The sequence below is a fragment of the Passer domesticus genome, chromosome Z (genome assembly GCF_036417665.1).
Source record: "Passer domesticus isolate bPasDom1 chromosome Z, bPasDom1.hap1, whole genome shotgun sequence".
In the NCBI taxonomy this organism is placed as follows: domain Eukaryota; kingdom Metazoa; phylum Chordata; class Aves; order Passeriformes; family Passeridae; genus Passer; species Passer domesticus.
Window position 1 is genome coordinate 71625723 of NC_087512.1, and position 72089 is coordinate 71697811.

Genomic DNA, 72089 nt, shown 5'->3' on the forward strand with positions numbered 1-72089 from the left:
CCATAACTACTAGTGTAGTCCCCATTCTCTTAATAGCTTTGCTATAAATAAAATTAACGGAGCGGGGGGGGCTGGGGGGGCCGGGGAAGTATTCCTTTCTCAGAAAAATCTTCTGAAATGTAACAGTCACTTATGAATGTAAGCTATGTCATTCCAGTAGGCCTGCAAATTCCATTGGGACTCACACCTTAAGTAAGTGCAAAGATTCTTGATAAGTGCTTAGTTCTGTTAATAAGTGTTTAAATGGGCAGAGTTCAACACAACCAGGAGCTGAGAATCTTATGGATACCACCTGCCCAAGGAAGAGCAGAGGATGAAAATTGTAGGTCCCTAGGAAGAGAGCTTAGGAATAATATGTTACCCTCTGTTATATTAGGCAGGCATTTTGTTTTATTCCAGTTGTAACTTGGTACATCTATGCAGTAGAATTGTATCAAAACATTAAAAATAGAGTAGAGCTCTGCTGTATTCCTGGAGTTTAGTATAAAATATGAAAGTACACATGCCACATCAAATACCAAATACAGTTATTTAAGTCTTATTTATTACCTAAAAGTCACAAAGTCTGCAACTATTCTAGGTGTTCTAACAACAATACAACCTTCAACAAAGACAAAAAGAGAAAGGGAAGCACCCCTTACCCATTCTGAAGTCATAGTTCATATTACTGCAGCATCAAGTTTCTACAACAACAGAGAATGCACCTTGTTGAAGAAACAAGTAATTTTTGTAATTTCAGAACCTTAAATGACCTACTAGGCACCCAGTATGTCTTTCAGAATGTTCCAAATAGATCTACTCATTACAACTTAAATAAGTTTTAAATATCTGCAATTTAGTGGAAAATGGTTTCACAGTTGTCGAAGTGAGCTGTTTAAAAAAAAAAATCTAATGTCAGCAACCACGTAATTAATTTCATAATAATATATCCTTATGCATACAGTGATAATTACTGTGTTTATGTTTATTTTTTAATCTTCCTGAGGGTGGAAAAAATAGGTAGCAACATTTCCAATATATTTAAGTGATACAAAACCCCCTAACTGAAGGGCTACCACACATAAAGAAACACTTTTCTGCAAGATTTTTTGGGAAATTCTTTGTTCTTTGATTTGAGTGCTATTGTGCTTGGGAAACATGTTGCTAGACTGAACTTAGTGTATCAGTCTGGATGCACACAGCAAATCAAGTCTTCTTCCTATTATTATTATTATTACTATTGTTATTATTATTGCAATCAAAATGTTCCAGAGGAGAACAGTTCCTTGCTTTCTGGAACTGTATTCCCAGAACACAGAAAGAGCAACGGAGATGAGCTTACTGAATAACAGATAATAATGGTACTGCATTTGGAAAAGTATTTGAATCCAACAGTAAGATTGGCAAAAGTCAGCTAGTGGAGTTTTGTTAATTTACAAGTATGAAAATAGGATATTAGATGTATTGACTCCCTATTTTTGAAACAAAATTTGTTTATTTAGTAGTTTCTCATGGAAACTGTTACTTATAAACCAAATGGTATACTTTGCATCCTTCACTAAGACTTAAACAATTCAGAAATGCACATTTCACAATGTTGCCCCTTTTCTTTCTCAATTAGTAAAAGAATGGATGGGAATAAAAATACTATGAATCCACAAACTTGCAGTGGAGATGGTGATCAGTTCTCTTAGGAAAGCGATTTAATTTCTTATTTTCCATGGTATATCATGTCTTCCAACAGGATGACAGATTCTGTTGTATCATAGTGGCATTAAAAGTAAAACTTCTTCAGCCCTGTAACACACGGGAGCATGAATGGGAGCAAGAATTATATAATCTGAGAATTCATAAATATGTATTTTATATCTATTGAGGCAGTGGGTTTTTTTTTGAGACATTAATTAATCTCCTTTTCTCTACACTTAGTGATATTCTTCAAACCATCTTTAACCCTATGGGGATATATATCCCCCACACTTTTTTTTTTCTTTTTTTTTTTCTCTTTTTTTTAGTCATCTGTCAACCAGAACCCCTGGGTCCTTTTCTCCTGGGCAACTCTCCAGCCAGTCTTTCCCCAGCCAGTAACCCTGGTGGGGTTTGATCCAAGTGCAGGACCTGGCACCTGGCGTTGTTAAACTTCATACAGCTGCCCTCAGCCCATTGATCCAGCCAGCCCAGATCCCTCTGCAGAGACTTCCTGTCCTCCAGCAAGTCAACACTCCCACCCAATCTGGTGCCATCTGTGAACTTGTAGAGAAGAAAAGGTTTTTGTCTCTGAAATTCAGAGGCATGGATATTACGGGTAGACCACGCAGTGGATAAGGAATTGGCTGGATCATTGCCCTCAAAGTCATTGCGGTCAATGGCTCCATGTCCAAGTGAAGATCCGTGATGAGTGACATCCCTCAGAGGTCCACCAGTGCTATTTAACATCTTTGTCCAGGGCATGACAATGGGATTGACTTCATCAGTAAATCCATAGATGACACCAAGCTGTGTGGTGCATCTGACACACCAGAGGGACAGCATGCTATCCAGAGGAAAATTGACGAATTTTAGTGCTGGACTCTGTGTGAACCTCAAGGTCAACAAGAGCAAGTAAGTCTTGCACGAGTCAGGGCAATCCCACACATATGGATATATGCTGGGTGGGTTATTGAGTGATCTCAAATGGATTAAGAGCAGCCCTATGGAGAAGGACTTGGGGGTTTTGTAGGATAAAAAACTTGATGCAAGACAGCAATGTGCATTCATAGCCCAGAAAGCCAAACGTGTCCTGGGCTGCATCCAAAGCAGCGTGGGCAGCAGGGGAGGGAGGGGATTCTGCCCCTCTGCTCTGCTGAGAGCCCACCTGGAACCTGCACCCAGCTCTGGTGTCTCCAACAAAAGAAAGACATGGATGTTCTCAAGCAAGTCTGGAGGAGGGTTAGGAGGATGATCAGTGCACTGGAGCACCTCGCCTATGAGGAGGCTTAGCCTTAGAAGGGACAGGAAGGTCTTATAGCAGACTTGCAGTACTGAAAGGGGACCTACCACAAAGATGAGGAGGGACTCTTTATCACAAGGAAGGTAGCACTAGGATAAAGATAACAGTTTTAAACTGGAAGAGGGAAGATTGATTGTCATAATAGTGTGTTTCTTTAATAAAATATTTTTCATCATAATGGGTTTATGGAAGGATACAAAAAACCAGCAACAACTAAACCAATAAAGAATCAACTGCTTGGAAGTGCTAAGGCAAACAACGCATGCAAATATTAAATGCTCACAGCATTTCCTTTAGAGCCTAAGAAAACAGCCTGAAGCTGGCAAATTTCATGCTACAATTAGAATTTGTTCACACAACTTCATATGAAGCTGAATTATATTTAGCTTGAAAATAAAATTAACTGAATATGTAGGCAATCCCATTCACCTTTTCTAGATAATATTTTTAGAATTATTTTGGAGGTTATCTTTTTTTTTAAAGATAACAGAGAATTTGCAGTATTTCAGAAGCCAGAATTTTACCAAAAATTCACATCGAAAGTGCAGCACATAAAAAAAAAAAGATTTTGCTATTGATTTTGATCTCTATGTTTCAAATTCAGCAAAATCCAAATATCTCTGCTCAAATGCCTTTGCAACAAAATTTTAGTTTAGTTCAACATGCACTTAGATGCTTTAACAAATCACAGATTACAAAAATTATGCAAAAAAGACCTGTCATGATGACTATCAAATTGTGGCAAGAGAAGCCCTCATTCAAAGAAAGTAAAAGCCATTCATCTTGCCATTGGATTCTACATTTCTGCTCCTGTCCTCTACAAATTTTCATTAGAAATACAGGAATATTACACAGAATTTTCATATGAATGTTTGTAAAAAAAAATAACATGAGTTTTTGTTGGGGTTTTTTTGTTTGTTTTTCTTGTTTTGTTTTTTGTGGGTTTTTTTTCCTCAGACTTTTAGAGCCAAGTTTTTGATTGAAACTGGATTTCAGTAAGAATGATGAAATTTTAACTTCCTTGTCCTTCCAATCAATGCAATAAAGTGATACAAAATAACATCTTGTAGTTTGGTTTTTCCTCCTTCCTCATAAAAAACACTGAAAGGAAACTTCTACTAAAATGTTTAAGTGTTTGATAAGTACTTTTTATATGGCTCTACTTGTCATTGGTCTTAGGAAGAGTTGATTTTTTTATACAAATGAGTTATTGGTTTGATGTGTTGATCTGGCACAACAGAGGATTTTACATTCATTTTTCTATTAAATAGGAATGGTGTCATGTATTTATCATGAATATTTGATTAAATCTAACATTTAATCTGTTTAACCCAGAAATTTCGATTCTGGGTAAAATTTTTTGAGAATGAAATACAACAGAGTTGGCAGTGAAAAAAAGATAATCAAGAGAAAATAATATTCATTTAAATGTGATCTCTTTTTTAACCTTAATTCTTATGTATTTCTCATTGTTGTGTTTTTTCTTTTTGTCCTCCTCTTCCAGACACCCTGTGCATGTTTAACACAGTGTTAAAGATCCCTCTATAACTTTAAGCACAATTCATTTTAAAAAATCAATAATAGCAGAAAAATTATTCTATGTGAAGAAATTTGAAATGTGCTAATTCAGCAAAATATTCACAAGGCAAAAATAAAGTCACTGCTCTTCAGTGCAGGAGCTTCAGGCAAAATTAAAAAATAGCAATTAAAAAAAATAAAAGCACATGCTCCATGATCCTTTTGTAACAGCAGTCATTATGAGAAATTCAGCACAAATAAAATGTGATCAGGCCTTCAAAGAGATAGTTACAGGCTGTTACTGTCATGTGTTCAATGCAGCAAAATATATTTACAGCAAGTTAGTATTTCCACTAATTAAATCATCTGATCACCCCCGATGAATAGAGTCACATAAATGCACTAATTAAAAATAAACTTAACTTGAAAAACACTTTAGTTGACAAAAATAGGTTGAGAAATGGCAGCTGGGATACTTTTCCCTATAGGTCAATAATTTGGATGCTTCACTTCAATGTAATGAAAAGTTACAGTGCTTTACATCAGCTGAGGGCCCTGACTGCAGTGTTAAGTGGGAGTTGAACCATATTTCCCAGAATCCAAGCCCTTATTGAAAAAAATCTCTGGTAAAAATAATTCAGATATGTAAGAGGTTTAAAAATATATCTAAATTTGAGTTTTCCATTTTGGTACCAGAGTTTTGTGTCTGAAGGAGCTCATAAACAAGGAAAATGCTTACAACTAAGTTTCATTGTCTCAGCATGAAGCAAGCATGCTTAAACTTGACTAAATATTTTCCTGGCTCAGGGCAATCTTAACTGGTATCCTTCTGTGTTATTTCTTGTGCAGTGCTACCTCCCAGGATGAACTTCACAAATAGATTATGTGCTGTGTAGCTTGAATTAAATCCCATGCAAAAAGATTCAGTTTTTCTGAGGATTTCTTGCCTTTACCTTTGCCTAACTGTAAAAGATTCCTGTTTATACATTTTACTTTTATTTAATTTTAATTATTATTAATTATTAGTAATTATTTTGTCCTTCTGTTCCCTGTAATACTTAAAAGGCAATTATCTTAACTATGCTTGTCAGCATACATGTGCATGCATGTGTGTGCATGCATGAGTCTCCACATGCATGAGTCTCTGTAGCCACTCTAAGACAGGCAAATCCCCCAGAGGGAACAGAGACTGGAGCTCAACACAGAAGCAAAAACCAAAAATCCATTTGCTTTAAACCACAGACATCCCTTTGCTAGAAGTGCAGCAGATGTACCTAACAGGTTGTGATCATTAAGTTCCACAATGAGAATGAAATGAAAATCTGTTAGCACAGTCGTGCACAGAAGAAACTAGCAGCATCTTTCCATCTCATACCACACTCTCACCCTCCTGTACAAAACAGATGCGCTTCTTCATCCCCACTTACTGTGGTCAGTCCAGATTTCCAATGAAGGTATCCTGGGAAATGAACTATGTTTGGTCTCAAAAGCCTGAGGATTACTTTTATCACAGATGTCTTTAAAATGTATGTAGAATGAACAGTTCATACAAAAAATATGCAAAAATTTTAGTTTACATTCGCTCTTTAGACAAATAGGAATAATTTCACTTAATTTCTAGTCTGTTTTGAAATGGGCTTTGGTGCCCAGACTCCTAGTTTGTAATTTTTAAAAATCCTTTGAAAAATCTGAGGCACCATTACAGCAGAGCAATCCCTATGAACACTTTCAATTCAAGGCATTGTCTCAGATATTGTGATTTTTCATGCCAAATACTCATATACTGGAATAAAAAATTGCCTTTTGTGGAGAACAAAACTAATAAAGAGGTTGTTATATACTTATCTCTTCAGTCCCTTTCTAAATGAAAGGGACACAGAAGAGGCAAACGTGTATGAGTGTGGATACTTAATAGAGAAACACTGTGTATTTAGTTGTCTTCTAACCACACATCGAGTGTTCTTCACATCCAGAGACTGGATGAATCAAGAGTGCATTACAGGAGCAGTGCTGATAGTAAAGATTATCTTTCATACCAAGTCCTGTTGTCATTGTTACTAAGAATTTTGAAAGGCTATGGTGAACAGCAAGAGCTGAAATATGGCTCAAAGCTAGTACAAGGAAGATAATTGTCCCAAGATTTAACCTCATCTTTTTACACCTGAAAGACCTGAAAAATGTAAGCCCTACTATCTGGAATTTCTTTTTGTTCACTTAAAGTTTCACCCATTTCCACTTAAAGTTTCACCCATTACTAGTGTAATAGGTGCATGCAGAGGTGCATAACTCTCCCAGCTCTATGCAAATCACTGCATAGAAAGCGTGCAAAGAGATTACTGTTATGGAAGACTCAGATTTTCAAGGGAAAACTAAGGACTTTCCATTATGTTCAAGCAAATTTAACCAAATGAAAGAATTGCCTAAGTAATGTTTGAATAGTGTACAAATTAAACCAAGAAAGACTCTAGTCACTCATTTTCATTGCTGAAATACATCAAGGGAGTTAAATTAGATGAGGAAGGACCCTTGGAAGGATGATAATATCTCTTATAAGCAATACTCATAGCTAAGAATACAACAGCAATTTCTCTTCAACCTCTCAGAAAACAAAGTTCAGATAGAGATACAACAAATAAACTAATTTTATGCCTATAAGAAGATCTTAAAAACAGCACATATATGCACTACGTGTAATGGGTAAAATTACCCATAACATAAACCTCAGTTTTACATTGCCTTTCAGGTGAAGTAGAAGGCTGCAGTTCAAACACTGGTCTGATGGTATTCTAAGAAACAATAGTAATTTTTTTTTATTTGATGGATATCTCCAGTGGAAAAATCCAACTTATTATATTAATTATTAGCTTAAAATGTTGCTGTGTAGACCTTTTTGTCTTTATAGCCATCTAGTTCAAAATTAAGATAAAAGGTAGTAGAAAAGTAATGAAAAATGAAACTATTTAAGAAGACACAAGCAATCTAAAATGCAAAAATGCAGTGATGGAGATTAAACAGAAATTTCTAGAAATAGTTAACATAACACATTTATTACATTAGGACATTTATTACACAAGGCCAAATAGAGACAGGATCTATAAAAATAACATTTCTGTTACTTTAAAGACTTTGCACAACATTGGAAAAGATTAATACATATAATAGGATCACTTTGAAAAGAAACTATCACATAGATCTGTGGGATCAGCCACAAAGGAAAAAAACATTCAGCTATTAGATTCACTATGGTTGATTAAACCTGAGTGAAAGAAGATCACCCTTGATGATGCATTAGGAAGGGCCTCCAGCTTCAGTAAAAGTGTCACTCACTCATCCAAAGTCATAATTCAGCCAAATAAGACTGCCCAGCAAAAGTGTTCTCTTACAATTTTTTTTTTTTTTTTTTAATTTGAGTGTGGTGTTCACATATAAAAGTGTGACTGTAGGGACAAATGTGGAAGCAAATATGCATCAGTCTGTAAAGTACTATCATCATATTCTGCAACATGGTTGATGAAATCCATACAAAAAACAAGCTATGGTTTTTTACATTTAAATGTAAATGCTAAGAGCACAAGGAAAACGTATTGTCTACTGACTTGTGAAAGAATTATATTCATTATAAACAAGGGAGAAAAATTATAAATTATAAAGCTTGGCTATCTCACATTTGCAAAGCACTGTAATTCTATCATACCATTTACAACAGTAAGTAATCTGAATCATGATGTCCACATCTGCTTTATGAGTTTCAGAGCCGATTTTGTCTGATTGCTTTTCTATTCCTTACATCAACTGTCCTAGCAGGAGTACTTAAGAGCTCCAGCAGCTCTCAAGGCATTGTCTGAATGGCGGGTTACAGTCAGAAAGCTTAAGCTGAATTTACCAAAAGTCCCATATACATGTATTTTTCTTCCTCACATGCAAGAAGTCATAACAGGTTTTTGCAATTTCTTCTGCATTTATGGAGACTTGGGAAAGGTACTTGCTGCTTAACTTCAGGATTGCTGTATAATGCAAGGGAATAATGGATTAAACAAAACACCAAAGCCCATAAATTTCAGAAATGCCAAGATGTGTGAACTGGATTAAGTGTTTGGATACATGGTATGGCTTTGACATGGAAGTGTTACCATGTAATTCTCTTCCACAGCCCACAAGAGTACCTGATAGCATAAATGTACTTTCATGAGGAGGCTTGGTTTGCTGGGTTTCTGACTAGTATGATTGGATTTATATTCCCAGGGTTGTGTCACTGTTTCTGAGCTCCATTATGTGAAGAACATCACTGCTGTAGACCATGTGGGAGTGCAAAACACTTACAGAATGAGCTACAGGAACAAGACAGAGAAACAGTACAGGAGTGGAGATCACCTCTAGAGAGCTGCAGTGGGACAGACCCGGGGAAGCTCCAGGCAATTACTTGATCAGGTTGTTGTGTTGGTCACACCTACTCCAAGACATGCTCTTACCCCACAACACCTGCTAAAGATGTCTGGTCAGGACTGGGAAAACTCTTCATCTCATCCTACATCTGCTTCAGATTCACTGCTTCAGATTCAATCTGTGCACCTGTTGTCTGATGCAAAATCTGTCCACACTAGAGATCAAGTTTCCATAATTCTCAAAGACATTACAAGGGCAAACTCAGGAGTATTTCTGAGACCATCAAATACTGCAGTTATGAATTTTCTAGTAAAACACAAGACCCAGGTTTCCATCTGCTGACTCAGTTGAGTATAGGAGATGTGAAGCATCTCATCTAGGTAACTGCTAAGAAAATGTTTGAAAGAATTCAAGGCCTTGAAGAATGTATCTCTATTGTTTCTATGCTTTTTTGGTTTTTGCATACAATGGATTTCAAGTTTAATGACTGCTAACAACAAAAAATAAAATCACTTACACTGGATAATAGGGGATTAATTTATACTGTTGAAACAAAATTTTCACTGTTTCTGAGATACTACTTCATCTCATGCTTTTGCATCTCTCAGGGGAGTATTAGCTTTTGTCAGGAGTCAAAACAGAAAGACAAAAAAATGAGGAGACATTATGCCATTGATTGTATACCAGAGGAGATTTCTTGCACAACCCTGAGTTAAGAGATTGGAATTGTCAGCCCCCCATCACCAGAAGAACCTTCAGCAGAAAGGCAGCTAGTCACCATGCATCCTGAATGAATTGCTTTTTGAACAGACATCATGTAGGCCAACTGGGAATGCTTAAATGTAGGACCAAAGCTGAAAGTAATAAAGTGAAAGTGACAATAAGCAATTCAAATTCTCCTGTGAACTTTATGCTGTCCTGAACTACCACAGAGATGTGAGTAATGAATTATCTGGCCCACTTAAGTGTCTCAGAAAAATATGGATCAAATGTAGCACTACTTTTATGAACTCTCCTTCATTCTTTCCTTTTCTTCAACTCTTATGCTTGAGACACTATTCTAATTATTTTTTGTATATGCAGTTACATCAAATGCAAGATAAGTGTTGAACTTTAAAATTATGTAAGTAGATTACCTCTTAGGTAAAGCAGGTTCTGTGTCTGGAATTAACAGGGAATCCTACACTGGAAGATGCAGTTAAGTTTTATGCTGTTGTAAGCTGAAACAAATTTCTTTAGTACTTAAAACTAGTACAATTTTAAGTAACTACAATAAGAAACTACTTAAAACTGTACTAGTTTAAAGTAGTTTCTTATTATAGTTTCTTATTGTAGTTACTGCTTGTTTACTCAAGGCCTCTTTTTCAAACTCTTAGATAGTGAGAAATACCAACAATCTGGGCCCCAGACTATTTGTCTTATTTGTACATTAGTTCTCTACTGTGAAATGTGGAGCTGTTCAACAGAAAAGGCATTCAGTGTGGTCTGTCACTGGCTTGGTTTTATAATAATTTGCAAATTAAACTTTGACCCTCCCTTCTCACCCTCTGTCTCTTTTCTCCATTTCTACTGAATGGAAATGGGTGCAAATTGAAACTTTATTTTAAAAGTCCAAATACTACATTTGAAATTAATAGAGAGCTTAGAATACATTTTCATATTAGGTCTTAACTAACTTGATTTTTGCACATCTTTGGGGATGTCAAGCCAAACTGTATGCAATATCCTGTGGAAAAATTCTTATGTAGAAAGGCAAAATTTTTGCATTCAGCCATTATTCATTAAAAGCCTTTCTGAAACAGAAATTTAGCAAATTCACATCTGCTATAGAGCTTGGCACTTAATAATTTAATGATACTGACAATAAAGTTCATAATATGTCGCTGATGTTCTTCAGGATAAAAGCCCATGGCATCAGACTCCTATGCTTTCATTGGTTTAGATTTTCTTAAAGAAAAAAAAAACCAAAAAAGACAAAGGGAAAAAGGAAAATACTAGAAGTTTGTCTCAGGGAAAAGAGCAGTTTATATTATTTTCTCCTCCTTTTTAAATTTTTATTTTAAATACTAGTGGGGGGTTGATCCTTTGGCACTAGAAAAATACTAACCTGAAAAAAACTCACTGCAGTATCCTACTATTTATAGTCAGAAGGAGTTCGCACACATGAAAAAATTGCTTATGAAATCTGAATGTGTTTCCTTAAGCTTGGGAAAAATTAAAAATATATTCAAAGCAAACACACTGTGGAGGTTGAGAGACATAATTTCCAATGACTTGCACTCTTCTGATATCTGGTGCTTCAAGCCTGTAATATGGAGGAGTGGAGAAAGTGGCAAGGTTAAACACCCATAACTTAAATCTTTGTAAACCTAAACTGAATGAGCCAATATGTTATACAAGTGTTTTATGGGTTTTTTTAGCACGTTTAAACTAAAGGCACTAGAAATTAGGTCTCCCACCTAACACAGAAATCAATCAATTGCAGCCAGTTTAGTGCAAAGGCAAGGAAGGAACTTCAGAAACAGTTTGAGTCTGATGGCTTTATGGTGGTACAATCTCCAAATAAAACAAATAAAACAAAATGGTTTATCTATTATTGTCAGAAACAGATACAACGTCAAAAGGCAAATCTCCTCAATTAGTAAATCAAGACTCTTCTTTGTGGTCTTACCAAACCACACACTAATATTTGTCACCTATTTTGTCAACTACCTGCAGAATAGTAACCCCACAGCTGCTGATAAAGATCACACTCCTCTGACAGACAATTTTTTTCTAAGAAAATTAATTTTCTCCCCTCTTTACACTAGTCATGAACTCTTCTTTTGTCTTAAGTAAGCATTTATTGGACATCAAAGACAAAGCTGCAAATAAGCCAGAGAACATCAGAAATTGGATCCAGCAGATTTTGTCCATGGTATCTGTAAAGCCTGATTGAAGAGCACTCAAATAGCTAAGGCAGCATACAAGTAATAATAAGTGTCTGTAGATTTTACCCTTCTTCCCTGCATCCTATATTTCTCTGTCCCCAAACACAGCAAAATAATTTAATGGAAAAGTCAGAGAAAATACAACAGTTTCTCTGGGGTTTTTTTTTGTTGTGGAGTTTGTTGTTTTTTTTTTCTCATTAAGATAAAATAAACACTTTTTTGAAATTTGTGTTTATCTAGTGTGAATCAAATCTTCACACATTAAGTCAAGTGAGAAGATCATTAATGCTCTGTGTCTGTTTTTAGGTACAGTGAAGAAAAATAAAGCTCTCAAAGTGGAAAAAGATAAAGCAATTACTCCATATCTTGTCCATATGCAATGCAGAATTCAGCTCTATTAGTGTTCACTTTTGAAAGTCACAATAACATGAAAAACATGTTATAAGACAGTACTTCTTTATAAGCAATCCTGTTAACCTATCAACAAATTTGCAGTCTCAGAAGACAAACAATAGGAGAAGAGAACTTTCTTCAGCTAAAAACTTTTGGATGCTGTTTATTCTAGTATCCTATGAACTGGCAAAGCAAGATTTTTCCTAAAAATGTATGGCTTTGAATGTGGAATATTTGAAAGAAAAATCCCAGTGGGATATAGAAAAAAAGTACACATTAAATATACTACAAATATTTAACTGAAACTGAATGCCAAAACTTTTGTATGCACTGCTTCATAACCAGACACCTATGGTCTGATACCAAAACCAACAATAAGCGCATCTGTCAGTGTACAGAAACTAATAAGAAAACCTAGACCAAACTTTACAGTGACAGGAATTTCAGCAGGAATTGGCAGGAATTTCAGCCTACAATTTGATTAGAAGTCATTAGATTGCTCCAGGTTTTTCTACCAAGCAAAGGTTGAAGTACATTTATTTATTGACAAATTTGTCAGTGGATCACCTAGCTGTCATTTCCTCTCACATACAAACTCAGGAAGGGTATGATTATCAAGCTTCCATGAAAGACCTCAAAAGAGATCAATATGCAGAAGTCATCATTTTAAAAAAGCCTTTTTTTTTAATCTAGGTACAGAATAAGTGGATATTGTTGTATGCCACCCTTTTTGGTGTTTTTTTTTTTTTTTGTTTGTTTTTGTTTTTTTTTTTTTTTTTTTGTTGTTGTTTTTTGGTTTTTTTTGTGTTGGCATTTCCAACATAAATTCTTTTGCATCTATACAGGTATTTTACTGAATAGTATTTGATCGATATTCCCAGTAGATTTGAGATCATCTCATAAGTTTCAGAAAAAATAAATTCTGTCAGAAGTATAAAAACCATGTTTGAATTAAGCTCCCCAACTCTAATACAGCTACTTTCACTTTTGCTGAAACAGGGATTTGTTGCAGTGTCCTGTGGCCAGAGAACGATGCAGGCAGCTCTCTATCTTATAATTCTTGTTAGAATTAAAGTTTAAAATTACCATCCTTGAAGTCCTGTATACTATAGACTTTGAAAAAGAGCTATATCAAACCCAAAGAAAAAGAAAATAACAACAAACAAATCCTAAGAGAATAACCTTCTCACTTCTCATTAAAAAGCAGAAATCACCATGTAACTACCCATTAAAGAACAGCTAACTGAGTGATAGTAGTTTGCATGCAAGCACAGTTTACAGAGGAATAGCACTCACATTGCTAATTTGCCTTGTGGATGCTTATATCATTAAGAGCTGATTTGAGCTTTTCTGCCCGGGTGCATTCTGTAGTTGTTACTAATAAATGAACAGATTTTGAATTAATATCTCTGAGACTGAAAAGCACCCAAGGGAATCTTCTGACCTAGCAATACTAAAACTGAAGCTGTGAAAATGTGTCAGAAACAGTACATGCATACAGCTGGTGGCCAGTCACTGATGGTGTCCCCAGGGCCCAGTGCTGGGCCCAGTCCTGTTTAACATCTTCATTGATGACCTGGGTGATGGGATCAAGTCCACCATTAGCCAATTTGCAGGTGGCACGAAGTTGGGGAGGAATGTCAATCTACTGAAAGGTAAGAGGGCTCTGCAGAGAGACCTGGACAGACTGTAGGTCTGTAGGTGGTTCATATCCAACAATATGACTTTTAAGAAGGCCTGGGACCTAGTCCTGCATTTTGGCCACAACAACCCCCTGCAGGTTACAGACTGGGGACAGTGTGGCTGGACAGTGCCCAGGCAGAAAAGGACCTGCGGGTACTGGTTGACAGCTGGCTGAACATGAGCCAGCAGTGTGCCCAGGGGGCCAAGAAGGCCAAGGGCATCCTGGCCTGGATCAGGAATAGTGTGGCCAGCAGGCCCAGGGAGGTCATCCTTCCCCTGTACTCAGCACTGGTGAGGCTGCACCTTGAGTGCTGTGTCCAGGAGAAGATGACTTACCATTCACTGCCTTCAGCAGGCTATTGCTAGATAAAGTTCAATTGTTTTGAAAATCTGCTAATTTGCCTTTCTTGTTTTCTCTTTGAGTACATTTTTTTCTTCATATTTCTTCAGTGATGTTTTGAATTATGTTATTATTTTAAAAGACACTTTAATGAAAAGTAAAACACCATCTGCCAAAAGCCGTTGTTTCTGTAATTTGGTTTACAATTGTATAGCACCATGCTGAGAGGGAACTCTTTCCTGATCTTAGAAATGTTTGTTCCTCTTGCAAAATTGAGTCTCTTAGATAGTTATTGTATTGTTTTTTCTTTCAGATAACATGCACACAAACACCTTTTTTTTTTTTCCTTTTCTTTTTACTTACAGATCACTTCTTTCATCACCTTTTTAACTTGTTAACAAGTTAACTGCACAGACCACTTTAACTGCTGCTGCCTCCCTATTTTCCTGCACTTTGTAATGAAGTTGACAGTTTTCTGTCATACAGAAACACTCTTTACTTTCTTTAGCTAATGTTATCCATGGATTTTTGAAGCATTTCTTCACTTAATATTATATTTTTCTGCAATGGCACCCAAAACCTTTGCAATTCTCTTACACTTCTGATGTGGATGTCTTTTAAGGAAATAAAGAAAATGTGCAAATTGAAAAGACTAAAGATCACTCTTTCTTCTTTTCAAGTTGATAGCAATTCAGTGATAGCATTCTCAACTATAGTTTTTCACCCAGTCCATCAATGTTATAGCAGTTTCTTTCAGATCATGCATTTCTCTGTTAGATGGAATTTTTACTTGAGTAAAAAATGTATATTTCTTATCAATTTTTTTTCTCTTATTAATTAAATCAACTATTCTGTAAGAGAAGAAAACAGTTTGGTTACATGGGATTTATCTTGAAAAATCCATGCTATAGGTTTCTTGTCACTTCATTATTCTCCAGATTTACAATGTCATAAGAATAAAGATTGTTAATATTGTCAGTATTAGATTTTGGATTGATTCCTTGGGTGAACTCTCTGATAGCTCTCCTTGGTCCACTTTCTTCTTAATACAAGCTTACATCCCCATGTCATAGGACTAGCTTATGTATTCTGCAGTTTCCTGATTTAAATTACATGATCTTATGATTCTGCACCTTAAAAAGAAAGGCAATATAGTTTTAAATTCCTTATTAATGTTTGATAAGATCTAAAAATAAGTTATTATAATGAATTCAAAGTTTTCCTTTGAAACTTCAAATGTTACAAATGTTACTCTAGAGGACAAAATATACCAGAAAGGAGATTTTTGGGGAGTTTTTGTTTATTTGCTGTCCGATTAATAAAACAAGAGCTGATATTTGCACTTAAATTACTTCTGTGAAGGAGCTTAGTATCATACATTGAGAGGTAAGTGACAAGGTCCAGCTCAGGGTGCTAGCATTCAAATCTCCTTGTGGTACGTGGCTGTTAGTTTTCTCTACCTTACCAAGACAGCAATTCTTCTCATGCAATCATAAACTTAATGTGCCATAATTATTTAAGAACAGACCCACTACAGAAAGTTTCATTCTTCTCCTGTGTTTTTATTCACCTTTTCCATGAGCAAATATGAAATGGTAGAAACAGATTTATATACAAGCACTCACATGTTTTGAATGATGACTTTCCTTTCCAGCATTTGTTTTCAACCTTGTCCATGACTTCTTTGCTTCACTCCCTGTTAATATAGTACAGTAGATACACACTTTTAAAAAATATATCTATATTACTATTGGAAATAAACAACACTGCATGCATGACATGTTACCCCACTAGTCTATCACCTGCAGCACCTGAGAAACATTGGATGACCGAACATAACAGAGACAATTAATTGAGAGTTGACAGATTTAACACCTGCATTCTAGACACTGCAGTTAGTGATGGCATTTGACAGTATGTTGGTTGTTTGAACTCATTAAGTGCAACTGTTGGTATCACACATTTTTCTCTTAACATCTAACTGTCACATCATGAGAACCAGATGTCACATCAACATCTGTCCTTGTTGGGGCAGGAAGCATCTTCATCACATAGACATGAAGCACAAAGATAGATCCTAATCTGTCCCTTTAGTGTATGACAATTATTCCCATCTTTACTTGGGTAAATCATCAAGATTTACTCAGAATAAAATCCTTACAATTTGTGTTGGAACTTCTATTCTGTAACCAGCCTGAGCAGCCAGTACTATTAAAACTTACAAAGAATATTTGTCAAGCAGGTCTTACATGGTCTCATAATATTCTACACACTATGATAAAAAAATATGTGAAATCTGAGAAGAATAGAGAGGACAGGAGAAAGTCATGCTGACTCTGAATATCTGTCTTCCACTATGTTAAAATTGTTCATCAAAAAGTAAAGTCTGTAATAAACCATACAGGAATGCAAAGTTCCTATTTTTTTTTCTCCTTAACATTCAACATTAATATTAATGACAAATTTGTTTGAATATTGACCTGATAGAAAACAGAAGGGCTTCCATACCTGGCTTGATTTTAAAAAGTCTTGATTTCAAAAGTCTGATTTCTATATCACATTAGGCCAGCTTTGAAAGGTATTAAGAAGATTACACTTTTGGATTTTTAATGTCTCCTGGGCTATGGTCACAACGCTCTTGCAAATGAGTCACTTTGATTGGATTGAATTGGTTAATTTTTCAAGTATGGTTTCCATGTCTATCCCAAAGTTTTTAGTGGATCCAGTGTCATGCACAAAGGAATATGAAGAAGCTGAAGTATCACTTCATCTTAGTTAATTATCATGATGATCACTCACTATAGTTCATGAGGTCAAGGAACCTATTTATCAGTCCAAAGAACAAAATTCCTGTTTATGGTTTCATGACTGGTTGGTGAACCACCAATTGATGTTTCAGTCTTTCTTCCTTAATTAGCACCTGAGAACTTGGAGAGACATTTAGAATAACAATGTTCTGAAAGTACAATAAAAAGAGTCTGTCAGTCTGTCAGCATGAGAACTGTTTCTCTTCAAAAAAGGATTAAGAAATATTGTGACAAGAATTGCTTTCTCTAGATTGAAGCAGTTTTTCTTATCACTGAAGTTCATTGTTATTAATTATATCTATTATTTATATATTTTTCTGCAAAAAGGAGTTATATGCTACAGGGAAGCACAGAAATTAAGGTGAAATTTGTATTATATATCTATTTTTGACATAAATTATTATTTCTACACGCTTAAGTTACTATGTCTCTTCTTCCTGATCCTAACAGTTTTTCCCTAGCAATGTTCACATCCATGGTTAAAACTGTGCTGTTACTACTCATTATAACAGCATTTAGCAGCTAGATCAGAACCTCTTGCATCAAACATGATGAGAGCCCATTCTTAGATACATGAATGTGTATGAGACTCAGTGGTCAGCTTCAGCAAGGCCAGGGACAATGTAGCTTCACCCTCCTATCCTCATTCTGGCCCCTCTGGGTGGTATTATTAGTTTCTATTTTTCAGTTTCTATAGATACATATTGAACCTTTTTACTTAATCAGCATAAATCTCATCTGTCAGCAAGTAGATATTTGAAAATTACTTATGCAGACCCTGATCTCTTATAATTTGTTTTCATCTTCATTTTCATCAACTGGCTGAATTTCATTCTTTTTAACGTGGATGACAGAAGAGTTGAAGGTAAACATATAAATGCTATTAGGGAATCCTGTCACCATTTTCTTTAGAAAATGATCAGTAGCAGAATTCAGTTTTATTGTTGACATGTTTTAGTAAAACTAACAAATATTCTTTATTGATTACATTACTTCAATCTTCCAAAGCATTTAACAAAAGGAAAAACTAAATGGATCCACTACAAGGATTTAGAAAACAGCAGAATGGGTGAATGTTTAAAAAATTTGTTAGCCTAAAGGACAGAAAAACTTTAGCAAATCACTTTACACCTTTCAAGCTCAGTCTTTTTCAACAACAATAATTCTTTCTTACAAACACTTTCACACCTAGCTGTAGAAGTATTATCTATTGTAAAGAAGTTAATCTGCTCAACTGTTTTTAAGTACTGACAAATACCACTTTAGAATCCTTCTATCCACGCAAAAGAATTTCTTTCTAATTAGATTTTTCCATAACTAATGTGGTTATCAAATATTAAAGCGTCACTGAATAAAAAATACTTCATGCTTGTTAGACGAATGAAAGAATACAATAGAAGAACTGCTAAGTAGCCTTACTAATAGGAACCATGTGTTACAATAATGTGTATGCTCAGTGTTATTGCCCACTGTGTGCCCTTTCTTATTTGTTCTGTATTGTTCTTCAATACACAGCTTGGAAGCAATTTACTGACAAGGACTTACTGATTTTTTCATCTTAATGCATTTGGAAGAGCAAAGACAACATTTTGATAATTTCAGGACTTCATTTTTGTTTTCACATAAAAAGAACTATGGTAAAATAACATGTTGAGGCCATTAAATCAAACCATTGAAACCTGGGAAATGAAAAAATAAATGGAAAGCTGTGTCCCTTCAGAAGGTTTTGTGTCTTGTAGCAACAGTAACAGCGGCGTTAGTAATACTGGACAACACAAGATAGTCTTCCTAACTTTGTTCTGAGAACATTTGAACTGCTTTTCCAGCAGGTTTTGAATTTTGAGGGAGTATTTAGGCTATTTATTTTGGCTACCAAACTGAGTATTTCAATCAAAACACCTGAAGAATTGCAAAATGAAGACTTTGAAAAGAGTGTCTTGTAACAGGTCAAGTATCTTAATATTAACCTCTTTTTCAGTAAATTGTTGTTAAAAGCCTAGTGCACTTTGGAAGTTAAGTAAAATGATGGATAATGGCACTTCATAATTATCCAGTAATCTCATCACAGTCATTAGTGAAGTATACTTCACCTAATGCCTGGAAATGAGAAAATCGTTTCCTCACCTTAATGCTAGGGCACTGTGGCACATAAGATTGCAAATAAATTTCCTGACAGAGGTGGAAACAGCCCAGGCAGCCTCACTCAGTTCAAGAGGCCATTCCCTTAATAAAAGCACAAGGCTAGATAATGGCATAAAAGTTCTAGAAAGTCAATCTGAGAAACGGAAAAATAAATCTGAAGGGATGAAAGCTAATAAGAGTTTTGCAGCAGGTGTGAGACATGCTAAGTGGAGCTTGAAAAGGAAAATTGAAAGAATGGAAACTTAAAAAAAACCCTAAGTTTATAGGATTGCTGACAATTCCTACTGGTAAGAAGGAAGTGCCATAGGGAGTAAGAGAGAAATACCAGTTGTTGATGAAGAAAATTGTTCTTGCTACAGGGAGTACTGCCAGAAGGACTCCCACCAGAGGCTGGAGGAGCAGAAATGAAGTATGTCCAACAAGAGGAGTAATGTCAGTTGCATACAGATTCTGCTGTTGTGCAGAGACAGGCCATCACCAATGCATATACAGAAAGCTCCAGGTAGACCTGCTTAGGGAACCCTTTCCATGAGACTGTTAATCTCCCTTCTCAGTGCCAAGTCACTGAGGTGTCTGAACAATACTGCTGTAACCAGAAAGGAAAAGCTTTTTATTGACAGAGTTCTCGCAGTAATATAACAAGCCACCACCTGTACGTTAGATATCACCTAAAACATTTCAGTAGAGCATTTCCCCTTCAAGGGACAAATGGAAAAAATACAGATATGCCCATAATTAGCAACAGCTTCTCTGCAATCAATAGAAATTCAGCAGTGAAAGAAAAGTGTGTCAGAAGATTTAAGCTTAGTTTTGGGCTCTCCATGGATGGTCTGCATCCTTTTTAACAAGAGTGGAAATTTTAACATCCAAGGTCAAGCTCTTTCATATCACTGCAGTAGACTATTAACAATAATTTTTAAATCAGAAGACTCTAAGCATAAACAAGACATACTAACAATCCTGACCTTTAAGCTCCAAGTTATGTAGCTTTACAAGAATCGCTACAAAGAACTTTTCTTTATATGTGGAAAAACACAATCTGCAGAAAATAATGTGGTTAAGATATAATTTAGGAATATTTTTCATCCAAAGAAAAAATATTTTTCTCCTTTTGCAATAATTAAATAATTTGTTACTGTGACAGCACTTTTGGCACCATTCAAAAAGCAAAAATTCAGTTAATAATGCACAAATAAAACCCTGGGTGGGAAAACTAAAAAAATGTTGCTGAGTTTGATCCATGAACAGGAGGACCAAGAGAATTTTCATTTCAGAGTATTTGAGAACACCTCTGTAATGGTTACAGGAGAAATTTAACACTACTTGTGTTTAAACCAAACTGTATTCTGCTGCCTTTTATTTCTGACAAACCCTTAATGATGGGTGGGTCACAGTAGCTGCCCAGTGCATACCTGATATCTCAGGCTACCAGCTGGATGCTAAATGAGATAAAGAAAAACAGATAAACCTGCCAGGCAGGGTAAGGTTTCTTTGGGTTTTTTTCTTCACACCAATGACTAAGCCTTGGTAACTACCTCCCAAGGGAGGCACCAGCACAGTCCCACCCATCCTGAGGGGGTCTTCTCTGCTAATGGTCCATAATGAACTGGAAGGCATAAGCTCAGCAGGCAGCTGCAATGATCAACAAGGGCTTAAAAAAAATATCCTATTACTCACAGGATTGTGAGTAATATTCCATTGTATCATTCCCTGCCCCTGGGAAAGGCACTGAGCATTGCCCCCTGAACCTGAGCAGACAAAAGTGAGTACCTGGGACATCACCATGTTACTAGCCAGTTTAAACCCAGAAGAGCAAAGAAAATTGAGTCGCTGTGTATAAAACAGGAAGAACTTTGAAGGTTCAAAATATACCAAAAAAACGTGATTAAAACCAAATGAGTTTCGATAAAAGAGGCAAAGAAAAAGAAAGTGAAAATAAGAAAAGAAATAAAGAAGAAAGACAATTAGAAAAATAAGTGGGGGTGGAGGGACAGGGGCAGAGTGACAGGGGTTAGTTGGAAGCATGTCACCATCCGAGGGTCCCAAAGACGTCTCGTTGCTCCCCTCCATAGGATCTTCTCGCTGGTGAGGGTCCCCGTTGCCACCGCCACGCACTGAAGAGTTCAGAATTCCGTGGGTTCATCCTCGCTTGTGGCAGGTGGGAATGCCCGGGGGCAGGGGGCCAGTTTGACGCCGTCCCTTGGGACACTGAGGGTCTGCTGCATCACCTGCAGTGCTGTGGGTCAGGGTCTGGGGACCCCTTTGGGGAGCCTTTGATGGCCCCCTCAGCTGTGGACAAGCTTTTCCTGGGGTGAAGGGGCCCTCGGGTGATCTCCTCTGCCCAGCGGAGGATGGGCGGTCACTGCCTCTCCCCAGAGGCTTTCCAGCACACCCCAGACCTCTCCTCCCGCAGCCTTTGGTGCCAGGGTCTGTGCCAGCTTGGCAGCTGACAGCCCTGGGGCGGCAATCTCCTCCCTGAAGGTATTAGGCTGGTGCTTTGTCAATGTCCCCATTGTGAGTTGTTACTTTATCTTATCTTCATCAGGGAATGGTGTACGGCCTCAGTCAGGAGGCCTATTCAGGGTGTGGTGGTCTTTGCAGCTTTTGTAATACAATTTTAAAAGTCCTTTATGAAAATGTTTTGAGTCATAAACTATAATATTTCAGTCTCTGGCAAACCACCATTGAATAGATCCAGAAGAGGACCAGACCGACCACAGAACCTCTGTTTTCTACAGCAACTATCACCTCAACAGGACTGCAACCACCACTTCATAGGATTGTCACCACCACCCTGGCCAACAGGATGCCAGGTAATACTCTGACTTCATGTGTTTAAACCAGTTGTTCTGTGTATCATCACAAATATTTTTATCTTTCTATTAAATTGTACTTCTGACCTGAAATCTCTCTAAAAGTATTTGTGTGAGGCTCATTTCTCCTGCCAGTTTACTTTCAGATCAGTACAGCCTCTTCATAGCTTGCTTCAGAAAACCCTCACACTCATTCTGTCCCACCAGAAGGGTCCTTAAGCCATGCCTCCCCACTGCAGTTTACAGACCTGCTTACCTATTTTTATACCTGCACCATATCTTTTCTAAGCAGTCACCTTCCATCTGTACTCCCCGTGATTGTGGCGGTATCTGTGCATTCAGTGGATGAGCTACCTAGGGGGCCAGTGGATCCTGTTACAGACTCTGTTTCATTGGAGAAAGAAAGGTTTGTGTCTGTAATGTTCAAATCAGTACAGATCTTCATGGAGCTTGTTATTCCTGTTATTTATTTGGTCAAAACCTCCAAAAGCCTACTTTATGTTTTGAAACCCAACTAATCAATTGGATGAAGAAAGGTAGAGATCCCTCACTGGAAGCACCTTGGAGAGAAGATGATCATGTCAGTCAGCTGAGTTCATAGTGAAGAAGAGTGCTACCTCAAAGAAAGCACTTCTGACAAATGTCTCTGTGTGTCCTTTGTGCAGACCTGCTCCAAGAAGCCCCAGACTGCAGCTACCCACAGAAAGCCACTGACACATCCTGGCCAATTAAGGCTCTCCATCAATATTTTGGAGCTAGCATGGTAAGGGATGGGATCAGCCTGCTGTTGTACATCTGTTGTTGTAAAACCAGCCCTGCCAGAGCAGATTCACATGGTCTGTGCAATTAAAGAGGAACATCCCTTAGCTCTTACCTACATATGTCTGTGTTTATGCCCCTAGCCTGTCCCCCATCTCTCTTCTCTCTCTGATAAAGCTTCATATCTGCCTTGATCTTGTCATCACTTAGAAATGTTTAAAATGTCACCCTGCCTTGCTGCTGAGTAGCAATACATAAAGCAAGAAGAATTTGATTAAAGGATGGGAGAAGGCAAATGTATGCAACATTTCTACTTCTCTGTATTCAGTAGAAAAAAGCAGTAATATTGATATGCAAATACCTATGTAATGTCTGACATAATATGCACAGATAGACAGTAGAAGTTAAAATCACTGGAGAAATTGATAGTTGATCCAACCGAAAGACTATTGTATAGAACGTGAAAAAAAAAAAAACTCATAAACATTATTTTATAAAGAAAAAAATAAGGTATTGTGTTGATTCAGCAGATACCATTCAGGTACCATCCTTCCTTTAGGAAATTTTCAGAGCTTCGTATTATTTCTACCAGAATATTTTAAAACACCTTTAAACTACACATGGTGGAAGATTTTGCAAACTGAGCAAATGAAATCTTCTAATGTCATTTGCTAAATAAGTTATTTTAGAGCCTATCTGGTAAAGAAGCCAAGTTTCTGACTGTTTTACATAATGGACACAAGCTGTTGACTATTCTCTAAATGAGACAGTGAAATTGCCTATTGTTCTGGAGAAGTAATTTTTCAAAATCATTCTAACTTACGTATTTTCTGGCTGAGTCTATCAAATTTACTCATAGAACAGCTTTCAGAAAGCTGCAGACAGTAAACATATTTACCCACAGCTTCTGTGTAATGATCCATACAAAATTTAAGCAATTGTTCATATCTCATATCTTACACACACACTAAGAGAGACTACATTTTGTGCTTTATCTTGATGAAATTTTCATACAAAATAAACACCCTTTAAGTAAGGGAACCAAAGATTCAAAGAAAGCCTTTCTCCTTTTTCACAGTTTCCACTGTCTATAAAAACCTCAAAATTTTAGATTAATGATATTTGAGTTAAAAAGAATGCATGGAATTAAGAATTTGTCTTTTCACAACAAAATCTTTAAAAGACTTCATCACTGTGAACATCAGTCTGGGCTTTAGTCTCAAACATATTTTTTTTCAAATCAATACCAAATCTTAATTTAAGATGACAATTCAAACATAATAGAAACATCCATACATAGCAGCATGTAAGGCATACATGGTTTTTCAACAAAAGTTCAAATCAAAGTTTCCTGGCACTCCCCACACAAAAGTAGGTAGTGCCTGAACTGTTGCTCTGGAGAGATATGTGAGGTTTAGGAGCAGAGGCTGGCGAGGTGAGGGGGGTGAGTAACCCTTTCTGTGACTCATCATTGGAAATGCACAGAGCTTTCCCTTGGTGTAAGTCAGGAACTTATGGATCAAGATTGGCCAGCAGGCCCTGTGGACACAGGATCCCATGTTGGTCATAGAGCTGCAGCCCTCACTCCCCATCCCCCTTCCCAGCATAGGAAAGGGGGGCTAGAGTAAATTTGGAGTGAAGTCAAGCCCAGGAAGGAGGAAGAGATGGGCTGAAAGTGTTTCTAAGTGTTTGGTTTACTTCTCATTACACTATTCCAATTTGATTGATAAGAAATTGAACTAATTTCCCTGAGTTGAGTCTATTTTGCCCATAACAGTAACAGTTGAGTGATCTTCTTGCCTTTGCCTTGATCAATGCGTTTTTGTTCTACGTTCTTCCCCCTGCCCTGGTAAGGAAAGGAGTAATAGAGTGCCTTTGGCAGGCAGCTGGATTCCTACCAAATTCAAACCACCATAGGTACAAAGCAGTAATTCCATATTTCTATAGAAAACAGCTTCCTCCTTTTGGACATTCGAGTATTGAGACTACATGCTGTGCTCAATCCCTGTGTAGTGATTCTCTGTAGTGATTTATATATAGTAAAATTTTAGGGATAGCTACTGTGCTGTATTCTGCATTGGTATATTGCTAAACCAAGCTGAATGCTGACTGGATACAGATAAAACACAAAAAAACCAGAAATAATACATTTGTGTGGGATATTCTCATAAAAATGATAAATCAATATGAACTATGTTAATTAATGACAAACTATGCAACATTTAATACAGTTTTATCACTGACATGAATACTGAAAAAAGTCTTACAGCCTGATCAAGGAAAAAGTGTGGTAGCAATTAAGTCATCAAAAAACATATAGCTAGTTTGTATAACATGTGCAATAATCAGAATCTGAAATAACATGCCACAGATTTTGGCACTATATATAGATTTACTAAGTATTTTATGTTATCAACCCCTTAATAACAAGACTTCATTGTTTTACTTGCTCCTGTGAGATATTTACAGATATAATGCACTGAATTTGAAGGTCATACTCTATGTGAATATGAGCAATTTTTTAAAATAAATGAAGTTTAGGTTCTTGTGTCTTCCTTGGTCATATATATTGTTGTGTGTACTTACCAGTAAGATTACATTTCAGTTTGATATCTCACTTAATCTTTTCCATAAACTATTAAAATTTAGTACCCTACTCATAGCACTCATTAAACATGCACAGACAACTTCATGATGTTCAGCATTTGTGTCCTAGCACTTTGAATTAGAACAGTCCACCCACCTATTAGGACTAAGGCAGAGTTATCAAGATTGTTTTTTATCTTATTCTTTTTTTATTTTAAGACCTTATTTATATGTGTATAAACATAACAGTCTGGTTCTCCTTAAAGAATCAAGCCCAAATATCATTCCAGTTCAATACAGTTCGTGTAAGCTTGACACACCTGACCATAGGGCTCACTCTCTCCATGTTTTAAGCTGTGATATTGAGTATGTATTCTCGCATCACCAACTACCACTAGGTTTGTTTCAGGTCCAGCAGGCCATAAGAAACTTGTGTATTCATTCAGATGAACAGATCCGTTTGCAGACTTGGTCCCAGCAACAGGAACCCCTGAAGCACCAGGGTGCCTTTCTTGCTTCTTCTTTGTGTTCAAACTAAATATTTATATCTAAGCTGTAGCTAGGGAGAGAAATCCCAGCAACACACAACCAGCTGAGAATAGGACAGCAGTTCTGCTATCACATTTTAAATATACTGATGGAAGAAAAGGGCTTGCAAGAGTATCACTTGTGGGTTGTACAATTCTAAGAAGTAATAGCAAAGCAACTAAAGAAATTGTTCTGTCTATACATTGCTATTACATCATGCCTCTTCAATAAATACATGCTGTTTAACCATCATACTCATGCTGATGAGCATCAAATTTGTGCAGAAATCAGATCACATGCCAAATCCAGGCTCAAGTCTAGAAGGACAAGTGACTCAAACCAGTTGCAGTGATAATTAGTGCTACCAAAAAAACTGCCATGGCTGAGTGTAACCTAACAACGAACATCACGCTCATGAATCAGACTTGACTATCAAAGCCCTGCTCCACTTGACCAGACTGGTCTAGTACCAACTGGATGTCTTGGTGACATAGATGAAAATATGGTTTCTCTCTCTTTTTTTTTGACTTTTAGCTAAAATACATTATTTTTTCTTACTGTCTAGATGATCAACTGCAGAATTAAGGAAAAAAAAAACCAAAAAAAACCAAAAAAACCCCAAAACAAAACAAAACAAACAAACAAAAAACAACAAAACAAAACAAAACAAAAAACCCCAACAAAACAAAACAACAATAAGAAACCCCACAGGACCAAAAGAATTAACCTTTGTAATAAACCTCCAAAATTAAACTACTTATAAATCATATTTGGGGAAATTTAAGGTTCACTGGTTAGCCTGATACAGCCTGAAAATACTTGGGTCACTGTTTAAACACCCCCCACACCCCCCCCCCCCGCAAAAAAAAAAAAAAAACCACCAAAAAAAAAAAAACCACCAAAGTAAACCTTTTTGTGATAGTAAATGTAAAATCTTTATTAAACAATCAGAGGTCAGGTGGTAAGTGAAGACTAAATGTTTGCAATAAGAATAAGAGTGCTCATCAAAAGTAGAACAGAATCCAACACAGGAATCAGATGTATGCAAAATCAAACTGGTTGTGGATATGCAATGTGACAATACTGTTCTTCAGCGCTAACCTCTTCTAGACTAATCCTTACTGAGATATGCTTAGAATTTTATATTAATCAGTTGCCAGAAAATCCAAATGCTTTAACAAAAATCTAGTTGCTAGCCCAATCCCCTAATTGGAAACAAGGTAATTCTCAGTGGAAGAAACTTAGAAAAAACACTTTGTGGCAACTGACTCATCTACAACAAAACCAATTGTTACATTACAGAGGGGAGAAAATTCAAAGGGGAGAACAAACAAAACAACCAGGGTCAAAATATCAGAGAGCACTTAAAGCACTGTTAAGTTGAATACCTTTTACAAAAAAAAAAAATTGAAACACTATAAAATTAAGAAACCTCTCTGGTTATGAAGGATATATTTTGCATATTGTTAAATAATATAATACATAAAAAGCAAGAGGTTGATTTAAATAAAGACAGTGATTATGCTTAATGCAGTACCTCTAGGATGGGGAGAAGATGCTCATCACAGTCCCTCAAGTTATTTATCTGGCTAACACTACACTACTAAAAATGGTTGATTGAATGTGAGACTCAGTAATTTGTCACATAACGGTCTTTAATTTTTAGTGGCAATAAACTTAGTATTTAGGAAAATTTGAGAAATTGCCATGAAGGCAGATGATGAATATGTGCCTAAAGTCAATCCCAAAGCTGCAAAACACCACCTTCTGTTCCTGCAATGACATGGATTTTACTCAGTGATACTCTTTAGTTCTAGGTACCAAATTTTCATAAGATAGCAGTTTAATATGTAGAAGTAATTTATGGGATTTTCTTTTTTTTATTCAGATCAGATTGATTTGCATCATAGGGCCTAGGGCTTAATGGCAGTGGAGGGTACCATGATGCAGATCAGGGGTCACTCACAGAGTGAAAATCATTCCGCTCCCCAGACTTAGGCTGATTATGTGCCAGGTTGGTGTCTCAATGTTAATCTTTCATATGGAAATTTTTCAGAATATAATTCTGAAAAAGTGTTTAAAGATATATAATGTACATATATAGTCAATATGTCCTTGCTTTAACACTTAAAAACTTGTAATACAAAATACAGTATTGCGCACCTACGTTTCCAGCATAGTTCAGTTTGCTCATTAGTATTTTGTACATTTGATTGCATTTATGACTTGCCTAACAGTTTCTCTCCTTGGTGCTGTTATTACCCTACTATTACCCTACCATAAAAATCCAAGGCAGACTCTGCTTGGTATTAGGAGATCACCCAAACACAGCCATACACCACAAATTGCAGAATGAACAGGCCAGGTTGGACATTAAGTGAAACAATTTCCAGCACTGAAACAGTATGTCCAGGAGAGGAGCTGGGTGGTTTCCAAATTTAACCACACAGTGCAGACTGACCCATCCTAGGACCAGAAAGCTCCAGAAAGGACCAGAAAACCTATTCCTCTGTATAGGCTGGGCATGAGGTCCCATCTTAACAGCTGTGCTGTGGTTACAGACAGGATGAAACACCCTAAGGTATTTTGCTAGCAATCTACAATTCCTGTCTAGGGAATTTCAGACAAGAAAATATACTCGTGAACATTCAGGTGCTCAGGAAATCTTAGACCTCTCACACCATGCTGTAAAATTCATCAGCGCATATACGTATGGTGCGGGACAGAGTCACATGGGAAGCAGCTGACTTGCTGCCATGTACAGATTTACTTCACAGAATGTAACTGTTTGGTCCTGTTGCTCTGCTCCCTAGTACTGCAGGTTGTGATACTTGAAGACAGAGAGAGGAAAAATGTAAAACGTTGTCTAGATATTTCAAAAGAGAGGATTTGTCACAAAATCGCCCACATAATACAGTGGGTGTTTCAGGTTGAATTCCAACAAAACCAAAGAAAATAAAACAAAACACAAAACAAAATAACCAAGAATGTCACCAGGTGTTCTCAATAGTGTTTTTTCGCCTAGATGTGTTTGCTGCATTTTGTGTTGGGACATAAGTAATGTGTCTTCCAGAGAGGATAATAAAATGCATTTCAAGACTAGTTCACTTTACAGAAAAATTTTAAAAACACAGTTTATGAATTGGGACAATACATGTTATCTGTAAAGTATCTATTCTGAACACATATTTATACAATAGGAAATATATACACTTGGCAGTGCACTGGCTTTATAAAATGCACTTCTGCTTTGTATTAGTAAAATTATTTACATCTGTATTTACAGGAGCAGCTCCTAAAACTACATATAAATAACCAGTCACCCCTGTAACTGATTATCAAAAGAAGTCTGGTTACTATGAATGTTATGGCTTATTAAAGTAAGAAAATGGTAACAAAAACTTTTTTTTTTTCATTTTAAAAAAGCTATCTTTTTGTTACACAGAAAACAATCAATATATGTACTTTCAAAAAGTATAAAAAAAGCCTTCTGTGGGGTCATTTGGTATTTTTCTCTGCCTTTTATTCCTATACCTTTCATAACAATATTGCTGTATTTCACATTTTCTCAAATAAACAGTAATTTTATTTTTAAATTCAATACTGATAAACTTGAAATGGAAATATAAATTTGAAATGAAATGGCTGTCAGGATACTATACAACACAGCAGGAGAAGGAGGCATAAGAAAAAGCATGCAGAGAAAATAAAAACATCATCAGCATCTATTATTATTTTTATGTGGCAGTCTGTAGTCATAGATTTCATGTTAAAATATGAACAATTTCCTCTGAATGAATACTGAGACACGCTTAATTGACTTAGTTCAGATAACTTGCCATTGTCTCTCACAGTCAACAAGATTCTAATTTAATCCAATCCACAATTTAATTACACCCATCCTCTCAAACATTTTAAACTACACCTTTGTTAAAAGCCGAGACCACAATAAATCTGTGAGATGATGTCTCTGTCATTTCTGCTGGCTGATGCAATAAGACAATTGCAGCAGCAGCAGAAGTAATAAGAACATTAACAAGGATAGTAATCAACAATCTAGTAATGTACTTTGTCAGGTAAGAAACTATGTCACAACTTTTTTTTTCTGCTAGTTCTCATGACTCTACTGTAAAGAACAAGCTTTGCTATACAGATATGCTGTAACTCACATCAAAGTGTGACAGCCAACCTCTTCTTTTAAAGCAGTGCAAAAATTGTTCTGTTCAAGTTCACAACAAATGTGATCCAAAGAAGCACTGAAAAAAGTCTAGTGTGTCAATATTGTTGTACAACTTTCAGTTCCCCATGTGGGCAGAAAAGCCCTCCTGAACCATGTAACATGGCCATAATAATTTGGCAAAATTTGAAAACAAACACTATTGGTACAAGGTCAAATTACCACTGTGTTTTTTTGCTACAAGAAGTAGTTTCCTTCCCAGATTCATTTAACTTTTTCTTCTCTTTCCTTTCTTGTATTTTTGCAGATTAAAACACTGCTGGGTGGGGTCTTTCAAAAATTTTTGTTTGTTTGTTTCTCTTGTGCATAACTAATTCAGTTCAAGGCAGGATATTTTGTAGCTTGCTTTACTTATTCAGTGGCTGGAATTCAGACTCCCATGTTTCAAAAATATCTCAGTTACCATGCTCTGTTACACCACTGAACTTATTTGATTCTGTTGAGAAATATTGTGCAATTTTGAATATGTCAGGTAGCAGAAGCAGTGCTTTATTATTAGGAGTTCACTAAAAAGTATATAATATATGCAACAAGGATACAACAAGAACACAATATTCTTGATGTCTTTATCTGTTTTACAAAATATATCAATCCTCACTTAGCATGGGTTATGCTTCCCAGATAACATCTCTTTTCTTTAATAGTTGCTCCTTCTGACAGATGGGAAAAAAAGAAAAAGGCAGATGATGTATGGCTGGAAAATGTGAATAACTATTTAATGATAACAAAGAAACAGGCTTGTAGGATCTCTAGATCTAGTCTACCATTCTCTGTAAGCATACATGTTTTTTTCTTGATCTCTGTTCTATTTGGAAATTATTTTTGTATGCTACCTTCCATATTACACTATCAGTGTTGTTCAGCTAATGTATAATCCAGCTCCTATATTTTATCTTGTTTCATTGACAAAGTGTCTCACAGTTTGACTGTTTATCTGCTCAATTCCTTGAGAAATGGCACACGTGCCCTTTCTATAGGAAGTCAATTCTTCTTAAGGTGGATGTCATGCAATTGTGTGCAATATTGTGAAGGGAAGCTGAGTCCGCAAAGGTCAGAGATTCTGGAAGTTTTCTTTACTCACTTAAATAGCTGGAAAGCTGTAGTTTCTAACTACATTTTCAATAACAGTATGGGTTAGAGTGTTTCTTCACATGTGAGTTCTTTCACCTTTGCAACTAGCAATGCATTTCTATATTGTTTTTTGCGTATGATGTTGTTTTCTTTTTTTGTGGTGTTTCTGAAAAGTCATAGGGTTAGCTCACTTAAATCACATTATTAGAGTGTGACAGAGTTTTAGACAGAGAATAAAGGAAGTTTTGTATTTCTTACCAGAACTTGGAATAGAGTCTTTCTCTTTTCTTCAGTAAAATGGTGAAAAGAGACAAGGGATGAAAAAAATTTTTTCAGCCAACTGTAGTGACCTAATCTTGCAATGAGTATGGCTTTAAATTACTACAGAAGCAGTGAAAGTAAACTGGAAAACTGGATAGAAATGTCATGTGGTTCCTTTTAGAAACACCAAAGTATCTCTCATAATGTAGCAAAAAAAGTTAATTTATATGTTAATATCCATTTTCTTATAAATTAGAGCTGATCTTTACGAAGCCTGTGTCAAAGTGCTGCTTGAAATTTGTTAGTCACAGAATCAGAGAATCACAGAATCATTAAGGTTGGAAAAGACCTCTGAGGTCATTCAGTCCAATGTTTGACCAAGCAGGACCCCCTTGTCAAGGACACCCACTAAGTGGCACACCCAGTCATTTCTTGAACACCGCCAGGGATGCTGACTCCACTACTTCCCTGACCAGCCTGTTCCAAAGCTTGACTCCCCTTTCCATGAAGAAATTATTTCTGATGTCCAAACTTAGTATTTCCTAGTGCATCTTGAGGCCATGTTCTCTCCTTTTGTCACTGGTTACCTGCGAGAAGAGGATGAACCCCATCTCACTTCAGCCTCCTTTCAGGAAATTTTAGAGAGTGATAAGGTCTGCATCTCCTTTTCTCCAGACTAGACAACCCAAACTTTCTCAGCCCCTGCACATATTGTGTTCCAGATCCTTTACCATCGCCATTGCTCTTCTCTGGACTCATTCCACCACCTCAATATCCTTGTAGTTAGGGGCCCAGACCTGGACACTGAACTCGAAGTGTAGCCTCAGCAGTGCCAAGTGCAGAGGGACAGTCACTACCCTGGTCCTGCTGGCCACACTATTGCTGAAGACCAGGCTGCCTTTGGCCTTCTTTGCCACCTGTGCACACAGCTGGATCACAACCAGCTGGATGCCATCCAGCATTCCCAGGTTCTTTTCCGCTGGGCCACTTTCCAGCCTCTCTGGAGCAGTGCTGCATGGGATTGTTGCGACCCAAGGGCAGGATCCGGCAACTTGACCTTTGTTGAACCTTATCCAACTGGCCTTAGTCCTTGGATCCAGCCTGTCCAGGTTTCTCTGCAGAGCCTTTCTGCCTTCCAGCAGATCAACAACCTCAATCACCTCACCCAGGTCATGGATGAAGATATTAAACAGGGCTGAACCCAACACCAATCCCTGTACAATTCCCACTAGTGATCAGACACCAACTGGATATTTCTCCACTCCCCATCACTCTGTGAGGGCTAGGCCATACAACAAATTTTTTACCCAGTGAAGAGTGAACATATTAAACCCATGACCTACAGTTTCTCCAGGAGAACATTTTGGAAAACAGGGCCAAAGATTTTCTTAAAGTCTAGGTAAAAAATATCTGCAGCCTTCCCATCATCCACTAAGTAGGTCTTCTTTTTGCAGAAGGAGATCAGGTTATGTAGCATGCTAAAACCTTTAATGCATATAATCCTGTGGCTGCTCTAAGGTGTTGAAGGGTACCCAAAACATATATGCTTATTGTCTGAATTAGTGATGCAGAAGGAAACAAAAGATCATTCTCACTTGATAAAAGAACATTCGCCTTCCTTTGTAGTCCCTTCACATACTAAATCTTGTATTCCATATATTTTCTAAAACTGATGCCACTATTTCACACAAATAGATGATGGGGACTAGTATTTCTGGTTCATTACTGACTTTTGATTGAATCTAGACACGCCAGTAACCAATTACTTTAGGGTGAATTTCCAATTACTTTAGGGTTTTGGGTGGATTGACCCTAGCCCTGTCATTGATGGATTCAGTGATGTTTAGCTTCTCATTTAGCTCCCAATTATGTTACACTTTTTCCCAATAATATTTCAGTATATCATTACTGACTTTTTATAAAAACTCTTCTCTCTCCGAGGCATATACTCCAATAATCTTATCATCACCAGTATTCTAACCATTTAATGTGTAACTCTTGTTTTCTTGTAAGATAAATACATACAGTTAAGCATTCTGCATGCAATACTAACATTTTTGAAGAGTTATTATCATTAGCAACTCATTTCACTGATAATTAGTGGGACAAATCTCTAATTCCCAGAAACTCCTTTAGGTATATGTATTTTGTTTTATCATCAGGCTACTTTTCAGACAGTTCTAGTAAGGAAGTTACATCTCTCTGCAATGTCCTTCAAACACAGGAAACTTCCTTAGAGATTATGGGTTTTTTAAATGAACTTTTATTCTTTGAGTTTGTAAGGGATCATTAATTTCAAAAACACAGTTAACAGACTAAATTTTTTTCAGAAAAAAATATGGCTGAACTTTGACCAAAATATATAAAGGTGGTCCCCAGAATCTGTGAGTTACAGAGATCATTCCTAACAAATAACACTCCTAGGCCAGAGTATATATATGTTTGATATAAACTTTTTCAAGGATCCTCTGAAGTGAGGATCAGTGATCTACCTAATCCTCATTACCTACTGCATATAAAAAACAGACTGCTAAACAACAGAATTTTGAGTTGAAGAACAGATGAGGACTGAAAATAATTGAAACCATCAATAATTTGTTTCACGAATTTCAGAAACACACTTTCATACACAGACCATATTGTGAAGGTGTGTAGAAACCTGACTCATTTAAATCTGAAAACATACCTGTTTATTTAAAGGAACAGGACTGAATAATCTGCTGCAACAACAGAAAAGAAGGGAAGAAAATTAAAAATAATTTTAAAAAGAAGTTCTCATAGGCAATTTAAATAGATTTACAAATGAACTGCATTGCTAAGTAATTTGATAGCAAGTAGTTGCAGACAGCTAGATTTTATTTTAATTTCTTTATTTTCTGAATCGCTGAAGAAGATCACCTGCAACTATTTAGTACAGGGATACTTAAAAGACTAGTATATTATTTTCACCTACTTGATCATTTGTGTTCCTTTAGCGATTCCTTATTTAGTTCCATGCCAAAGATGGAATTTTTAAGAAAAACAACACATTAGTCTGATTTGCACATAAATTTTATCATGTTTCATTAGTCTAACTCATAATTAGAATGGTTTAGTGCTAGCAGTAAGATTTATAGCACTTCATGCAAGGGTTTCTTCCTATTAGTCACCAAGGCATTTTAATGGAGAGATTTTTTTTTAATAACTATCTGTTTGCAACTTGTGTGTTATTGCAAATGTCAAGTCTGACTGTCCTAGAGAGAAAAGAAAGATGTGTCATTTATCTTCATGTAGGGCATTACCCTGTGCATCGTGGGGTTGGAGTTAGTCTTCTGTCTTAAAGCACCAACAGTAGTCACTGAATTTTGAGTCAAAACCACTGACTTAGGCATACTAACCTTACTAGGCTCTAAATGCAAAAATATGTGAGAACTTAGAAACCAAACAAGGATGTTAAGATTTTCAAGGTTGTCTAGTTTCTAGCCAACACTGTATACTAGTTTTTAGCAAAGTAAAAACACCGAGATAGTAGAATTTTTTGCTCCAAACCTCTGTTCAAATATATTTTTACCATTATTTTATGGATAGCTGAAAGATCTAAATGCAGGCTAAACGCATTTAAAAAAATAAAAAAGGGAGAAACAGAGTATATGGTTTAAATGTACTCTATAATCTGTGGTACACAATATGATCTTTTTGAATTCCCACCACAACCTTTATTTCATTAAACAGAGTATGTCTAACGGCACAGAACAGGTGGTACATTAATACCTTTGATCATACTGAAAACCCAAATCTCTGTTCCCTAACAGACTACTGGAATTGTAATACAAACCTAATGAAGGCAAATTTTTCACTTTGCAACTGGGACTGTGTAGCACATGTAATTGGGCAGTATTGTAAAATATTGTAAGACAAACAGCTAAGTTTATGGTTGCAAGAAACATGTTTTATTTCCAGACATGAAGAAGCTACCTGAGGTATGATGAATATTTAAACTTTCTAAACCAAAGGTTCATTTTATATAGCTCTCATTAAAAAGTTTTAGAGCTATTATAGGAAATATAATTAATTCAACCTTTACTATATGCTATTTGAGACCTGCTGTTAGGCTTTCATGATCATTCATTCTTACTTAATTGGAAATATCAACTACAGGTCATCAAACCAACTAGGAAAAAAAAATAAATCAAGTAAATCCAACAAGGGTTGTTTCTTATATTCTGTTTCACTGTTTAGAAGCTGTGTGCTTCAGCAAGGATCAAAATCAGAGCTACTGAAATGTTTGCTGATGTCATCACTGCTCTCAATCGGAGAAGGAAATTAGAATTCTCCATAGTCACACTTTTTAGATGCATGAAAGATCAAGGTTTTGGTAGTGTATTTTTTAAATTATTATTCATTTCTGTGAGGATATCCAAATCTCTTGTGCCTAACAATTAATTTTCAGAGTCCAAATGGTCCAATAAATATTAAAACTCATTGGGAATAAAAAAGCCTTTTATCAAGTACCAATAAAAGTGACATATTTCTTCTGAAAAACCTTAAAGGGCAAAATGTAGTGAAATGTTTTAAACATTTTCTCAAATCTGGTAAGGAACCCAATTGGCAGTTGTAAATAAATGCCAACAGCCTTGGGTTGAAATGCTTAAAATCTGATTAGTTAGAAAATAACTGGAACATTCATTAAGAAGAAACGATAAAAGATATTAGTTCATTAAGAAAATTTGAGTTATAATAGAGAAACTGAGATAAATCTGTAGTATAGTTTCTTTGTATTTATAATACATAAATAATTGCAATAAACTTTTCATAAACAAACCAACAAAGGTTATCTTGAAATGAAATATTTTGGCCATGATTTTATATTAATATTTGTGTCATTACTATGGTTTTGCTACAATATGTATAATCCAAATATAATTTTATGAAGGGAAAAAAATAAGGGCATTGTGATGAATACTTGTAAACAGGGGCATAATTTTTATTTTTGGAGGATCATTTTGCCATTTAGTGTCTCCACCTATTGACTGATTAATGCTGTTAAAATTATTTTGAAGGCTTTACTTTTCTTGAAATTACAATTAAATGTAATTATTTCATGAAAATTATTTAGGTCTTATCGAAGTAAACAAGTTCCTCCAGACTATAATCTAAACCAGTTATTTTTCATTAAACAATGTGAAGTACAGTATTATCTCATATGACATATTCATATCCATAAACAGTTCTGTTTCTAGTTTTGGATTTTATACAGGTACTTACCATCTTTTTCACATGTTGTAGGATAAATTTCTAAGGAGACTAAAGGTCCTTTTTCTCAGTTAATTCCACCATAATTTCAAATAATCTAAATTAGGCCTTAAGTAAGAACTACCTTGAGTTTTCAACACCTCTTGGTTTTTTTTCCGCAGTATCACATGTGGTCTGACTTAGACTTTCAAACTTCTAAACAGTCTGCTGAGAACATTTTTGTTAAACAGAGGTGAGGTACACCAACATTTTTCATTCCTGGCTGAGTGATTATAATCCTCTTTGCCATCTGAGCAGCACAGCAGGAACTGTGCTCTCCCATCCCTGTGCAGTCTCCTGGCTCCCTGGTGAAAAGCAGCTGAGGAAAAGCTGACAGAGACTGTTCTGTGGCTGCAAAGAGGCTTTGTGTGCCTTCCTGTGTGCAATACATGGAAAACATGGAGAAAATAAGGGAGAAAATGCTCATATGCCTTCAAGCTCTGTGGGAGATGGGAGTGTCTGATGGAATATTTTCTGTGTTCACATTTCTTAGAAAGCAGTTCAACAGAGCCAGAGATTCCCTGGGCTAAAATTTGAACTTGACATAATTATTTTTCTAACACAATTTTATTAAGCCATCCAAAATACCATCTTAGGCCTCTAAAAGAAATATCTTGAGAACCACCTAAAAGATGCTGCTTGCTAGAGAATTGAATTCCTTAAATATCACTGGTTTTCCTTATACCAGCATAGGATGCATTTATTTTTATATTTATATCAGCTGACTCTTTCTCACTTATTTTCAGTGGGAGTGTCTTGCAGATATAATGCATTTCATAAGAGCATAAGAGTTAGAAATATATAAAAAAATGAGGTAATCTTCGCAATAACTGTGTCATGAAAGCTGAGATACTCATAGTGCTCCAAGAACCTTAAAACAATATCTGCAATAAAATAAGAAAAAATCTGCAATATTTTAATCAAACTACAGCATATATATAAGTATACAAAAGGTGAGAATCTGAGAAATGACAAAATCTTTCAATGCAATCCACTTCATTCCACTGTTAGCTGTCTGCTGTCTTCACTTGCAGGTCTACAAATCTTCTGTCAGTGACCTGTTACAGCATGAGCACTATTTTCATTTTCAGGTGCAAATTTCAAAACATGCTGCTTAATTAATGAGTATATAAAAACTAAATTAATTTCTTTACAGATCTTTATTTGAAATTAATTTTCATGCATGTTTGTAAAAACACAAGTGACAAATCAACAGACTGATGTCAAAAAATTGTGTCATCATCAAATGAAACTTAGAGAGAAAAGTCCACTAGTAGAAGGCACTTGTTAATGCCGGGTATTTAAGATACTATGTAAATATTAGAGAAAATAAAGATCAAGTTTGCTCCAAAATGAAAATTTCACTGCAAAGAAGGACTTAAATGCTTTTAAATGCCAACATTTAGGCAGGAGTTTTTTAGCAAGTATTTGGGACATAAGGACATTATCTATTACTCTCTTTCCTAAGCTAAAAAGTGAAAGAAGAGAGGATAAAGATGACTTTCCACCACTTCTGTACTCTTACACTCTTCATTTGAATCTTCAAGTTGTAAGTCCACTCAAGTTTATGATCTTTTGTCTCTCTAATGGAATTCTAGACACAGACAGAATACAAGAATATGAAGAGTTATGGCTTTGATTACTTCCAACATCAGAAAAAACCTTCATTGGAGGTGGAATCAATACATCAGATACTCAGGGCACCAGCAGTCCAAGAAATCTGTTCTGATTCTAGCACAAACTGCAGTATTTAATGATTTTTCATTGTGGGTGAGTAGCATCTAACCATTTCTCTTTCAACTAGCCTAAACAAGAATGTTTAGTAGAAAAAATCTGGAAAGAAAAATACGACTAAAAGAAAAATATGTTTGAAAAGAAAAAATATTCATTACTTCTAAATATCTGGTCATTCCTCTTAGGGAACAAAAGAAACCATTCTAAATGGTGGGAAGTGATAGATGTGGATAGGTTATAATACTAGAAATGTAGAAAGGGGAAAAATGTCAAAAGAGGAACAAGAACCAGTAAAGCAAAGTTTATGAAATAGTTTGTACTGTTATTATCAATGGTGCCAAGTAAAATCAGTAATTTTTGATGCTTTAAGCAGGTATAGAGCTCCCAGAAATATTTGTGGTCTCACCACTTAATAGAAAAATTTGGTGTGAAATCTCTTCCAAAAATTACTTTAATGGCTTATTATGCATAAAGGTCCATAAGTGTGCAGTTTCTTGCTCTAGGTTATTCTAATCTTTCTTATCCTAGGCTACATCTGAAAATAAAGTTTGCCAGTGGTGTCTGATTAGGATGTCCTCAGAACTGATATCTGTATTTAGCCAAGCCTTTAACGACATAATGACTTTTCAATATCTAATACACACACTGACTTAACACTGTATCGGATACACAATTTTAATCTGACAGTGCCCCTCTAATTGGCTTATCACTAATTTAAGTTAGTCCTTAAACTATCACAGTGTGTTTCCTCTATATTGTCAGAGCTTCACTTGTTTATGTAGCACATTTTCCAGCAATTCACTAGGTTTTACTTCACTGCTATTTCTTTACATAGCTCACTTTTATTAGAGCAATGATTTTCAACATAGCCTGTAAAAATTTCACTAAGAAAAAAAAAATTGACACTGCAGTCCGTGGATGACTCCCCAGGTATTTGTTATCTTTGGTCAGGTCTTTGACACTCACTCTCAGTGTAGCAGTAAAGTAATCCCAGTCTCTTAAGTAATTAGTTCATACCAGTGAATCAAAGTCCCCTAACTACTTCTATTTCCAGAATCAACAACAAGAGCATGTGTGAGGGGGTCTGCATGTACATGTGTGTTTGTTTTGGGGAATATGTGATTGTGCATGCATGAGAGAAAGAGAGGAAAAATCCTGTCAACCCCAACTCTGTTCATAGTATCATGTGATTTGTCCCATTTTGCTCTATCCACTTGCCTTATTGGAAGCTCCTTAACTGACGAATGAGGACTTTATCAAGCTTGGCAGGAGTCATTATGTCTGTGATTTTCCTTGAAATGTATCTGTCATGCAGCTCAAAATTAAATTGCCAGTTTTGGGCCTAACCAGAGAAGGGGCAGTGACTCAAAGCACTCAGTAGGAAATTAATGATTAATGCAGTTTATAGACAAAATAGTATTTTTTTCTGTCTTATGTGCTTTTTGTGTGTAATCTCCAGTGGTTCAGCTTCAGATGGATCTAATGAAAAAGGACTGGATGTTTTCCACCTTTTCTTCAGAGCATGCTGTAAGATTTATCCACTGACACAATCTGCTAATGAAATGTCACCTTGGACAGCTTGCTAAAGGATTGATGGGCTGAAAGTTTTGTACTTTATTTAACTTTTGCAGGAAAAATGAATAAGTCCTCCAAACTCTGTATGATCTAGAGATTCATTAAGATTTTGTACTCTGGAGGAGTAGCTGTACTGGAATCAAAAAGGCAGCTATGACAAAGAGGTGAGAATAACGTAAAACAAATAATTACTTAAAAGGTAGTTGTATAGTTTCATTGCACTCAGAGACATAAATTATAGTTGAGCTGCATAACTTTTTAAGACTTCTTCCTTCAGTATTACAAAATTGCTAACTACAAAAAACATCAGCCATTCTCTTTATTTGATTGAAGCATAATTAAAAAAAAAATCCCAACAAATACACTGTCAACATTTTCCCTAAACACCATTGTTTTATACACCTTCACCTTGGGGCTTTATCCAATACTTTCAAACTTCCATAAGACCAATGAATGAGACATTGCAATCTGACTTAAAATAGATTAATATTCTGACTGTTCCTGCGAATGAAAAAAACCCCAAACCAAACAGAAACATTACACAAATATTAAATATTTGCAATTGCTAGGTAAGAGTTCCACCTGCTTACTTGTTCCCAACCTTTCAGGATAGGGGTATGAGAATTTGAAAGGCGAAAGTGAGCAAACTTGCAGGGTAAGATAAAGAGAGTTTAGATATGAAATTAAATTAAATTAAATTAAGTAAAATTATAAAATTATAAAATCAATAAAATTATAATAAATTTGTAAGGAAAAGGAAAATAACAATAATGATGACAACAACAAAAACAACAAAAAGGGTGGGAAATAAAAGTCCAAAAAGACAAGTCATGCAAATGAAAACAAATTCCTCACAACCAATCCACCTATGTCCAGTCAGTTTCTGAGCAGTCGCTCCCCGCCAGCTTTTTCCCTGGTTTATGTGGCATATGCATAATGCCATATGGTGTGGGACACAGCTGGGCTCAGCTGGGGTCAGCTGTCCTGGTTGTGCTCTGTCCCAGCTCCCTGCACATCCCCAGTCTTGCTGGTGGGAAGTGGTGAGGCGAGGCAGAGACCATGTTTCTGTCATGGCTCTGTGTGAATGCTGCTCAGCAGCAACAAAAACATCCTCATGTTATTCTTATGTTTCCAGCACAAACCCAAGATACCACTTCACACCAAACATTATGCAGAAAATTAACTACCACCACAACCAGTCACTTAAGGTTTATTCCTAGTGAGGGTGTATGATGCAAACAAAAATCTTTTCACAGAGCAAACTATTTTCTTGCCTTGCTTCCCCTTGTTACCCTTATTCCACATGAGAATATTTCCAAACACTCCAGAGCTTATTATTTTTAAGTCATAATTGCATAAAGGCACCATTATCATTAAAAATACATCCATACACACAGTAAAGGGCTTTTAAAGAAAGGTGATACATTTATTGCCACAGCTGCAGTTGCTTATTACCCAAATCATAGTGGATTTCTTAATACAGTGAGTTTCCTATCTCCCCCTTTCTTGCCTCCTTTTGCTGCTGCTCTGATTATAGGCTCTCTGGGGCAGACAACAACTATACTTCTGATGTGCATATATCAAGAACTAGAACCATGGTTCCTGGAACCACCATGATAAAAAAGGACAATAATTAGAGTAAGAAGAATAATTTCAGGGTTTCCAGTTGCAGCTTTTAGCAGCTGTTTTCTAAATGAATTTATATTTGCCCTTGATTTTAAAATTATCAACTATGATTACCTTTGCCACACCATTAATTGAGTGTGCAGTAACACCATTAAGCAAGATTTTCTTTAATATCTCATGACATATATGTATGTCAAAAGAAAAATAAGCTTCTGAATTGCTACCTATTCTCCAGAGAATATTATACCTACTTTCTGCACATAACACAACATGATATCCATGAGTACAGTGAGCCAAGGATCATGATTTATCCAGCTCCATGGATGTGAAAGGAGTAAAAACAATGGCGTGCATTGAACATATGCTGCTGTATCTGCCATTTATTTTTCAACAACATAAGAAAAAAATCTGCATTGAATTGTTCAGTTGGCTACTTGAAAGACAAAGGTAACAATAAGAATAGCTCATCTCGTGCTGCTATACCATGGTACTGCAAAGCTTTTAGATGATAGTGTTATCTTACATATTACTAATGTATAAAGTCTTGGGATATGCATGCACAACTGGTTGAGTTAAGACTAAAATAAAGAGCATCTCCTGTGAAGGCTCTAGCATCACAAGTGAAATATAATCTTTATTTTTATTTAACAGCAACTTTTCTTGGAGGATCTTTTTTTACTGTAATCTGTATTGTGTTTAAAAGAAAGAGTATAAAATATTCCCCAAAACTATTTTATGTAAAGCAGCTATGAATCATCATTCTAATGTTGGAAATGTTTAGTAAATAATTCTGCAACTATAGACTACATCAAAGGCAAACACACAAAACCAAGATTAAGGTTGCTGCAAGTATAATTTTATTATCACTGAAGTAAATAAAATAATTGATTTACCAAGCACTAAGACAGTAACATGAAATTCACATACTTTAAACCCTGCTTGCAATTTACAAACCTTAGGAAACAATGTGTGTCACATCAGCTTTGGGTTCAACTCGACAGTCCTTTCTTGTTCCTTTGCTGGCAGAGAAAGTTATCACGTGGCATGGTTTGCTATAGCACACCCTCATGCAGACTGCTGGGTTGATTTCACAGAAATTAAATGGAAACAATAACTGGAGTTCCTAAGAGAGAAAAGAAGACATTGAGAAACAAAAAGGTCTCTCAGTCATGGGCTGATTTTCTCTGAACACATTAAATTCTGATTTAGGTGTGTAAAAACACTTTTAGTATGAAATTAGTTTAGCCAGCTGGAGTCACTCAGCCTCCAGCACTGTCAAAAAAGAAAGTCTCCATTGCTTCTCTTGAAGATATTTAATGCAGGAAAGCTAACAACAAGGTTGTTATATATATCCTCTTAACAGGATATTTATTACCTTTGCAGTGAGAACTATTTTATTTAAAAGCCAGTCATCTCACAGCACAACATTACAACATTTATACTCAACATCAATAGAATAATTATAAGATTGCAGTGTCAAACACCCCAAAATACTAAAATCTAGAATTCAAATTTCTTGTAAAACCTTGATTCACAAAGGTGAACATACACATTTCAATTTCAACACAGATATTTTATGTTGAAGATTGCATCCTTTTTCTTCTTCCTCAAAGAATTATTTAATTCACTGAAATATTGGTATGCATTTTTGTAATATAGGTTCAGTATTTATTTTCTCTTTGTTGTTTTGGACATGCTTTGCCTAGGATTCATTGCTAAAACACTATCCAATTAACTAATATTGCATACAATGTGATTTCTGTTACTGCATGCAAGAATCCATGTTCATGATTCATTCCTGTGAAAGCAGAAGAATCTAAAATTTAGTGCTTAAGTCTAGCAAAGGTACCATAAACCCTGACTTCTCAAGTCAAAACATCAAAACTTCGGGGTTTTCAGAGAATGCAATAGCATATAGTAGTTAAAACATTTAAAAGGTTGTTTGTTTTGTTTTCCATTTTAAGTGCAAATACCCAATGCTCCTGCATATGAGATTTTGGGGATCCGGTCAGGTATTTAAAAATTAGCTTGGTTAAACTTTGGGATAGGGATAGAATACAATTTTTATTTTTGTAGGTTTCAGAAGACTTGACTGTTGGCTGTCTCCCTCCCGTCTCTTTCTCATTTACCTTGTGTCTCCTCAATAACTGAAGAAGTCTCCTGCAATAAGGTAGAGCCAAGAAGGGGCTACCAGGCAGACCTTAACCTGACCAAGTATATAGAGATTTTATTCCTCTCACAGCTGATGACTTCCAGGACCCAGCAGCAGTGTCTCCATGTGCATGTCTGGTAGGAATCTTGAATACAATTAAAATACTTCACTTTTAAGCTGACATTGGCATCGGTTTTCAAGGGGGAATTAAAAGAAACTCAAAACAATTGGACATTAGTACTAAAATACTGAAATGGAATAAGATACTGTTATTTCCCATAAGTACGCATATGCATTAGAAAGGCAGATACAGAACCTGCTATGAAGTGTGTGAACAAATTCCTGCCTGCTTCTTACTCCATTGTTGGCATTTTTTCAGACAGATCATAGCCCTTCAAATTTGGTAAGATGAATTCTATTTTCAATATTATACCTTAAAGGCAATGAATATGACGAGTTGAATGCAGTTGCTAAATCAGCAAACTTTATAATAATTACTTCCTTTTGGTCTGCTTATACTGGGTATTTTAATGTCTAATACATATATTATCAAGAACATTCAACACAGCCCAACTTGGTGAATATTAATAGCATTATTAAAATATAATTATAACACACTATATCTAGTTGGTAATAGCTACTAGCACTTTGTTTTATGGAATCTGTTCAAGGTCTTCAAACAATTTAGTAAGTAAATTTTCAATCTCAAGTTAAATACTGTTGAGTCTTCACATGTACTACAATTGATCAGCATTTTCCTCTTCTGTGTTTTTCATTAATCAAAGTTATGTTAAAATAAATCCCTTTGTTTTTTGTTCATTTAGAAGGACATTCTCTAGGCACCTGCACACCAAAAACATACAATATAAACCTATTCAGCAATATCTTTGTGCTGCCAGAGAGAGAAAAAATATTATCAGTTTTCAAATTTTTTATTTTCTATTTTTGGAAATCAGTGAGAATTAGCATGAATTACTTGGATGTTTGAAGGGTTCAGAAGCAGTAAGGACACAGTGCAGGAAGATGCCTTCTGTTGAAGTTGCTGGGAAGATGCTACCAATGTCACTGAGGAGCAAAAACTTATAAGCATGCACAGAAGTCAGAGAAAAAAAAAAGGGGAGTGAGAAAATTTATAATCTTAAATATGTAGAATATTATCAATACAAACCAGCCAACAATGTCAGCAAGACTAGACTACAGGTGCTTGATCTAGGATAAAAGTAGGAAAACTTTAGAAAGGCTTAATATTTTTCAGAGCAGAAGTAATGAATTAGTTTGTGTGAAGAAACTGGCCTTAGCTCTCCAGAGTCTCGATTCTGCCATTCCTAGTTGCCATATAGATTAAAGGTAACAAAGAACTGCTATTCATGTAGACTTCACTCTTTCTTTCTTGCTAGGAGTCAGGAGACTGAAATGCAAACAAGGAGTGTTTGATGTACTCCCCCAGGCTGTTTCAAGCCACCTTTTGTGAATAGTTTCTGAAATCCAGCTATAATCCCTGTTTTCAGCTACATATCAGACATCAGGGACAAAGCCTCAGCCATCCCAACTCTGATTTTCTGATAGTCCTCTCTCACTAGAAAAAAACTTGACTCTTCCAGAGTCACCAGGAAATCCATAGTGAAATTTAACATGTGAATAAGTGAAAAAAAAATTCCTGACTCTTTTTTTTTTTTTTTTAATGGCTTACTTTGTATTCATGCTACCTTTTTAAGATATATTGACAGCCTCCCAGAATTTTTTGTTATGGTGTCACTGAACTATAATGCTTAATACTTGCTTTGACATTAGGTCTGATGACCTTTTCAAGTTTTTTTGTGAAAGAAGTCAACTTCAGCAAAGGTGCATACTTTCCCATTAAAAATTCTAAAAGGAAACATACAATGATTTGGGTTGGAAGAGACCTTAAAGATCATCTCATTCCTACCCCTTTCCACGGGTAGGGATACCTTCCATTAGATCAGGTTGCTCAGAGCTCTGTCATATCTAGTCTCATACACTTCCAGGGATGGAGCACCCAGAGCTTCTTTGGGCAATCTGTTCAGGGCCTCACCACCATCGCAGGAAGGAATTCCCTCATAATATCTAACCTAACCCTACTCCATTTCAATTCAAATCTATCATGACTACATGTATTATAACTGCACCCTCTTGTCAAAAGCTCTTCTCCAGTTTTTTTGTAGTACTGGAGAGGCCACTGGAGCCTTCTGTTCTCCAGGCTGAACAGCCCCTTGTGTCAGCCTGTCTTCACAGGAGAGGAGCCCCAGTCCTCTGACTATCCTCACGGTCTTCCTCTGGACCCGTTCTAACAGGTCCAGCTGCTTCACTCTGGGGCCCACAGAGATGACTCAAACACACCAGCTGGAGTTTCACCTGAGCAGAGCACTAAATGCTAAGTTTGTTCTTTGACATTGAGATAATGGGCAATTGTTTTTTAATTGTTTTGAACTGTATGTGTGTTTCTAAAAGTAGTTATTCTAAAGAACTGGTAAATTATTCATTTAAAGGAAAGCAAAGTACAGATTTTCACCAATACCAGAAGAAATTTGGTGCTGATTATAACGTGAAAAGTAGCCAATCGTTTAATAAACTGATAGGTCCCTGAGAGAAAACAGTTTATGTGAGAAGAAAAAAGCCCAGGAATACTTGACATAGTTGAGAAGAGGGAGTGGGGAGAAAGGAGTCAGGTTTTCAAAGCATGTATTCTGCAAAGAAATTTTATCTCATATTCTCAAGTGTTCTAAAACACAAATATATCACAATCCTGAGTGAAAATGCACAGTTAGAGCAGAATTCAGTATGCAGCCTTTTCTTCATGTACATATGAAATAGATGGAATTTGTTTTTTGCATCACTGCAATTTCCTATAGTGCAGTGTAACCTCTGCCAAGATCAGTGCTGACACAAGTTTTCATGATCGTCAGGAAAGCTTTCGCAAATATGTTTTGAGGTCAGCTACTATAGTCACACAAGTTTGTATTTCTAGTCACTGAGACCATGTATAGAAAAAGCAGGCACAAAAGCACACCAAGTAGAGGCTATACAAACAAAGGAGTTCCTGAATTTTTTTTAGCTTTTGTATATATGTGTTACTGAAGATTCTTTGGGTATATTCAGGGGACTTAGGCTGGAAGCTGGTACTAGATGTGTAAATCTGCTATCTTAAATTACATTTTTTTTTCTATTTTGCTTTTTTTTCTCAGTCTCATTCTCTTTGTTTCCAGCATCAGGTTTTCCTTGGCTAATTTAAATTGTTATGTACATACATTAAAGAGCTCTTGATAGCTTTAATATTGAACTCTGTGCCTTTTGTACTTTTGATATCCCTATTTTCTCAATGCAAACTTTCTCTCTGAGATCTGTATGGTCTGACTTGCAGAAATTGTGTAATCCAGGTACCCCAAAGCAATGCTCAGGCCCTTGCAGAGCATGGCTGCTCTTCTGTTGTTTTCTCCACGTTATTCCTAAGGATGGCAGTGGACAAAATAAAATCCTGCTTTGTCAATACAAAACCTGTGGAGAGCTCAGATATAACTCTACCATCTGGGGCAAGCTATCTGCTTACAGGATAGAAGGCACCAGAATTTCCTGAGTTCAAAGGGAAAGAGAGAAAATGAAAGCTGTCTATGCCTATGCAGCTAGAAGACAAGTAAAAGATATGTTCTGGAGGGTATTTGAGGTTTATAAGTTTCCATCTGCAGTCCTTTAGCAAATTAATAGTCAGTGGGATCCCTTTTATTTCAGTGTGTATATGAGCTATATTTCAGACCTTAAACTGTTCAAAAGTACCCTTCCAATAAGCCTTCAAAAAGTACCCTCCAAAATGGTACATTAAGTAGAGGTCTATATTTCTTGTAAACATAATGAGATTGCACATTTCTATGTACTTTTGTAGGTAATACATTTGTCACTTTAAACAAGCGTCCACAAAAGATGTGCTTTCACTCTATTTTTCCCCTTCCACAGTAACTCAAATCAAGAATCAATTGTTTTAATAAAAAAAAAATTTTCAAACATTTCCCCTCATATCACCTTACTGAGGGATGCAGATGATTTCTGATTAGATGTCATAAAGATGTTTTAAGCAGTTTAACACTCCATGTCAGAGTCTTTGAAGAGACAAAAAAAATATACCTTTATTTTCTTATCCTGATTGGACAACTATTCAGAAAAACATTTGAGCATTAAAAACGTGATATATTTTAAAGATATTTTTCTTTTTAATGTTAAAGCACATTGCAGAATGCTAAAACTGGTAAAAAGTCTGTGATGTAATTTTCTAATGGCATCAGTGTCATCTCTCAGTAAGGTGACCCTCACAAAATAGCAGCAGAATTATTATGATTATCACAGACAACACTCATGCACATTAGATTCCATTCCATAGAAAAATATTTCTCTGTAGAGGCTTTCCCGCCCTGAAAATTATTCTTGTGGTGAAGAGATCTTTCCTTTGCAAAGCAGATTGGATCAATCCCATCCTAAGAAGACAAATTAAAAGGCATCATTTGCTATGTACCCTTCAGAAGACACAAGAAAGTGTAACAATCCAGTGTTTGTAACATGAGAAAACAGACACTGATTTGAACATAAATGCTAAAGGATATGATAGTAAATATGGCAATGAAGGTATCTGGACAGTCTTCATGGAATTCACATCTATGTAAATGTAACTCTGCTGCTGACTGTAGAATAACTTCCATGAATAACTTCACAAAGAAGGTGTCATGTCTCCCATGAAGATAGGCTGAGAGATTTGGGGTGGTTCACTTGGAAGAAAGGAGGGCCCAGAGGCACTGCACAGCACCTTACAGTACCTAAAAGAGGCTACAAGAAAGCTGGAGACAGACTTGCATCTTTTGGTACCTAAGAGGGGGTTGCAACTGTGGTGGAGAGGGAATTTTGACAAGGACATGTAGGGAGAGGACAAGAGAGAGTTGTTTAAACTGAAAAAAATATGCTTAGATGAGGCACAAGTAGGAAATTCTTCTTTGTGAGCGGTGGTGAGGCAATGGAACAGATAGTCCGGAGAAGATACACCACTCCTGAAATGTTCAAGGCCAGTTTGTATGGGCTTTTGAGCAACCTGGTCCAGTGCAGTGCGTCCCTGTCCATATCAGGGAGGTGGGAAGTAGATGATCTGTAAAACCCCTTCCAACCCAAGCTATTCCATTATTCTGTGAAAATGCAGGAAACAGATATTGGAATAGATGCAGTGGAAAGTAAAAATATTTTCTTAGTTGCTCCTAGATAATCAGTAGCAGAAAAAAAATTTTGAAGCTTCAGACTATTGATGTGTTCAAGAACTAGTCCCTCTAGTACTTAATTCTGTACTTAATTGGTCAGAATTTCCTCACCAATTGTGTCAATTGTCAAAATCAAGCACATTCTGCAAATTTAAATTAAGGGACCATATTTTAAATGGCTTTTTTCATGTAGCAATAAGATGAATCCTGATGCAACAACTTGCTCAGCTGACAAATTAATCAGGTTAGAGTTCTGCTGTGCTATGGCTGCAGAGTGACTGTGGGTTAGAACAACTGGCTTAGCCCTTGGGAGGCTGGATCCAGTTCTCTGCTTTGACCCAGGCTGCTTTGTCAACCAGGCAAGCTATAAAGGCTTGGCTTTTTCTTCTTCGTGTGAAATGCAGATAAAAGCGGTCTCTTGCTTTGAAAAGGTGTTGTGAATAGAAGCTGTTCAATACTATAAGGCACACAGTGCTTTAGTGTGTGCACATGCATTTGCACCTGCTCTAGCAACTGTTCTGGCAACAAATTTGTAAAGGGCTACACTTCCTATTTGCCAAGCTGCTACCTATAATTTTGAAAGAAACTCCAAGGCAGAAGTACTCCAAGTGACAGAGGTTTAATGATATCGAGCTCATAAAACTATGTTAGTAAACCATTGATAACATTTTTAAATTAGTGGGAACAAGAAGACAATTTGCTCTGTTTATACATATGTGTATATATTTGTATATATATATATATGAGAGAGAGTGGGTTGTAGGAGGAAGAACACTTTTCTCTATATCTCTTCGACAAAGGAAAAAAAAAAGCAAATCAAATCCTTTGAGCAAATGGCAAATAAGATCTTCAGAAACTGCACAGCAGAAGAAGTAGGCAAGTTTATCCCAACCCTGTTATTGTCTTTACATCCAGTGACTGTTTCTAGAAAAGAGTATTTTTCTTATGACCTTTGTATGAGTGTCAATTTTTTTTTAATTCATGAAGACAATGGAAAAAATAAATTTTTATTCTTGCTATCACTAGTACATTTTTTTATAACCAAAGGGTTCAAAAATAATTTTCTTTACTACAGAGTTATTTTCCTTAAACATATACAATGCATCATTGATTGGAAATTCCTGGCCAAAAAAACCTCCAAGATTAAAATTCTACCACAGCAACCACTGTATCATATAAATTATGGCCTACCAGTGTACTACACATTGAATTTCCTCTGACTGTGTCCTTTACTGTGTTTCTTACTTCTACATGAAAAACACATGAATTAAACACATAATTTGTATGATTGCTTAATGTAGTTATGAGCTGAGTGGATTAAACAGTATAAGGGACTGTATGGTATAATGGATATGTTGGTTTTCTGATGACAGTTTCTCACCAGGAACTAAATTAAGATCATGTAGGAGTCACAAATTTCACGAGTCTGCAGCACAAAACCATACAGAAATGAGTCCATGTAGTCTCATTCCATATTCCTATGGCTGAATTGGTCTATATTAGACTGCTTACCAACACACACATGTCAATTTGGGAAAGATGATTCTGCAATTTTTTTATTGTAAGAGATGCATCAAGTCAGTCTGAAAACAATTATAGAAGAAAAACTGTTGTACTAGCTATTCCATTAATAGATCCAATATTTTGGCAGAGAACAGTGGATTAGTCTGTTTTTGGGGTTTTTTTTAATGCTGTCCTAGTGTTGAATTGTTATTAATTTCCCCAGTCTTATGCATATATTAAGATGATGAATAATCCTGGAAGTAAGACTCTGTATTACAGCATTAGAATGGACTACACTAATCACTCTCTTAGAGCTGGGAAAAGAAAATAAAAAGGAAGAAAAAAATGCCATGTTTTCCAAGTGAGCAATATTAACGCATTGTGATTGTGTGAGCACATCTGATTTTACAGTTTCCCAGTCTTTGCTGATAGCCTTGTTTTAGAGAGCTGAAACCAGATAGATCATAATTTAAGTAAACGAAGAAAAAAAGAAACAAACACAAAAAAAACCCCCAAAAAACCAAAAGTGGTTTAAGACCATCCTTCACCCCTGTTATCAGCCTCCTTGAACTAATAAAATCATTTTCTGGGGGGTTTTCCTCCATTATTTTAGTCTCTTCTTTTGCTCATTCTGCCCATTTTTCAATATCTTGCTACTTCTTAGCCTAGAAAAGAAAAAGAATTCCTTATATGTGAATTACCTGTAGAGTTCATGTGTGAAAACCTTCTCCAGTCTCATTTATTTATAATGATTTTGGAAGATCTAGAAATCATTGGTTTCTTACTATTATTGAACTTCATAAATTTGCAGAGGAATCTATCAGTATTTTTGACATTAGGGAACTCCACTCACGACTACTTTAGAAGAATTGTTGCAAAAAGATGTGGTTTGAAATGGGTTTATATATATTCAGATATGAAAGAGAAGGAATAACTTAAGGATATTAACTTCTATGTTCACTTGCACAGATATTTTGTATCCACAAGTTCCATACTGTACCTTGACCCATTCACATAAGTACTACAAAAAGTTGTGCTGACAGATTCAGAGAAGCTATGCCTTTTTGGCTGTGCTTTACATTAAACAAAAACCACCAATTTCCCAGATTATTTGGTGCATAGAGTGCCATTCTTATTTGCAAAAGAGTCTTGCAGAACTAGGTAATTTGAAATTATTTATAACTCAAATTGCATAGGATCATTCCTAAATTCCTATTAATGTCTTTTTGACATTGAAAATTGCTGTCTCTACTAACTCACATTTGGTGTTGATAGAGGTCTAAGTTACCAGGATAAGATAAATCTTCAATGTAGTGACTCAAGTATTTTTAGTCAAACACAGTCAAATGCCCCCACAGATTTTTCTTTAAGGTCAGCATTTGACATGTATCTGAAGAAAGCATAAAATGTTGTCCTTTCCTTTTAAATACACCCCTATACATTCCTATTCCATGGAATGGGATAATATTCCATGACATGGATATGAATTATATGCACCATGGCTTGATTTGATGCATACCTTTGCTTATCAGCTGCATATCTTCTGATTTTGTCATTAACAACAAGTATTTCTCACTAAAATTTCCAAAGACTTTCTCAAGAATGATCAATAGAATAATCTCTTAAAGACCAAATAAAATAAAATAAAAAAGAAAACAACACAGGATGCATTTTAAAATAGGATAAACACAGGTTTTCACACTTAAACATGACACAAATAGAGATGGAAGAAAAAGCTTCATTAGACAAATGCTCATGGAAAAGGATTTAAGATTACGCTACATCTGAAATGTAATAGAAATTCAAAAATATTTGATACCATGAAAAAAACCAATAATCAATGTAGTTCACATAAACTGGAATATAGCATGCAATGGAAATAACTCATTTTTATAATTTCATCAGCTATTGGGACATATATTCCGAAAACTTGAACTCCAATATCAAGTTTTGGTCATAGAATGACTGGAGAACCTCCTGAGGAGAGAAAGTATACAAGTTTGGAACACAGAAGCTTTGGGAAGATTTAAAAACAGACTTGCTTAGAGAACCAGAAAAAGGAAATGCAGGATTATAACATCTAAGTATATATATAGTAGGTGTGTAAATAAAAGGGAATACCAATCTACTTTCCACATTGAAGGAACAGGAATTATCATCCAGCGTGACCCTAGTAATTTCTAGATGAGTCCAGTTTGTGCATGTAGCTGTGTCATCAGAAACACAAGAATCTCTGCACCAAGCTCCCTTGCATAACTTTGACTTTTCCCTGAGGCCAGCTTTCTGAAAAGAGCCAGTGTTAGAACCTGGATGTTGTAATCTCATAGTCAGAAAACCAAACATATTATGCAATCATCACACTCTTACTGTATAGAGATAACACCACAGGTCTTCATTCAACAGCAAAAAATATATTTTCTTCCCAAAATGAAATTTCCCCAAAAATATATGAGTTCAAAAAGAAAAGAAAAAAGAAAATAAAAGAAAAAATAAGGGGGATATTTTCTCTTTTGACAGAATTTGAAGATGCTGTATTCACTGTTTGGCCTTTTTTAAAGGGCAGCAGTTCATTTGCATAATAATTTCAAGGTTTAACAATAGCATTAGTGGCCAAAAGAAATACATTCCAGTTAAACTAATGATAGAATTACATTACACATTTTAATGCAATTTAAAAATGAAAGCTCTTCAATTATAAAATGCTATACAGATCCCCAAAGCTCAGCATTATTTGTGTTTTAGGAAGGTAAAACCTCTTTCCAGTCCACTGTGAAAGCTCTGCTCTTTAGTGACTTTCAAAACCCTATTCATAAATACTGATTAGGCACTATTTCACCATGGGGTACAGCATTACTACCAGAGCTCCCTACCCAGGGCTAAAATGGAAATGTTAGTATAGTAAATCAGGCCAAATGTCCTTGTAATTCTATACATGAAAGATCATCTTTAATAAACAGATGTTAACTTGGGACTCAGCTCATTTTATTTCTAGTATGCAAACATCAAATGTCACAGTCTGATTTAAGGTGGAAACCTACGAGCAAAGAGTGCATAATGTGATTGCATTTAAATGCAAAAAAAAGCTTAAAGGCACAGACTGTTTGGAGTCCAGCTGGCTGATAGAACTGCAAAGGTACTGGATCCAAGAGACAATTTATTCTGCTAAATAATGGGTCACATGTTACCTGCCACCTTCCTGAAATTGCCACAAATTAACCACTTTTACAGCTTGTTATGAAAGGCTTCTGTACTCCTGCAGAGTTCTTTGGCTGCTCCTTGGGCTAGTGACTCATAATACGTGGTTAAGCAAAAAAATGCATTAAATGCATGAGGACTTTTGTTTCAATTGTAGAATCATTACAGAAGTAGTGTAGTAATTAGGGACTTAATTAGCAAATAGTTTTATTCTTTGTATAAGCATTAAATACACAATTAATGGTTCTCTCCGTTTTGTTCTTTAATGCAGTATTTCATTAAAAAAAATCAACAAAATCTCCCCAAAACAACATAAACCCATATATCACCCATGATATTCAGGAGCAGTTACATTGACAGAGCAATTTCCCTGCCTCCATGACAGCTCTGCCTCAGGCAAACACTTCAGCTTCTCTTTGTTCCTTTAAGTAGGAAGAATTATTGAACGCTTGGCCATGCTATAGCCTATAGTGTCCTTAGAGCTCACTAGGAGGAGGATAACATTTCTTTGCAACAGGTGGCTTTATACCCAGAGATGTGCAGGTAGCAATTAACTACCACACTTCTTTCCTTTCTGATAAGTTTCTTTTAAACAATGCCACTTCCACTGCTGGTGAACAGGAGTTCCAATATTGTTTCCAAAAATATCATTGAAACCTTCAGGAAGCACAACATGGGCGTGGAAAATTTATTATTATTTCACTTGCAGATTCATACCACATGGTGTCATTTACCCTCCATGAGTTCAGGAAGATACCTTATATTAGCAGTGGGAAAACAATGTAAGTCTTCAGTGTGGTTGAATGCACTTTTCCATTCTTGACTTCATAAAAGTTGTCTACCTTATTTGTAAGAATTATGAAGTAAGATTGAGAACACAAGCTAGTTTCGATTGCCCTGAAAAAATCTCTCCTTTAGCAAAACCCATCTCTGATTTAAGGGGAGAAGTTAGTCAGCCTGTATTTCATCATGTTCAAGTTCCCAGGCTCTACTTTAGGCTTTACACAATTTCTCAGCAGAAATCAACACTTTGCTCCATTAGAGACTGCACTAATAAAAAAAAATACCCTTCTATTTCTAGTGAAAATTGAAACCCATGTGTGATCCCAAATGAGACTCTTTGGATCATGGAGAACTGCAAACCCTTGCTTCATACGTGAAGCCACTTTAGCAATAACAGAGCAATGTATGATAATGTTGGTTGCCAGACCTGTGACCAACATGCCTGACACTGAAAATAGCACAAAAAGAAAACTGTTGTGCCACATATTTGTTTATGCTGGCAAAGGGATTTCTTTTGCAACCTATGGTGTTTTAAAAGCTAGCAAGTGTCTCATTATAACTCTCCAGAGAAATGGAGCAGAAAGAGAATCAAGAAATCAAACTGATGTGGCAAAACTCACTAAACATTACCATCTATGACAGATCATTCAGTTTCTTCCAGAAATTCCATAGCACTGCGTTGTTGAGAAAATCAAATACATTGCATTTAACTACTCTGGGATTTTAGGATTTCCAGTACAGAATGCAGGAATTTCTACAGAGTGGTAAATGGAGAATATCTTCAGTGGAAAATTCTTTTTTCTCCTGTGCATTCTCTACATTCCTGATATGATGAGTCTCTGATTATGAGAATAAACTTTGTCCCCTTTCTCAATGACACAAAAGCTAAAAGGACTTTTTTTTTCTCTAAATAAAGCTTCTTTCTGCGTGTCACCATGAAAAATTCCATGCTATCATAACAGAACCAGTCATATACAACTTTGACTGGAAGAAGACAACTGCAATTGCTCAAATTATCTCAATTGAATTATGTTCTTTTTATTCATGGTTCAAAATAGGCAGTGATGATGCAGAAAGAAAAAAATTCTCCTTCTTGCTTGTAGATCTTCCCTCTAGTGTTCCTATCACAGTATATAACTCCAACGTTTTAATTTATACCAGCTCTATTTTCAAGGAGAATTTTCTCCTTTCCTGCTTTGTATAATGTCCATACTGTATAAAACATATAAATCAGGAAAGAAGATGGGGAGAGGATGGGAAAAATAGTTACTTTCAGGAAAAAACTTGAATGCTTTGACTCAGTTTACCAGTGTGTTGCTTAAAATATTTGGCTAAGTACTGGAGTCAGCACTTTTCTGGCTTTGCACCAACTTGGGAAATCTTAGCTTAAAGATGAGCTTATTGAAACCATATTGCAGCGTTACAGAATAGACAAATACCACTGCAAAACAGTAGTCAGACCACAAAAGTTACCTTGTATAATTATTGTGTGTTGAATGGCCCTTCACAAATTTGTGATGACATTTAATTCCTTCTTCCTGCCTATGATAAAGCACAGATTAATTAGTGACTTAGGCACCACCCAGAGCTTCATCTTTATTTCTCCAGTGTCAACACTAAATAAGTGAAGTGGAAATCGCTTTCAAGATGGCAGTCATGTTCCCTGATGTGTGTGTAACAAATGCACAATCATGTGTATAAAAGGGAGTCACATTTTACTGCAAAAAAGTCTTTTGATGGAACTTAATCATGCCAATGTAGCAGTCTAGGGAGGCTATGAAAGTTAGTCAAGCCTCTTAGAACATAGAATAAGACTTTGCAGCACTTAGAAAACAAAAATAGATCCTTATTTTTCATAATACTGAAATACAGTCTCATTTAGCACAAGGTTATTTTGTTTAATATTATGTGCATTGTAACATAATGATCTTCTACAAAATTTGTTTCAATATAATTCCACCCAAACTTCATAATAAAGGACTAATTCCTACATGCTTGATACCAATGCAAATTTCACAGGGCAGACAGCAACAACCTTGGCATTGCTTTTACTGTCATTTGGGTAAATTAACTATATATTGAGTCCTTGGTTGTCCTTAACCAAAACTTTGCTGGACAGGTTCATTTACAATTCTCAAACAGAATGACCTTCCAGTCTGGCTTAGAGGCCCCTAGTTTGCTATAAATGTGACCTGACATTTCCTTATGGGTGAAAAATTAGATTGTAGCAAAAAATACAATAACATAATTCTATTTCAGGGTCTAAGTGAAAGTGGTGGTCGAACAGATTAAGATGTAAAATTCCTTTGTAAAATTAAATTATTTCTAATATGATGCATACTCCTTGTTTTATTTGTCATATAATACAATTATTTCATACAGTATAGCAGCTGCCTTCATTGGTGCTGCTGACAAAACAAAAATAGCATCATTGCCAAGAAGGGGGTCAAGAATTTTGTAGGCAGTTATTCTGACTTCTAAAGTTTCATCTTTAAAATAAAGACTCTTGCAAATTTTGCTGGTTTGGCAATCAGGAATTTTTTTCACCTATAACGCTAATCAAAATCACCGAATTTTTACAAGTCTTTTAACAGTATTGATACATTAAATTACTACATGTTATCATGCTCTCCTCAGATTGTCAGCTACCTTACCTCAGTTTCTAATAACTTAGAATTTTTTTGCCCACAACCATCTGGAGGTCACAAAGAGACTAGATACAATTGTTTAAAAGTTTAAACATTTCATAAGTAACTCCAATTCTGTAGTTAAAATACCTAAACATCATCAACTAAATTATTGAATCTATAGGATCAAAATCAGAAGTAGTTGCACAAATACTTTGATTTTCTTAGTGTAACTGCTGGGATTCTTTTCATATTAGAACTTTTAGGTAATTTCTTCAACTACTCAATTCTCCTGGAAAGTTCTACTCATCTGACCACATACTTGATATGTATGGTAAGATTACAGCAATTAATTCACCAGAAGTTTATTTACAATGGAAATTTTCAATGTCAGCCGTCAGTTATATAATGCTATTTTAGTGTTCAAGTTTCTTTTTGTAATGTTTGAGCTTTTGCAAATCTTCTTTACAAGAAAGAAGACACACACAAAAAAAAGTTCATCAGGATGAAATTATATGGATTATATGGATTTCCAGAAATATTTTGTTCCGACAATTCAGTATGAAAACAGAGAAAAGTCTGGCAACTGTATTCTGCTAAATGGTTGTGCTGTGTACGCCTTTTAGTGAAGTAATGTATACACACAAACAACAAAGAACAAGAATCCTAAGTCCTGTAAATATTATGAAATAAGGCACTAAAACAGGCCATCTTTTATCAGCCCAGAAGTGCTTAGCAATTAAGGCACACAGCATTTCTGCAATACTCACACAGCATTTCTGCAATTCCAACAATAAACTCCCCTAAGAAAATGAAGTTTCTCTCTTCTACACCCTGGAATATTTTGAGTTTAAAATTACTTATTTCATGGAGCACCTCCATGTTGTAATTCTGGCCCAGATATTACCTTTCTTTACACTGTTTTAATTAAATGGGAAAATAGTTTTAAATTCTGAAAAAAAAAAAAAAGAATTCTAACCAATGTTTGTTTAATCTCAGCTAGGCACATAAAATTCTGTGTTCTAATCTAAAATCTTGCATCTGTATTTGATCAACACTTCTGCCATGACCTTGTAGTAACTCTGTAAATATAATCTATCTTTGTGTAATGAATTTTCAAAAAAAAATTCTTCTAATTTCATGCCTTTTTAATCTACTGCCAAATTGTATTTTTCCATCAGTCTTCGGATCTGCCAAATCAATAAGTTCTTAAGGTTATACTTAATAAATTTTCCAGGATAGTAGATTTTCTTACTAAGAGTTCAGTTTTCAAATCCATTAAAAGATGCTCCTGTATCATGATCACACAAAACTTCTCTAAATTCCCACTTCATACTTTTGTGGCATGAGACTGAATCTTCCTGCACCAAACACTGAGTTGCAAAAGCTCTGCATTTTATAGGAGTTGCTCAGCAAACAGAGATTCCCAAGTGAAGTAAACTATTACAAGCAAAATACCAAAGGACCATTTGAAAAATGGGAATTTATATTATTTATCACCATGACTCAGGATTTTAGACATTTGTGATTAGGTCCTTAGTCGATCTAGACAAGTTAATACCGCTGTAGGTTAGTAGCTCACCTGCATATATAAAATATGTTTGTGAGGTTACAGAGCACTAAATATTTTTCTCTTCTCTTATTCTAGCTTTAAAACACTGCCTGTAACATGCCTTCATGTCACACTGCTCAGAAAACTGAAGGCAACATCAAATCATACAGATCCCTAACTTCTTGCTCCACAACAGCCCCATCACCCCCCAAAAAACCCCAAACACTCACATATAGAAGTAATGCTGAACTGCCTAGGAGCAGAGGAACATTGTTATTTCATGGTCAATAAGCTCTGCATCTCAGCAAATGTCTTTCACACAAAGCTGTCTGGTATCTTGACTTCAGACTTCAAGTTTCTCCTGTTGATACCAGATTGCATTTTCTGCCCAGCACAGCCTGACCTGAACATAGCATAAGTATAATTCTGGGAAGAGCTTTTGGAATGTTATTAAGTACATAAAAATCATTCAGTTGCTTAGATTAAGTTTTTATAAGTAAATCTGCATCACTTGTCCCTAAAATAACAGCATTTAGCCATCTGTGCAACTTGAAGGTTTCTTAGCAACGTCATCACACCCCAAAGGAAGTGATTTTTCTTTTCCAAGGAAAATCAGGTCAAATACATAAAAATCAATAAGAAAACAAAGGAATAAAACATTCTAAGCCTCTAGAACTTAAACAGGCAAACACCCCAAATCCCCTAAACAGCAAAAAATAACCCAGGAACTACTTCAACCATAACTATTATATTCCAGTATGTGGTTTCCACAGAGATTTAGCCAAGTAGAAAAGAAAGGGGGAAATATCTTTGACCTTCATTTCAATATTTGCAAATCGATAGGATATCTGTAAGTTATAACACATCTAAATTACAATTTTATGGAGAACCTGAATTAATTGAAAGCAATTGAATTATTAAAACCAGGCTTTTTTATAGTGACTAGAAATGCAGTAAGTGCATGTCCTGGAGCAATAATCACGTTGTCCTATCTCCATTTCAGCTGCATATTCAAAGACAGCACAAAGCCAGAACATTAAGAAGGCACTAGAACATTTAAGGAGTGCTGGTAGAATATGGAGTCCCTGGAGTAGTATTGTTTTTCTTTATTCTCCTTTTCATCCTATTAGCAGGAAAGTGTAGAGGTTTTACAATTATACCTGTCACCTGCTTCATACATACCTGTATTTGGTTTATTTCTAACATTATATAACCTAGGGTAATTACTACTTAAATGAGAAAAAATATTCTATCAAAGCAGGTTCATCTTCCGCAGATGTATATTTTTGGAAATATTTTTGGAAAGACATAAACAATTCCTTACTGTCGTGGTTTAACATATCTTGATATTTAGCTAAAAAGAAACTCTACCAGATATGGAGGTGATTCTTTGTGAGGACTGCTAACAACTTCCTCCAAATCCAACCGAACCAATCAGCTAGCTGGTTTTGAATACTGACACCCTGTTAAACCACTTAAGAAAGCTGAATGTGAAATGTGAAATCACATTTAAAAACAAACAAACCCTGGGAAAAACTCCCTTGCTTTCAGCCTTTGAACAGCTAACTGGATGCTGTCCGGGCCAGGCTCGCTCTGCCACGCAGCGCAGCCGGCTCAGCATGTAGCGTGGCTTGGCTGAAATTCTGCCACTGCAGAGTTCCAACCACGGCTGGAGGGCCAGGCTGGTTCCACTCAGCTTCAAGCAGAGCCCAGCCGGGCCTTGCTCTGGCCATGAGCTGCCCAGCCATCCTGCCAGCACCGTGGAAAATTATGCGGCTAAGAACGGAGGTAGCCATGCAGTCCCATGCAGAAAGCAGCCCTGTGGCTGGAATTGACCATGGCAAGGGCCAAAAAACAGCCATGCAGGCAGAGCAGCCACTGCCTGGCAGAGATCACATCACCATCAGCAGGCCTGGGGGAGATATTAAGTCTTTCAGTGCACAGATGGAACTTACAGACATCAATCCTCTCTCGAGTAAGAGAAAAAGGGTGAAGACATGTAAACAACATGGAGGCACTGAGGTCATTGAAGGAGGAGTCAAATCCCAGATGGGAGGAGAATGAGGAGATGCCTTAGTCTTGGTCTGAAATTCTCTTGTAAGGCTATGGTGAAGGTAAAATTGATAGATCAGACTCTATTTTTTCCTCCCTGTAACTCATGGTATACACTGGGGGGATGTAGTGTTCTAACTATAGCCATGAGCAGAGGCATCCATGTTGAAGCAAGCAGATGTTAAGTAGCTGTGGTTCAGTGAGAAGCTTGAACAGAGAGATATGAGAAACTTTGTTCCAGGGATGGAAGAACAAAACCTTTGTTCCCAGAGATAAAAGAAGAGAACTTTTGTTTCTATACTAGAACAACTCATCCTTAAAATTGCACGCCAATAAGCTGAAATGACCCATGGTGGTAGTTGCGGGAAGACTACCAAACTGTGTGAGGAACTTAATGATTGCAGATTTCCCAGCTCCTACTATTCATTAAAATTAGAACCATGAGAAAACTGTTTCTTGTAGGAAAGTCTTCAGGCCATGGAAGGAGAGACTCCTCTCCCTAAGTGAGCTGAAGAAAGATTATTTTAGAAGTGGTAAACTGACTGAAAATACCAAATTTTGTCTCTTTAATCTGTCAGTGGGAAAAGAAAGAGGAGTTGGAGGGGGGAGATTGTTGCTGCTGTTAGAAAGACAAACTTCAGAATCAAACCATCAAGCACTCCACTTTTAAAAATTAAATCCAGCATTGGTTTTAGCTCATTTTGTAAAAAAAAAAAAAAATGCCCAGCCTCATGTACACTTTTTTGTTGTGATTTAATTGTTGTTATGCTACTACTGCTCTAAGAGACAAAAAATTACAGAAGTAACCCAGGGCACTAATAACTGTCACCACTCATCCAGAACTGGAAGGGGACAAGTGGCCCTCAAAATCCTCAAGGACCACAAATGGCACTGTCAGATTATGATGCCAAAGTTATGCTAAACCAGTGCCAGATAACAGTGGAAAGGCAGTTATCACCCCTGTGGATTAATAGGTGCATAGAAGCCATCACTGCAGAGCATGGGACAGGTTTCAACAAAACAATTCATGCTGAGCAAACACAGTTGTTTTTTCACAGCCCCAGCAAAAAGAGAATGAGGAGATTGTGGCATTTGCAGGTGTAATTTTTTCTGATATGCAGGTGGAAGTATTTGCAATGTGACTGTGTTCCCTGATACTGGCTGGAGTTCTGCTGCAGGTTTTCAGCTCCTTAGCAAACCTTTGGGGTGATTGAACACAGTGTATGTAGATTTTTTGCTTAACCTTCTATTTTTGAAAACCTTCTTAAAACCTTTCTGTTGAAACTATTAAATGAAACTATCCAATCTCCCAAGATACCCCACTTCAAAGATATAAGGTATTAAACTTCAAAGGTTTTAATGTATGTCTGTAATCAATCTAAATAATGACATTATACATGATTTTCCATTCTGATTGAAATTAGCACAAATTTTAAAAAATTGGTTCAGTATTAAAGCTGTGGGCCAGCTCCATATTTTAGTGTAAGCTGTCATTTCTAAGGGCTAAATAGTCATTAGCACAGTGACAGAATAATAATTAAATTAGATTGCCTTCTTGTATTACAATAGAAAAGAAAAAGCCATAGCATTATTTTGCTTCATTTCTTTACCTTAGCAAAGATCAATTTCAACTAATTTTCATGGTTTTCTTTTTACTTTAGGTCAACAGACTTATGGATTTAAAACAAAGCCAGAGTAGTAAATTAACATTTGCTGATTGAATAAAAAGTTAGTAAAAAACCAACCTAACAAACAAACAAACAAAAAAAAAAACAACAACAACAAAAAAATCCTTGGTGAATAACCAATACAGTTCTGCAGAATTTTGTGCTTATAAGACTCATATTTTATAAATAAGAATTCTTGTTAAAAATGTGAAATTATAATTTAATGAGTAAAGTGCTAGCTTAACATTTTTAATTCTTTTGATTCAAAGAATTTTGTAAAGGGGAAGTTTTACAATGAGCAGAGTCTGTCCTATGAATGCATCTTGGTCATATGCAAAATGTGTATAGTTTAGATTACCTAAGGTAGTTGAACTCTAATGACAAGAGATAGAATGAATACTAACAGGTCTTTTTGTAAGGTAATAAATCTAAAAACCTTAATAAAAATATTATGTATGCTAATGAAGATAGAAAAAGGCAAAAAAAAAAAAGGAAGATTTTGCATTTGCTGCCTCAGACAAGTGCATACAATTTAAAAAATGGCATTAGGAAAGGAAAATTTTAGTAGTTATTTTATATGAACTAGTGTGTATATAATCAGAAATCTACAAAATTCATAGGTTTTAGTCATCTCCTTTCAAAACTCTTTCAAAATATTGAATAAAATTACCACTAAACGTTTTAAAATGTTACAAAATGTAATAAATATTTATAAAGTATTCAAAATAGACCAAATTTTAGTCCATTTGGAAGTAATTTAATCCTAAACCTAATACTGACGGAAAATTCTTTATATCAGGTTTTGTGTCAGGAAAATATTTTGTCTAATCTCAGGCATTCATTCTTCAGCTCTGATTTGGTGCCAAGGTTAGGTGCAAATGCTAAGGATAAAAGCATATTTTACCTCCTTAGGCTAATACTCCTCTGAGTCTCTATGCCAACAGGTACATCTGTATTTGCAGTTTTATTAGCTTCTTTTCTTTCCACTTCAGCAATTCAATGGAAAGTTACTGCTGCTGTGACAAACTGCCACCTGTTGTGAGTGGCTGCATGGCTCTGATCTGCTGGCATGGGTTAAAATGCCACAGATTCAAAGTCTCTCTTTAGAGATTAACACCAAGCCCCTGAATTATGCTCACAGGTAGCACAAGGTACCCTATTGTTGCTCCTGATAGAAAGTTCTGAACTAAAACTTTATCGCAAAACAGAGGAAAAAATACCCTGTAAGTATTCTGGCAAATTTCTGTGACACCCCAAATACTTGGCAGACCCTTCTTCTGACATATGTAACACCTGTATGAAAAGCAAACTATTTTTACATGACTGAAACTACAGGCTTGTGATTGCAGGGCAGTGGTGAGCATTTCAAGGAAGGAAGGAAGGAAGGAAGGGTGAAAGTCACGTTGAACTACTTTTCTAATAGAGTTCCAAAAGTAAACTAACAAGTTGAAGAGGCACAGTGAAAACATTTTAAAAAATCCTGCCTTATCCTCCCCTCATTTTTTTTAATCTGCTATGTGGCAATACTAAGAGGAAAAGAGTTTCCTTCTTTTAAATTGAGCAATGCACATAATAACAAGAAGCAATACTAAGGGAAGAAAATAGTGTGTTTTACCTGACTCTCTGGCTGAGTGTGAGGAAAATAACTTTGTTTTGCAGACAAAAACCTTTCCCAAACCAGGTACTGTTAAAATAGGAAACAAAGACTAAAGTTACATAGACTGTTATGTGAATTTGACCTGGAAAACTGCACACCCACTTCCCCTTGAAATCTGCATTCCCTTCCAGATGCTTCCCCAGCTCTGATATGCCTTTCCTCTCAAGCAGCCTTTTGCTTCTGCTCACTGCCCTGCTTTTCTGTTTGATAGATATCTCTGGCTGCATTGCAAGCTACAAAACAGCAGCAGCATTTAAGCAATTTTTCATCCTGCTCTGGTATTTTGGGCCATTAAGACAAGTCTCTGTGGACACACTGTTTAGAACAAGTGCTTCAGCAACATATTTACAAGATGCTTACATTTTTTTCAGCTAAAACTGTTTCTTCTGCTCTCTTTCCTGCCTCAAAGGAACTATCAGTCAGATAAGAGTTCATTGTTTGCATACAAATTATTAACAAGATGTAGTGGCATTAGGCAGACCATTTGCCAAATAATTAAATAACCTATCTCAGAAAATATGGGGAAAAATAAAGTGAGAATTTCCAGACGGTACAAATTTTTACTTCAGTCATTAAAATTAAGAGGCAAATTAAGAATATGTGTGCAAGTGAAGTTAGTATATTAATTTAAATTATTAGTCAGATGTAATTTAGCCAGAATAGTCTGAAAATATTGCCTTGTATTTCTTTCTCAACCAAGATGAGTGTCACGAGCATTCAAGAGTGGTGCTCTGCATAAGTCTCCTCTAGCAAAGACAGTCAGACAGTCTGACTGAACAACACAAAGTTAGGAGAAAATTTTCTTTCTTTCTGAAATCCAAGCCACTTTAACAGATTTCAAATCAGAAATTGTTGGTCTCAGACATCAAAATCATTAGCCACCTAGGAAATCTAGATAAATGAATGAAGTAATTAGGGATTATTTTAATATTGTTTGCTCTGGTTGTATTTACCTCTGGTCTGTTGTGAAACCGAGACACCAGTTTGTTGCCTTTACAAAAAGACTGCAACAGCCCCCTGCAGGGTGCATTTTCCCATGTCCTTAGCTGTACTCATACCCTAATGGGTGATCCTCAAATATTAAGAAACTGCATTAAGTCCCTGTGTGATTGGTGAACCCATATTCAGAGGGATTTAACTTCTATATAGGATCTTAAATAAACAGGCCAGACTTTCAAAAGTGTTGAAGTGTTTTCCTTCTTTGCATCCCCATAGGCACTGCTGTGCTGGAAGTGCCTTAATAAAACAGCTGACTGATTCTTGCTATGTAGCAACAGGCATGCCTGGGAATTACATCCGGGGCAATCTCACTGGTTAACCTGTAAATGAATTCTTGGCACATCCTCTTTATCAGGGTACAGCTGAAAGTGTGCATGGAGCAGCTTATTCTAGCACAGCACAGCTGCATGGAAATAGCCTCTATGCTGTGCCCAGGAGCTGTCCTGTGGCCCCTGCAAAGCAAACTCATGGGGATGAAGGTTTCCCAGGGAAGAGGAACTGTGTGCGCTACATGGGTAAGCAGATAATGCAGGCAGGATGTCATAAGGCTGAGTCTGAGACCCTTGAAGGCAACATGACCAAGAAAATTTCCAGGTGTCTTGAGAGCACCAAGATTCCTGCAGTCTCTGAAGAGGCAAATGTAAATACAGACAACTACTGTATGATACTGAGGGACTTGCCTTTTCCCTGCTGAACAAAGGAAGTCCCCTCATCTCCATAAAATATTCTGTATGTTTCATTTTCTAATCTCCAAATCTCTCATGACTTTAGCCTCTGACAGTAGGTATCAGCATGTTCAGCAATAGTAATGGAAAGCTTATTAGTTCTTTGTTTATTAGGGTTTAAAACTGCATGGTAAAAGAAACACATCTTCAAAGTCCCCTGCTCCACTTGCATCTGCAAATACTGCAGGAAAAGTATGTATTGTATAATTCCACTCAAAAGGCACACCTGGTTTAGTGACAGGGACCTTTTAGTGGATTTTCTGGTGCTCACAGACCTGAAAACCTAACTATTCTGTCAGTGTACACACTAGGGATAAGTTTTAAAAGTCTTGGTTATGGATATTTAAAAGTCCCCTGGGTTTTCTTTCAGTTAATAACACCGGAATGTCTAGAGTATTCATTTTTGCAGAGTACTGCTTGTTCAAGTTATGCATTGAGAAGAAGCATATACAGTAGATATGATTACTGAGCCAGAACCCAGACATCTAAGTATTATCCTAGCTCTGCCATAATTTACTATGTGATTCTTGAACTATCCCTTCATCTTCCCAAAGTTCTGTTTCCTTCCTTATTACTGCTGTAATTATTTAGAATACAGTATCTCACATGGCAAACACTCTCTCTCGTGCAGAAGGAGATATGATCTGAAGTATGATATGTAAATACGGATTGTTTAAACTGTACAGATGCTGATGTAAACAAGAAACATTCACATATTTTTTTTTTTTTGCCAAAAGTGTAGCTTTCTTGTTTATTCCAGTAATGTTAATTATTGCTGAATGCAGTCAAGAGTACAAGGAGAAATGCTTTTTATTTGCGTATCATGCAAATCAGCTCTTTCATTTGAAGCCATCTGTTTTTATATTCCAGATGTGATTCCCCACAGTAGGTCACAGATAACTCTCCTTCATCCCACAAACAAAAAAGCAGATTACAAGTGTTTTAGTTTGGCTATGGGATGCTTTTTGCACACTGCTTATGCTGCAAACTATTCTAGAACATCCTTCCTTGGGCAATTTACTCATAGCATATGCTTTTTAATGGAGACTTGACTTTTATTTAAAAAAAAAGAATTAAATGTTCCAAGAGAGAAATAAAACATGTACTTTCACCCTGCAGCTAAAAGTATTCTGTTCTTACTTTCCAAAACAGCGAATGGCATCTGGAAAATCCCTTTGAGAGAACTGCACTAGTCTAACTTCAAAAGGGAGGAACTGAGGTGCAGCATAGAGCCTCAACACCTTTCTTTGCACACATCAGCTGAGACATCAGCACCAACTGGAAGATAAATCAGCTTGCCCTTTGGACAGCTCAGCTGTACCTGCAGTACTACCCAGGCACTGCAGTGCAGAAATAACCTTGTCTATAACACCTTAATATCTCCACTGAATGTTGCACTTATGCTTTAAATATAATTTTGTGCAAATTGAAGAAATTATTCAGAAAAAATAATAATGGCTGTTATAGAAAACTGACCTGCTTTACTGACCTGTTAAAAATAGGATTATTGTCTTAATGTAGACACTTTATACCACTACAAAGGTGCCTGCACAAGAAGAATAATAACCTACACAAATATAAATCAGTTTCAAAGGCCAATAAATGCCCTTATTTCCCAAGCTGTGGGAACTTTTTTGTTTTCAAAAAATAATTTCTTATTGGCTTAAAACTGTAATAAAAAGACCAGATTTGCTGATTCTAACTAACTGGGAAAAAAAACTCACAATCCCCCCTAAACATACTAAACCCCTCCAGAACCCCCAAAAATAAAAGAAAAAAGACAAAAATGCATTATTTCCTAACATTTTAAATGAAGAATCACTATCAGGATTTGCATTAGTTCTACTCAAAGTACTATTTTTATAAGGATAACCATAAACTGTTATAAAATTTCTCCTATATACAACAGTTTACCATCTGGGATAAGAAGTCCATTTTGTTTTACCCTATCAGCTATTATCACTATTCCCAGCTTTCTTGGAAGAATAAGATTTAATTTAAAACAAGCAAACAAACAAACAAACACCCAAAACAAAACAAAAGCAAAAACAAAAACAAAAACAAAAGCAAAAACAAAAACAAAAACAAAAACAAAAACAAAAACAAAAACAAAAACAAAAACAAAAACAAACAGCATAAATCTCTTTCATTCTTCCCAAGTATTTCTCCAGGAAAAATCACAAGAAAGAATATTATATACAAGTTTATTTGTTCTCTCTGCATTATTAGCTAGTGGGTAGGCACAGTTTTGAATAATTTCAAGTAAGAATGCTGAAATTCAAGAACATATGATCTTAAGCACCAAGTGCTTGTTTCATGTTCTTTGACCCTAGTGCCCAGATAAGTACGTTTGCAAGCTCACATACACAGGCATTTGAGTAAATCCCAGTTAGATCAGATTAAATCTAGCAAGTGGACTTGACAGCTGAGCAAGGATACTGATCCTGATTCTGCTTACTACTGTAGATTAGCCCTTCTTCAGCAGCCCACCCAGGCTCTGCTCTGTCCCATGCCCTTCATGACTGTCATGTCCAAGGGGTGCTGCATAGCATTGGGTTCCAGTACATGGTGAAATTTACCTTGCCAACTACACAAAGGCTAAACAAAAGCCTAAAGAAGCTGTGGGAACAAACACAGTCTCCAGCAATCCTCATGCTCACACTGTTTTTATTTCCCCAAGACCCTGGCCCTCGCTGTCTCAGACCAAAAGCTGTGAGCTGGCAGCGGCCCCGGCACACCTGGTCCTCGCGGGGCTGGTCCGTGCTGCTCAGCCTCTCCCCCACAGCCCTGCAGCATGCTTCATCAGCCGTGATGGACAAAGTGCCCTGCTCATCAGAGGGCCAGGTGCTGCTGACCCCTGCACGCCTTCACCCCCGTGCAGCTGCTGCACACCTGAGGGTTTGTGAGCAGTGCTATGAAACACAACCCCTGCGTGGACCAGGTCTTCTCCTTTGCTTTTTTGTTCATATTGGCCTTGCCTAAAGCTCTGGTAAAGTGCTAATATTTGCATAATATGCTGCTTCTCCCACTGATTTATGATGAAAATGCAACTTGCTACACTCCACCTCAAGCAAGGCAGTGGCTGAGTCATTGGTCCCAAACCGCTGGTCTGTCCTTCACCAAGGCATTTGTGTCATTAGCCTGACACAAGGTTACAAAAAGTAAAGATATCTAAAGCCTTGTGACTTAGATATTCTGTCATTTAAAAACAAAGACCAGAAATATCAAAACCTTGAGCTTACAGAAAAACAGACTACACTGCTACACCTTTATTTGGCATGATATTGACATTTCTGGAATGCCTCAAGTTGCTACCAGTCCACAAATTTATAAAGCAAATTAGGATTAAAAAGTCCTGTGTTTATGCAGAGCCATTCATTTAACACTGCTACAGAAAACAAATGTCAGATCTTTAGGCAGGTATAAACTATATTTTCTTTGGCTTCCAGAAAAAAAACTGCACATCTGGAGATTTTATCTTCTTTTCTCTCCTAAACTCTGCATTCCAATTTATGGTATTGAACAATGCAATCATAGAGGTTCATATTTCATTATACAATTATTTTATTCCTTTTTTACATCTTTATTTTAGAGTGTGAAGAGTATCCACGTGACAGAAAACACAGATATCATGTAATTATATATATATAATTAGATAGAATAGGTATCTCTACCTAATCCATGTTTGGAGAGGTAAATTACATCTCTCAATATATGATAGAAGTGTCATTTTGTTGCTTCATTCCTGGAAAAGTTTCCTTCAGTTTCTCTGGAAGTAGTTTTGCTGGAGCAGACACTGGATAAAAAGTGGAGAGGAATATCTGCTCTGTATAAATTAGCTGTAGATCTGTCAATGTCACTGGAACTGGTGACCCCGGAAGTAATTCCAGATCCTGTGTTTCCCTTGAAATCCTGGAACATTTAATGTTTTCATTATAAACTTTGTAAAGAAAGTATGTTATCTAATTCCGAGTTAACACAAAATATAAATCATTCATCAAAATCTAATATGTGGATAAAAAGAAATCCTTCCCTTCTGAGTCTTATTTCTGAAGGCTCTGAATACTAGTGATGACATACGAATATTATATCACACAGACGAACTCAGAAGTGGGACTTTCAGTACAGGTTTCTTGCAAGAAGATAACCAAGAGTGGCCACTTTTCTAATATTTCCTGACCATTATGGGCTTACTGAGGAGCAGGAGCATCTCCTCACCTCCTAGGTGTAGCTGCACTCCCTCAGGCTTGGATGGCTATTATCTGGACATTGCTCTGAGCATTGCAGCCAACGGGCACAAGGGCAATGGGAGAGGGGAGCCAACTGCTCCATGGGTGCCTGGGGCCAGAGCCTGCTTCAGACCTGCCCTGGACAGGCAGAGTCCCAGCAGCGATGCCACTGAGACTGGGGGCAGCCCTGGGGAGTAGGCCCTGTTTCAGCAGGATTAGGTATGTGCCTCAATGAATAAAAACTCTTTCACTAAGTCTGAAATCAGGAACACTTCCAGAGTTCTCATTTTCATCTTCCAAGTTTCAATGGAGCCAAAACAATAAAGTTGCTATTAAGGTAAGGTGGAAAATAGGAAGCTTATGATACGTCTTCAACTCTTAAAGCTTTTCTCTTTTTGAAAAAAGAAATTATAGTGTGTTACAGCTAAATTAAATATAGTGAATGGATCTCTCCTAAGGGAATAAACTAAATTAAAGCAGGAAGAAACCAATAGTATTGAATTTTGTATAATCATGCAGAGGGAATTCCTTATTCTGCCTTTATCTTTGGTAAGACTTATACTTAATCAATTAGAATAATATTTTTTCAAATTAAACGAAAGAGGCATGTGAGGAAAATAATAACTATATTTTTGAAAACTTTTGTAATTTCCTGTGTGAATGCTATATCGCAAGTTAATAAAAAATCTGATGTTCCTGCTGGCAAATTCTACCATACATTAAATACATTCTGCATGTCCTTGTTTAAATTATAGGGGAAAAATATACGATCTTGTTAACAAGACTACATTTCAGTTTAAAAAAAATCCATTAATTCATAAAGTGTTATTTCCCTTATATTGGGCAGCTGTAAAATATTAGAGTCATTATAGTCTACCTACACTGCAGAAATAGACAGAGAAACACGCAGAAAAGGAGGGGATGGTAAAGAGCAAAAGCTATATTCATCATCACATAGGAAAATTAAGTGATATAACAAGAAGTTTAACTCTTAAAATAAATGGATGTTTAAAAAAATATAACCCTGTGCCATTCACAGATGAAAAGGCATAAATCAGATATAGCACCCAAATTCTTTTTGACTAACGTGTTTTGAGGAGGGTCAGTGGATGAGCATAAGAGGGTTTGCATATTGATCTGAAGTGCCCAGAACCAGGTTCGCCCTGACCCCAGCATCCCGAAATGGTTCCATGGCCAGGACTACACCTCCAAGGTTGGAGTCTCCATGACAGCATATTGGTCCTGTCTTGGCACACATTTCCAATAAGCTCTTTTGAACCTATTTAGTAAAGGACAGGATATTTTTGGTGACATTTTAAGTATCTAGAACAGTTAACAGTAACTAGTATTAAAAATTAATTAAATATAGTAACAGCCAAGTCTTTCTGTGTTAGCATGCTGACAGAAAACTTCACTCCATTAGTGTCTGCTTTCTGTATACTTACTTCTCCAAGAAAAATCTCCATTCTAACAAATCAATGCTAACAAATTGCAAGATTAAAAGAATATAAGGCCTTTTATGAAAATATCTCATTCATTAATGATTTTACCAGTGTTAGATCAGTTTATGAGCAGCTAAAGAAATTATGCTCACTGGGGTCAAGGAGAGAAGCACTCTGGATACATCCTGGGTTTCTGTGATTTATCCAGAGCACACAAAAGTGCAACAGAAAAATAAATTTGTTTATTCCTCTATATATTGCAATGGACGGCCCATATATATGTACAGAACAGGTGAGATGACACAGAAGATTTTTGCATCATTTTAGATTATTAGTGTTAGAGGAGCTTGACTGTTGTAATGAGAAAGCAAATTCAACAATTCTCCCATTACTTCCTGCATAAAGAAAGGTAAACAACTTTAGGTCTCCTCCCTGTTGAGATGAGTGGAGCATATTCAATAAAAAAGCAACAAAGGGAATGGTTCAATGAATACATAACACTGAGTTAGGAGCCTAGGGAACCAAACATATAATCCAGATCTACTAATGTGTATTAATTGACAAATTATGTGCTCTGAGTCTCTGCATAATATAGTTACACATGTTCTTCCATAAATGAAATGTTCTGTTAATTT

The 72089-nt window shown here is 36.2% G+C and overlaps 1 long non-coding RNA gene across 1 annotated transcript; it reads left to right on the top strand.

Annotated features, from left to right (window-relative positions):
• The first annotated feature begins 13733 nt into the window (after positions 1-13733).
• On the top strand, positions 13734-38425 carry LOC135289719 (uncharacterized). The gene is made up of 5 exons (XR_010352446.1): positions 13734-13847; positions 19524-19666; positions 21832-21977; positions 22643-22740; positions 38289-38425. It is a non-coding gene; the product is annotated as an uncharacterized LOC135289719 (long non-coding RNA).
• The last annotated feature ends 33664 nt before the right edge of the window (positions 38426-72089 follow it).